This window comes from Rhipicephalus sanguineus, chromosome 9 (genome assembly GCF_013339695.2).
Source record: "Rhipicephalus sanguineus isolate Rsan-2018 chromosome 9, BIME_Rsan_1.4, whole genome shotgun sequence".
NCBI classification, from domain to species: Eukaryota; Metazoa; Arthropoda; class Arachnida; order Ixodida; family Ixodidae; genus Rhipicephalus; species Rhipicephalus sanguineus.
In genome coordinates this window covers 112,839,511-112,904,550 of record NC_051184.2, presented here as the reverse complement: position 1 = coordinate 112,904,550, position 65,040 = coordinate 112,839,511, and the positions used below count along the sequence as shown (strand labels likewise).

Sequence of the window (65,040 nt, the reverse complement as noted above, 5' to 3'; positions counted from 1 at the left end):
TCTTTATTCAATGATCTGCTTCTGCACAATGGAACATCGATATGGCTTACTTCGGATTGGTTCCTCCACATGCTAGCTCGATGTCGTGCTTAATAACCGTCGTTTTTCCGGGACGGCTGGAAACACGTCTTTAACTCAGAAACAACCCTCTCAAGTCCTCCTTCTGGACTTGACTTAACCTTGGCTCCAGGTTCAACTGTTCCAACATCACCTCTGAACCCCTTTCGCTTACATCGCTAGAAGTCAGAATTTCTGCTCCTTCCTCCTCTGAAGCATTCAAAGCAGATTTACGACCGCCTGACGTTCACGTACGGTTTCATCAAGTTGCTGTGATAAATTTTGTTAGACCGCTTTCCTAATTCACTTCGTAGTTGGTATCGGAAAGCTTCGATATTACTTTAGCGGGCCCTTCCCAATGAACCTCCAGCTTGTTCTTCTTGGAAGGCCGCAGCAACATTACCTTACTTCCCTCTTCAAAGTACGTTCTTTTGCTGATTTGTCGTACTATTTCTTTCGACAATACTGCGCTGCCTTCATGTGGCTCTCCACAAGATCTTTTGTTTTTCCGAGCCTCTGAAGGAGTCGAGAACATAAGCAACTACATTCGGGTCTTCATCATATCCCTCCCAGGATTCGCGTAGCATTCGCAAAGGTGTTCTTAAGCTCCGGCCATACAAGCTCTGCGGGGCTAAGCCAGTGCTCTCATGAGGAGCAGACCTCAAAGCAAACATAGCGGGAAGAATACATGCTTCCCAGTCGCATTTGTGCTCATAGCAAAGAGCTCTCAGTATATGTTTCAGAACTGAATGCATACGCTCTACCGGATTAGACTGTGGGTGATGGACCGAACTGTGCACCACCTTGATTCCACATTTATCCAAAGGGCAGAGGTAAGGCAACTGGTGAAGACGCTGCCATTGTCGCATTGAATTTCAGAAGGAAATCCCACACGTGCGAATATCGAGAGCAGAGCATCCACTACGTGAGGAGTATTGAGCTCCCTAAGAGGTACCGCTTCTGGAAATTTCGTTGCCACACAGAAGTCAGTCAGGAAGTATCGACAACCTTGCCTTGACTCCGGCAATGGCCCTACAATGTCGATAACTAGGCGCCGAAAAGGTTCTGTTATAACTGGCACAAGCTTCATGGGCGCCTTCCACTTGTCCGTGGATTTCCCCCCCTCTGACAAGTGTCGCAAGAGCACACAAGTCTTCGGCATCTTTCCAGCATTTCGGCCAGTAAAACTCAAGGGAAATGCTAGCCTTGGTCTTTTTCATGCCGAGATGCCCTGCCCACGCGTTTTTCTTGCGCAAGTTCCAACAGCTGGCGACGATACTTTTGCGGTATCAAGAGTTGCTCATACCTGCGACCTTGTACATCTGTGTAGCTACGATACAATAGCCGAGATTTCTCATAAAAAGAACATTCTTTTTCTTTACTCCCATTTTAACGCTTTCCATTAGCGCTTTTATCGAGATGTCTTCACGCTGCTCTCAAATGAGCGTCGCTCGATCAACTCTCGACAGCTCACACCAACTTCAGCTACAGGCTTGAGCGTATTGCCGCCTCGTCCAGCGGCGCCACTTCGGTTTCTCCGCCGACGGAGACGGCGCTACCCGCTTCAGCTGCAGGCGGCTCGAGTAACCCACCCCGAGAGTTTTCTGTCCGAGGCTCGCTCGACTCGCTGCCAAGGTCACGCAGCTCGGCCGCTTTTGCCAGTGGTGGTGTACCGGGTGTACTATTGGAACGAGATCAAGTTCCTGTGAGCTTCCGCGCTTGCGATCGCGTGAGGGCTATGTACGCAACGCTGGAAGAACGATTTACCCTGCTCTTTGAGAAGCTGCTCCGAGTTGTTCGAAAAAATAAGGAAAACAATCTGGGAGAGCAGCAGACACAGCCGCTTCGGTGTGAGTTTACTGAAAGAGCCTTCAATGATCACCGTAGCTATCGGTAAGCAAGTGCTCTGCTGCTCGGCGACTTGCCTGATCCATGCGCATTCTCCTATCAATCGTTCGGAGACACTAATGCAGGATCGACAAACGTCCATAGTTGCCGCTGAGTCTCGAAGTGCTCGACACGTTCTCCATTGACACTAATCTCCTGAATATACGGTTCTAACAACCGCGTGTTTTTTTCTGATTCACAGATCGTTGCGAAAGCACCTTTTCTTTACAATTTACCGCGATGTGCCCTTCTTTTTTTGCAATTGTAACAGATTAGCGGCTTCCGTGACTCAAGCGACCGTGTAGTATCAGTGCGCTGTTTGGGAAGCTCACTCGACTTCTGCGCTTCCGTCTGCCCTTCCCTCACAGTCTACTTCGTAAAAAACGGGTCTTTTCTGAAATTACGGTGCGGAACAGGTTTCCGGTCAACAGGTTTTTTTTTAAAAGCCCTCTTTTCTCTCAGCTTTTCAACACGCACGGCCCTACTGTGCAAGTTTCTACGAGTGTAGTACTATTCAGCTAACTCTGCTGCCTTGTTTAGCTGTACTTCTCCAATCTTATCCTGCAGCCAAAGCTTGACATCATCTTCGATACAGCGTAGAATTGCTCCAATGCTAGGCACTCTACAACTTTATCGCGGTCGTCATAGACATTTTCGCCCTGAGCCATTCAATTAAATCGGCTTTAAGACGAAACGCGAAGTCAACGTTTGACTCAATGTCCCTTTTTGCATACCGAACCTTTGCCGAAAGCCTCGGGTGACAATTTATCTTCTCAACAGAGCCTCCTTAACCTCGTCATAGCTCTCAAACGCCTCCCTCGACAAGCATGTTATCACGTCGGATACTTCCCCGGGGAGCAGAGCTAACAGGTTCTGTGCCCAAAGAGAGACCGCTCGATGCTATTTCTATCGCAGACGTGTTCGAACTTTACTAGATACTTCGCCATGTCCTCGCCCACTACGAACGGTGGCAGTTGGTCCCGAATTCTATGTCCACTAGCCTGAACCGTCGCGGAAGCTACGCTAGGCGCTTGCGAACACTGACGGAGTGCCAGTTCTATTCTTTTCATCTCGAGGCGCTCTTGTCTTTCGGCCTGCTCGCGCTCGCGGCGTTCTTGCCTTTCCGCCTCTTCACGCTCACGGAGTTCTCGTCTTTCGGCCTCCTCGCGCTCACGGAGTTCTCGTCTTTCGGCCTCCTCGCACTCGCGGCGTTCTTTGATATCCGCCCAGGCCTCATCGACTTCCTCAGCCGTTACTCCCCCTTCTGCATGATCTCAAGGATCGCTTGCTTTCGCTTCGCACGGCCCAGAGTAAGGCCGAGTTCTTCACAAATTTCGATGAGTTCCTTCACTTTAAGGTTCTCCATCGTTCACACTAGCCTCTTGCTATTTGCCCTTGTTAGAATCTACTTGCCGTACCCCCTATAAGTCTATTAGAAAGACACGCAAGCAATTCTCAACCTGCCGTGTTCACACCCTCCGCATTAACTTTGGTTTCAAAGCGCTCCGACTTGGCTCGAAACATCAAAGCTCACTCCAATGCTTCACACAACCTTCTCTAAACTACGATAGCCTGTGCTAGAGAAGTCTGGTGAACTGAAGGGAAAACATCAGGCACTCACCGCATCGAGGTAGCTGACGGCGGCCGATCCCGCAGCTGCCATCCACTGTTGGGTAACAGGTGTCTCAGCTTGTGACTGCTTCTGCGCAGAGCTGATAGACGGAGCGATCAAGGCGACGGTGAGTTAAGGCAAATTTATATACATATGTACAGAGGCGTTACATATTCGGCGCTTAGGCCGACAGCTTATGGGGCTCGCACAGCGGTGCGACGACGACCGGGATTTCTTCATTCGCTGTCTCGCTCCGCGCAGCTTGGTTCTTTTATAGCCCTGGCCGACCCCTTGCATCAGCCAGTAGTGCGAAGCCTCCAATCAGGAACCGCCGTTGGTGGCTGTCTCGAACCGGATTCGCGGGGAGGAGGGCTTGCCGCACGTTGCGGGAGAAATCTCTGTTGGTTGCGTCAGGCTCAGCGCCGGAGTTGCCGGGGATTGCGTAAGACTCCCGCTTCGTTGCATCAGCGGTGTTGACGCTGGTTGCGTCAGACGTTTTACCAGCTTGAATTTCTTGTCGAAGCAAGGAAGTTTGGGTTGGGAGCCCTGGCATAACACTTCGCAGTTGCCTCGCCACGGTGGTCGAGTGCTTACGGCGCTCGATTGCTGACCCGAAGGTCGCGCCATTGAATCCCGGCCGCGGCGGCTGCATTTTCTATGGAGGCGAAAATGTTTGAGGCCCGTGTACATCGATTTACGTGCACGTTAGAGAACCCCAGGTGGTCGAAATTTCCAACGCCCTCCACTACGGCGTCCCTCATAAACATATCGACGTTTTGGGGCGTTAAACGCCAGATAATATTATATTTCGCTTCGCGGGTTACACTCGTGTCCTCATATCATATCGCTCCCTCACTAGGCGCCTCTTTCCCCCTGGTCTCGTGATCGTCGGTAGAACTCATTCATACGCTTCCCGTAAATTCCTGTTGTGCAATCATGTGTGTACAGCGTAGTGGTTCTGGCATTTGTCTTCTTTTTCTCGAAACCTGGGCACAGGGTATGCAAAAGCATCTTCGCAGTAAAAGATCGTTCTTGATCACTGCAGATATGGAGCACGTTTCTGTAGCTTGCAATTCCAATGGTGAGACGCGCCCTGCTGACCGGCTGCCGCCAAGGAACGACAATAGCGACCCTTTATTCAACGAAGTTAGCAAGTGGCTTGTGACCTTTGCGTAGGTTTTGCAGTTGAACGATCTCTGATTTGTCGTCAATTTATTAGCGGAGCTGTGGAAGGGCTAGGTCTGACGACGCATGAGTACCCGCGCCGCATGTCACGTTGCAGTTCTCAGACCCATCCATAGATGGCGCAACTGTCCATGTTGTGGGCGAAGTTGTGGCCACGTAGTTGTGACCGCAAAAAATATATATATAAAGGAAGAAGCGAACGTGGCGCCTGTAGATGTAGATCAATCCTGGTGCGCAAAAATGAGTTCCTCGATTGTCGGTCGGTCACTTGCGTATTCGTATGGTGGTATGGCAATAACTGGTGGTCCCGCGGTCGAGGGAGTTTGACCTTTTACAGAGGTCCCTTGTGATTAAACGTTGCCCCATTTCAATTATGCCTGCATTTGAACGCATGACCTTCGTTGCCTGTAGCAACTGAAACGTTGCACCGCTAAATACGAGGATAGCGGTCCCATTTCCGGCATGGAGGAAGGAAACAGAAGATAGCATCTCGAAATGCGATAGAAAGAAAGAAAGAAAGGCAAACATAAAGGAAGAAATAGGAAAGAAAGAAAGAAAAGAGAGAAAGTAAGAAAGGAAGATATTAGGGTAAGGCGGTGCAAATTGAGACGCGGGGCAAAACGCGACGTTTTGACTTTGCCGCCCTCTACAGCTAATACAAAAAGTACATTTTCTTGTTGCTCTACTTCAGCGATATTCAGCTCTATTTCACCGATTCTCTACTGCGCGCGCCCCGCCGGGGCCAAGGTTAAGGCCGGAAGTTTACTGTTATTTTGCGTTACCGTTGAAGTTTGTTTTAACTAATAAATGTTTTCCTAGTTCTCCAGCCGTCTCTGACGGCATTCCTTGGGGCGGATGGCCACGAACCCCACTATGGCGCCAAACGTGGGGCTTGTCGCGCCTACTGAGCGTCATAAAGACTGGGATCTGAAACTGGCAGAAAAGCGTTCGCAACTAGAACGACAGTTAATCGCTCAATAGGTTTGACTCCTGCGCAACTTATCCTGGGCAAAGAATTGAGCTTTCCGCAGGGCAGTGCTTTGACGTGTACAGCCGCTTCTTCAAGGCCTTATTCAAAGTTTGCAGGGGACCGGGGAAAGAGGCTGACCGACGCGGTACAACAAGCCAGACAGCACGTCGACGTGGGCCGAATGGAACAGGCAGGACGGTATGACAAGCGTCGACAAAACGTTAGCTTTGAGGTTGGGGACTTGGTGTGGAAGCGGACACACCCGCTCAGCGACGCCTCGAAAGGTTTTGCCTCTTCCTTAGCTAACAGGTGGGACGGACCGTATAGAATCACCCAGAAATCCAGGCTCTCGTACATGCTGAAAGATTGCTTAACTAATCAAGCGTGTGGCCCTATTCATGTCTCAGATCCGAAACGATTTTATGCGCGGCAAGCCGCAGCAGCTGATGATCCAGATATGCCTCACCAGGGCTCGGCCACCCAGTCACCCACACCACCAAGCAAGTGGTACAACCTGCGTCCCCGGTGATAGACAAGAGGGGTTTGCGAAAATGACTCAATCCCTGTACTTGTATTTTTTCCAGTTCCGTTTTCCTTAGAATTTTGGAGGGAGGAGGAATCATTCGTAGGCCTTCCCAAAGTACTCTAATGTCCCGTTCGCATTGTTATGCGTTGAATGCACAAAATTTTGTTGGTGGCGAGAAGAAAATATTTACTGGTTTTCATTGCCCTCGCTATGCTTTAGGGTCCCTGCAGCCGGACCTTCCGGACCATCCTCCGGTCCCCACCACGTCATTTTGAGGGGGGGGGGACGTGTGGGAACCACGCCCACCAGCTATCGCGCGATAGCGCCACGTGCTGAGCAGAGGCGGTGCGCGTGGCCCAGCTGCGCGGCTTAAAAGGGGCAGCCTGCGCACTGCCCAAGGGAGACGTGCCTCGGCTGCCCGGAAGGACGCGCTGGCCGATTGCTGCTGCCGCCGATCATGGTCGCCGCCTCGTCGTCTCGTGTCCCTGGACCGACCCCGGCGTATGCAGCGTAGAGTTGAATAAATTATTGTTGTTTCTTGTGAGTTGAAGCCTCCGTCGTCCTTGCTCGAACCAGGGATGGGCAAGACACTTTGAAATTGTATCGCGATACGATACAAGATACTCAGGCAAGAAGTATTGGAGATACAGATACAAGATACTACCGCAATAATTGTATCAGATACGATACATACCAATTGTATCTTAAGATACTTCGATACATTCGCAAATTTGCTATTATAGACCCCCATAATGCAGTAGCAAACGCCTATGCACGAAAAGGTTTGCTTGGAATTTTCTTTAATCAGACAATTTTGTTTCACTTTAATGAAGTATCTCTTAGTATCGCAAAAGTTTTGTCCTTCTTGCTCAAAGTGCATTAGTTTACTTCTGACAGAACTTATTGGGCTTTGTTTTGGCTGCTCAAGAGGACAGCTCTTCACTGACAGCGGCTCTTGCCTGACATTTTTGTAATTGATGGGAACCGCTGCTCAGCTTGCCGACCACCTTGCGGGTCGACATCTAATCACAAGAACTTCAATAAGAAGCCGCCGCACTATGGCGCAAATACCGGTCTAGAGTTTTACCTTGTCTTTAAAAGACCGTTAGACAATACCGAATCACCGGTGTACAGCAGCAACAACGTTGCTAGCGAAATTTTTAGTGACGCATCGTGTGTACTTAGAGCTCATAAAACTGCAATGACTTTTCATGTTCTACTTATCTGCTGGCGTAAAGAGTTTGTTATCAATATATTCACTACCGTGCAATGTTTTAACAATTTTTCTTCAACGAGAGAACATGTGAACCCCTGAAATGCCTCATATATATTGTATTGTCTCGTGGTGGTGACAATGAAGAAAGCGGCAGTCACTCTGGTAGAGACGAAACTGCTCATTGCGCAAGCTTGTGCCCAGAAAACTAACTGATATATAGTACAAGCAAAGCACGCTGTACAGTGATAGCGCTGTCAAGACGTTTATTAGCGGGCACTCGGCGACGGCGACAGTCAAAAGCAGGGCCGACTCTCTGCACGAGGAGCGTGCTCTCAGAGAAAAGGCGACCCACTAGAAAGCGCTCGAGAGGACGACCCATTACCGACTACGAACGCTTCGCTACAATTGCCCCGGGTACGAAAAGGGAGCCGCCTGGCGACCTAGCAGCTTGTCACTATGAGTGGGTCATGGTAGGGCTTCAGGCGCTCCACGTTGACAATGTCGCGCCCTCGACGGCGCATGTCCGAAGATGGTTCGATGGGTTCGATCAGGTAGTTGACCGGGGATGTGCGTTCCACGACACGGTAGGGGCCTTCGTATTTGGGCAGTAGTTTGGAAGAGAGGCCAGTTGCAGTGGTCGGGACCGAGAGCCACACGAGCGCTCCAGGGAGGAACGTGGACTCAGAAGTGGTGGTGTCACCGCGCAGGCTCTTCTGCCGCTCTTGTTCGTGCGTTGTAAAGGTCTTCGCAAGCTCGCGACATTCTTCAGCAAGCCTGGCTGTGTCCGAAATAGGCGCACATTCAGATTGATCTGGCTTGTAGGGAAGGATGGTGTCGATTGTGTGCGACGGGTGCCTGCCGTACAATAAGAAAAATTGTGAGAAACCAGTAGTGCTCTGAGAGGCGGTATTGTAGGCGTACGTGACGAAGGGCAGAATGGCATCCCAATTTGTATGGTCGGCGGCGACGTACATCGAGAGCATGTCGCCGAGCGTGCGGTTAAAGCGTTCGGTGAGGACATTCGTCTGCGGGTGGTAAGCAGTAGTTTTGCGGTTAACAACGTTGCACTCTTTCAGAATGGCTTCCACTACTTCCGACAAGAAGACACGGCCTCGATCACTGAGCAGCTCCTGGGGCGGACCATGACGCAGCATGAATCGGTGGAGCAGAAGAGAGGCCACATCGCGCGCTGTAGCCACAGGGAGGGCGGCAGTTTCAGCGTATCGCGTGAGGTGGTCTACAGCGACGATGACCCAGCGGTTACCAGCGGATGTCAGAGGAAGTGGCCCATACAGATCGATGCCAACGCGCCCAAACGGTCGGTCAGGGCAAGGTAGAGGGTGCAGACCTGCCGGCGACAGGTGCGTTGATGTTTTGCGGCGCTGACAGTCGATGCAGGAGCGAACGAACTTCTGCACGTAGCGGTATATCCCTCGCCAAAAGTACCGTTGGCGAATGCGGTGGTAGGTTTTCGATACGCCAGAGTGTGCACACTGCGGATCAGAGTGGAACGACTCGCATATGTCAGAACGCAGCCTTCGGGGTATTACTAGTAGCCACCGGCGGCCGTCGCCGTTGTAATTGCGTCGATGGAGCAGGTCGTCGCGAACGGCGAAATGGTGGGCTTGACGAAGCAACGCGCGAGTAGATGGTGTGGCCGACGGATCAGTCAGTAAGTCTATCAGTGAGGCAATCCATTGGCCCTTGCGCTGTTCGGTAGCAATGGTGTGAATGTCGATGGAAGAAACGGCAAAGTGAGACACTGAGCTGTGGACATTTTCGTCAGGCAAGGGAGAGCGCGACAGGGCGTCGGTGTCAGCATGCTGGCGTCCGTTGCGGTACAGCACGCGGATGTCGTAGTCTTGCAGGCGAAGTGCCCAACAGGCGAGACGGCCTGAGGGATCCTTCAACGACGACAACCAGCACAGTGCATGATGGTCGGTGACAACATCAAATGGGCGACCATACAAATAAGGCCGAAACTTCGCAAGGGCCCAGATGATTGCCAGGTATTCTTTCTCCGTGACGGTGTAGTTGGTCTCGGCTTTAGTAAGCGTACGGCTTGCATATGCCGCGACATATTCTGGGAACCCAGGTTTGCGCTGCGCAAGGACAGCGCCGAGGCCAACACCGCTGGCGTCCGTGTGTGCCTCTGTAGGGGCCGTAGTGACGTAGTATTGGAGGAGACGTCAACAAACGACGGAGCTTTGCGAAAGCGTCGTCGCACTGTGACGACCACGAATTGAGGGGCCAGTTGCTGCCAAGGAGCTTCGTCAGCGGCGATATGATAGTCGCGAAGTTTCGGATAAAGCGCCGAAAGTAGGAGCATAATCCTACGAATTTGCGCAGTTCCTTGACAGACGTAGGCTTGGGGAACTCTGTCACGGCCCGAAGCTTGGCTGGACCAGGGAGAATTCCGTCCTTGGACACGACGTATCCTAGTATCGTCATGCTAGTATCATGCGCTCAAAGGTCGCGGGTGCATTACACAGCCCAAACGGCATGACGTTAAACTCGTACAAGCCTTCGGGTGTGACAAACGCTGTCTTCGGTTGAGCGTCATCAGCCATGGGGACTTGCCAGTACCCTGAGCACAAATAGAGCGATGAAAAAAATTCTGCTCCTTGCAGGCTGTCAATGGCGTCGTCTATTCGAGGTAGGGGATAAACGTCCTTACGGGTAATCGTATTAAGTCGTCGGTAGTCTACACAGAACCGCACAGGGCCGTCCTTCTTCGCAACGAGAACGACAGGAGAAGCCCACGGGCTGTTAGAGGGTCGAATAACATCGCGGCGAAGCATGTCTTCGCCTTGCTCGTTAATTACACGACGCTCTGCTGGCGATACGCGATATGGACGTTGCCGCAGTGGTGGTTGGGTGCCAGTGTCGATGTCATGCGTGACAGCAGACGTGCGGCCGAGAGAAGTTTGCGCGACATCGAACGAAGAACGAAATTCTTCCAACAGGCATAGAAGCTGGGAACGCTCGACCGATGTAAGGTTGTCAGCAATCGAGGAACCAAATACATCAGAGGGTGACGAATCAGATGTGGAAACAGCACTGAGCGAACGGGAGCTGGCGCAGTGCGTGTCACCCGGTGCGTCCATAACTTGTGCGTCTTCGAGGGCTCCGCTCTGCCGAGACATTCCCCTCGCACCAATGTAACAATGTACGGGGATGGGTTCGTAACGAAAATATCGGTGTCGCCCTGAGTGACATGCACGTTCGTAAATGGCACCAGCAAGCCTTTCCTGTTGAAAACGCGGTCAGATGGAGAAAGGAGTGCAACGGTGTCAGCGAGACCGGTGCAATAGACTGACACAGCCGTTGACGAGTTTGCAGAAAGTGTGGTGTCGTCTTTGACGAGTACCTTGAGATATGCTTTTCCTTCTTGTTCGTTTTCTCCTTGATGTTGATTGAAGTCCCGCCAAGGAGATGATCGACGTCGATGAAGCAGGAGGCAGGTTGGAGGTAATAAAAACTTGAAGCTATATTGTAGCGAAATATTTACAGTCATATGTACATCTTGCCAAAGCACACTGATGATAACATAGACATCAACAGCATCTTACTCTTCTACTTAACTTTTCTTAAGTTAGAGCCTAGAACACTGTTACTGCATACGAAGAACCGTGTCTCACTGTTCGACCACCAAGTGGTTACGGCCCAGACAGAAGTTACATCGTATGGAGTCTTACTGATCGATCAGTTAAGTGATTACAGCCTAGAATGAAGGGAAACGAATTCCGTCCAGTCTTAAGTACCTTGCGGTAACAAGAAAAGGGGAGGTGGCCACTGCTGGTCCGCCTCAACCTTCTGTTATCCAATCTGTTTATCCTGAGATTAAGCAACTTCCTACTGGGCTGTCCTTAATCTCGACAGCAGTGTCTTTACAGCGCAGACAGGCGTTTTGGCACTCTTTCCCATCATGGCTCTCTCTCTCCTTCCCACGCTCTCAGGGATTCTCACGGTCGAAAAACATCGGTATCTTAGGCCAGGTGCATTCACGCCATTTTCCCGTACTCATCGAGTTGAACCCGCGGTGCCAGTCGTTAAATGGTTCCGGGAAAGAAAAGGCGTTTGCGTGACCCTGCCTCCCACGCATTCGACCTCGCATTGTTGCGAAAGCACATGTCGGTCGTTGTTGGGGTCACGCATACTGTCGCCTCGAGCGACGGCATAGAGCCGGGGATGTCCTCCTCATTTTCCCACACATTCGGGCCGCCGACCTCTGAGAACGGTCGCTTGACCGCAACCCATGCCGGCCATCGGGGTAGACAAGCTTGCTCAAAGGAAGCCGTTTGTTTTCTCTTGATAATTACACAGCGAAAGAACAGGCAGGGGGAGAGCCGAGAAAGAAGCTTTGTACGACGTACCGTGCCGCGCCGTCCCGTCCCGTCTGCACAATCGACTTATGAGCGGCCAAAACTTAACACATCCCCCTAAAGAGTACGCTGGGCTGTTCTACGCTCAATGATACGATAAAGCACTGCCGCGATTAGGTCGCTGGACTTTCTAACCATACAACAGTCTACACAAACATTCAACACAATTGTAAGACACCAAGATAGGAGAATACAAGAAATGTAAACAAGTACATGCTAAACAATCAAGCACACCATTGCTGCTTCAAGCAGTATGATCACTAATGTCTGTTTCTTGAATTGACAATCACACAGTCCACAATATACAGCAGCAAGTGGGCAGGAACATTCACGTCCCCCCCAGTTGGCATGGCACTGTTATTCTGATGGCTTCCATAGACTACTCTGGAGCCTTGATAATGCATCCGCATTACCATACATACGCCCTTCCGATGTTGTACTGACACATGATATCGCTGTAACGCCAGCGCCCATCTTGTCAATTTCGCCCCGTGCGGAGTCGAAGTTGTAAGGTACGACAGCGGATTGTGGTCGGAAACGACGTTTACTATGGCACCGAAAAGCCAGTAGTCAAACTTCTTTAAGGCCCATATTATTGCGAACGCTTCCCTCTCAATAGTCGACCAGCGCATCTGGGTCGGTGAGAAGCGGTGGCTTGCAAAGGCGATAGGCTTCTCTTGCCCCTCGGCTGACATTTGCGCCAAACATGCTCCCGCCGCCGTAGCTGATGCGTCTGTGAAAAGCCAGTAGGGCTGAGATGGCTCTGGAGTGTTAAGCGCCACGGCCTCGCACAAAGATCGTTTGAGAATCTCAAATGCCGCCTGGGCTTCCTCCGGCCAGGGTATCTTATTAGGTACCGCTTTCTTTGTTAACAGCGTGAGCGGGCTCGTCACCTCTGCGTATCCTCGGACGTATTCGCGATAGTAGCCGCAAAATCCTAACAGGCTGCGTAGTTCCTTTTTGGTGCGCGGTGGTACCAGGTTCTTAATCGCTGCTATTTTTTCAGGGTCTGGTGCATGTGTCCCTGAACCGACAATGTGCCCCAGGTAATGTTGTGGGATTGCGCAACCTGACACTTCTCCGTACTGGCGTTCAGTCCCGCCTTATCTAAGACCTTAAGAATAATGTTGAGATGCTTTAAGTGCTCCTCCCAAGTGCTAGAAAAATAGCAATATCATCAAGGTATGGCGTGGCATACATTTGATGTTGCGACAAGAGCTTATTCACCATTCTTTGAAAGGTTAACGCGGAATTTTTTAGCCCGAAAGGCATCACTTTCCATGCGTACTGACCCTCATGCGTTACAAACGCGGTGAATTGCTGACTCTTCTCTTCCATCGGTACCTGCCAGTACCCGCGCCTAAGGTCCACTACCGTAATGAACTGCGCTCTACCTACTCGGAAAATCAATTCCTGAGGATTCATCATAGGGAACGCATCCACTTTGGTGACAGCATATAACGCCCTATAGTCCACACACATGCGGATAGTCCCATCTTTCTTTCCGACGCATACTACCGGGTGTGCGAACTCACTCTCCGTGGGGTAGATCAACTTCGAAGTCAAAAGCTCGTCACTTGCCGGCTGACTTCCTTCTTTTATAGTTCCGGCACCCGATAAGTAAACACCTTTTTTTGGCTGGTGGCCCGGTTCTATTTCTATCTTATGTTCGTCTACCTTCGCTATACCCGGGGTGCCGTCAAAGAGTGTGCAATATCTCTGGAATACCGCCTGTATTTCCGCCTGTGCGTCAGCATCAAGGTGAGCAACCTTCTCGCTCGTTAGCACTAGCTCTTCCCGCTTTATAGTGGTTGGTTGTGGAGCATATTCCACCTCCCCAAAAGCATGGTCCTCAGCGAAGACGACCACAATATGACTGACCCTTGCACAGTAAGATCGAATGTTGTTGGCGTGGACACTTTTCACCTTTCCCTCAGATGCTTCAACACGGTGTAGAGAAGCCTTGGGACATGGTAATGGGTTACCTTCTCCAGCGCCTGCTAGTGGGTCGTCCTCTTTGGTTGCTTGAAAAAAAACGCCGCTCGCGCAGGGAGTTCGTGCCTTGCCGTGACTGTCGTCATTACTCACTGTCGTTGAGTGTTGTATATTAAACACCTTAACAATTTGGTGGAGAGTGCTCTGCTCCCATTCAATGCCCCTGGAGCTGCGATGCCGTACCCTGCCATCTACCATGCCTCAAGACGCCGCCCAGCAAACGCCTCCTCTCGCAACGAGCACATGTCCCGGTGTCCCCCGTATACGCGATCCACCTATCTTCACTGGCGCCGATAGCACCGACGTGGAGGACTGGCTCGCAATTTACGAGCGCGTCAGCATCCCCAACAAATGGGACGAAGAAGGCAAGTTAAGCAACTTGGTATTCTACCTCGCGGGCGTAGCAAGCTTGTGGTACAACAACCACGCGTCCGATTTTGCGTCTTGGTCCGATTTCAAGACCGCCGTCATCAGCGTTTTTGGCCGCCCAGCAGTTCGTAAGCTGCAAGCCGAACAGCGCTTACGTGAACGATCTCAGCAGGCTGGTGAATCTGTGGCGATGGGCGACCTCACAGACCGGCGAAGTCTCGGTCTTGCCAGAGAGAGAGAGCGAGCCCGACACGACCGCCTTGGCCAGAAGTATTTTAATCTCTTTCTTTCGAACGCAAGCGCGCGCAGGCCCGTGGCAGCGGCACCTGCCTCGTGCAAGAGCGATCGTCTCCGTCCTCTTCTTTGCGACGCCGATGCTGCTGCCGCTACAGAGGGCTCCCCCCCTAGAGAGTAGGAAAGTCCGACGAACGATCATAACTCCAGGTGACACGGTATGTCTTGGGTGTCGCATGAGAAGGCAGCGATCCGGGACGCAGTAGCGCTGCGTCGCACGATGGTGGGGCCGATGGCAACGTTGCTTCGAAATAGGCAGGCTTGATACGTTCGAGAGCGATTGTGTCGGGCCGGCCGTTGACGTTGACGACGAATGTCGACGGACGACGCTCCAGAACTCGATACGGCCCGGAGTAGTGCGGCTGCAAAGGCTTCCGCACAGCACAGTTGCGCACGAAAACGTGTGTAGCAGAGGTGAGCTGCGGAGACACGTAAGGAGCTCTCGGTTCGTGCGGGCGTGTAGGCACGGGGCGTAGTTGCTGGAAGATGTTTTGCAGGTCGGAAACGTAGTCTCCGGCTAATGGCACAGGTGTTTTGGCGGGGGCTTCGAAGAAGTCGCATGGTAGGCGTAGCGAACTGCCGTAGACCAACTCGGCGCATGAACAGCCCAGATCGCTTTTGATGGCAGTTCTAATGCCAAGCAAAACGAGTGGCAGTTGAACGACCCACTTCTCTGGTGATCCTTGTGCCATGAGGGAGGACTTTAGATGCCTGTGGAAACGTTCGACCAGCCCATTGGTTTGTGGGTGGTAAGAGGTCGTGCGGAGGCGTGTCGTTCCGAGAAGCTTGAGGAGTTCTTTGAAGAGCGCCGAATCAAACTGCCGACCGCGATCGGTGACTATGGTAGATGGGCAGCCGAACCTCGCAATCCATGTCGACACGAAGGCTGCTGCAACTGTGGGCGCTGATATGTCGGCGATGGGTGTAGCTTCTGGCCATCGTGTGTAGCGGTCGATACATGTCAGTATGTAACTGTAGCCCTTGGAAGGTGGGAGAGGGCCGACCAGGTCCAAGTGTACGGTGTCGAAACGCGCGTCCGGTGGAAGGAAAAACTTCGCAGGCGGAATGGGATGGCGCTGGATCTTGGAGCGTTGACACGGCAAACAACAGCGCATCCAGTGGCGAACTTGGGCGTTTAGCTGAGGCCAAACGTAGCGACTGGAAATGAGCTTCTGTGTAGCGCGAATTCCGGGATGCGACAGACTGTGTACAGCATCGAACAGGCGTCTGCGAAGCGGTTCCGGAATGAAAGGTCGGGGTGTGCCGGTAGAAGTATCACACACTACCGATGTACCATCTGAAGTCAAAACGACGTCCTCCAGCTTCAGGGACGTTGACGAATTTCGGAGGGTACGTAGCTCGGTGTCGTCACGCTGGTGAGTAGCGAGTAGGCCGACGTCGATAATGGAAGGCTCTGCAGTTGCCGTGGAGACTGCATCGACGCGGCTCAGAACATCGGCAGGAATGTTGTCGGTGCCTTTGACAGGACGGAACGTTGTGGTAAACTCCGAGATGTAGGAGAGGTGTCGACTCTCGCGAGGCGAGTAGTAGGACGCAGATCGGTTCATCGCGTGCACAAGGGGCTTATGGTCGGTCAGGACGCTAAACTGACGACCTTCTAGGAAGTGCCGGAAGTGTCGAACAGCCAAGTACACGGCGAGTAGCTCGCGGCCGAAAACGCTGTAACGGCTCTGTGCAGGCTTCAGCTTCTTTGAAAAGAAAGCGAGTGGATGCCATGCACCATTGATGAATTGTTGCAAAACGGCGCCGACAGCGTTGTTCGAGGCGTCTGTCATGATAGCAGTCGGTGCATCTGGTTTCGGATGTTTCAGGAGTGTTGCACTGGCGAGGGCACTCTTGACTCTTGTGAACGCGTGGGCGGCTTCTTCAGTCCACTGAAGCGCTTGGTTCCTTTTGGAGTGGAGAAGACCGTCTAGAGGGGCGACCAGTCGTGCACAATCGGGTATAAACCGTCGATAGAAATTGACGAACCCGAGAAATTGTCGAAGTTTGGTCATCGTTGTCGGTTGTGGGAAAATCTTCGACGACGCGAATCTTGGATGACAGTGGTCGAATGCCGTTCGCGTCGACTACGTGTCCAAGGAACTCGAGTTCCTGTCGACCAAGTTCACTTTTGGCGGCGTTGATGACGATTCCGCGGCTGGCGAGGGGGGAGAATAACAACCGCAGGTGTTGAACATGTTCTTCAGCGGAAGGACTTGCGACAAGGAGATCGTCGATATAGGCAAAGACGAATGGCAAGCCTCGGGTGACGGAGTCTATGAAACGCTGGAACGCTTGACCAGCGTTTCGTAGGCCGAAGGGCATGCGGAGGAATTCAAAAAGACCAAAAGGTGTGGTGATGGCGGTCTTCGGGATGTCTTCTTCGGCGACTGGCAGTTGATGATAGGCGCGAACAAGATCGATCTTAGAAAAGATCGTCGCACCGTGCAGTGCTACCGTGAAGTCCTGGATATTCGGAAGTGGGTAGCGATCAGGAACCGTGATGTTGTTGAGCGCCCGGTAATCGCCACATGGACGCCAATCCCCAGACTTCTTCGGCACCATATGAAGCGGAGACGCCCAGTTGCTAGAAGAAGGTCGGATGATCCCGAGTGCGAGCATGTGCTCGAACTCCGCGCGGGCAACCTTGAGTTGCCCGCGCGGAGTTCGGAGGCGTGTCGTTCCGGAGGGCCGGAGGTGACGATGTGATGACAAACGTCGTGTTGGACCGGTTGCGTCCAGTCCGGCTGGCGCGTCAAAGTGGAAAACTCACGAAGGAGCTCGGCGAAAGGTTCTTCTAGCATAGAAGATATGGGCGCGATCGGCGATGTGGTTGTTGCAAGGGCGCCGGTAACGGTCAGCTGGGTAAGAGAGTCGACAAGACGACGGTGTTTCACGTCGACAAGGAGTCCATAGTGGTGCAGGAAATCAGCTCCGATGAGGGCGCGTCGGACATCTGCAACCAGGAAAATCCAGCGAAACGCTCGTCGGAGGCCAAGATTGAGCATGACGGAGCGTGATGCGTAGACTGGAATCCTGGTACCGTTGACAGCTTGCAAAAACGACACAGGTGTCGTTTTTCGGTCGGAGCGTTGAGCAGGAATAATGCTTACGTCTGCACCAGTGTCGACAAGGAAACGTTGTCCTGTGGCTCTGTCCGTGAGGTAGAAGAGGCGACTTGTGTGCTGGGCCGGACCGCTGGTCGCCGTCAGAGGTCGGCCGGCCTGTTTCCCTGCCACGCACAAGGACGGCGGCAGTGTCGAGAGTCGTTTCCAAAACGGCGATGGTAGTAGCAGATGCCAGGCGTTGGTGACGCGTCACGGCTAGTGGGTGTGCGTCTCGGCTTGCTGGAACTTCGGTGGCGTGAACGGTGAGGTGACGCGCGGCGTTGTTCTGCTGCAGAGACGATGCGTTCGAGACGCTCGCACAGGGCGTCGAGCGGCGACTGGGCTGTCGAAAAAGACGGCAGAGTTCGCAGCGTGGTGGTACCCTCACCAGTCGACGGTGTCGTGGCTGCGATGGCTGGCGTGGCTACTTCCATCACCTTGTCAGCCAACGCGGCAAGTCCGGTGAGGTCCATGGTAGAAGCTGTTGCCAGAACCATCTGCACGTTAGCCGGCAGTCGTTGTAAAAACAGCTCGCATAACAGCGCGTCGTCGACGGATCTCGCGTTGTCTCCGAGCAGCTGCTTCATTCGGCGAAGAAGTTGGCTGGGGCGTCGGTCGCCGAGTTCTTCAGTGGACAGAAGCTGCTGTATGCGAGCACGCTGTGAAACTGCCGTGCGCTGTAGCAGGGTCGTCTTGAGATCGTCGTAGGCGTTCGCAGACAGCGGGTTGCTCAACAGATCCGCTACTTCGTCAATGGCGGTGGGCGAGAGTGCCGCAACAGCATAGTGGAACTTCGTAGCTTGGGAGCGGATACCAGCAACTTCAAATTGTGATTCCGCCTGAAGAAACCACGCCGAAGGATGCTGGTCCCAGTACTGAGGAAGGCGGACAGCGATGGCTGAACAGGAAGGCTCACCGCGTTGCTCGGGAAGGTTCTGGTCTCGAGAACTTGTACCGTCAGTCTGTTCCATGGTCGCTTCTGCCACGGAAACGTATGGCCACAATCACGTCCGGGTCACCAAACTGTGGCGATGGGCGACCTCACAGACCGGCGAAGTCTCGGTCTTGCCAGAGAGAGAGAGCGAGCCCGACACGACCGCCTTGGCCAGAAGTATTTTAATCTCTTTCTTTCGAACGCAAGCGCGCGCAGGCCCGTGGCAGCGGCACCTGCCTCGTGCAAGAGCGATCGTCTTCGTCCTCTTCTTTGCGACGCCGATGCTGCTGCCGCTACAAATCTTTCACAAGTTATATCGAAGACGTCCTCGACTTGTGCAAGAAGGCCAACGGAACCATGTCTGAGTCTGACAAGATCCGGAACGTAATGAAAGGCATTGACGACGATGCCTTCACCATGCTGCTCGCCAAAAACCCTGGCACAGTGGCCGAGGTCATAACGCTGTGCCAGAGCTACGAGGAGCTCCGCCGGCAGCCTTCGATGACCCGTCGCTCCCCATCACGCGACGCAGAGCTTGCTGGCTTGGCGGCAATATCTGACCAGGCCGCGTCGCTGGCAGAAGTCAAGTCATTCGTGCGCGAGGAAATTGCACGCCAGGTCTCCCTCCTCGCCTTTGCCCACCCGCCGCAAGTTCAACAGTCGTCGACCACCCTTCTTCCTCCTCTCCGCCGAGCGATTGAGCAGGAAATTGTGGAGGTCATGCCTGAGTACCACCCGCAACCTCCGGCTCCTGCGCCCCAGAGTTACGCTCAAGTTGTCGCCAGGACGCCCCAAGTAATTCCTGCGGCTGCCCCAATGAGTTATGCCGAAGCCGCCGCTAGACCTCCGTTTTTTGAGGCGGGTGTGCCGGCTACATATACTGACGCCATCCCTCGGCCCCGACTGCAGCCCACCATGCAGTCATTTCAGCAGCCGACCCGTCAATCGCGTCCTGCGACATGGGCGGGACCTACTCCGGCGAACCGATGGCGCACCTCTGACAACCGGCCCATCTGCTTTGCTTGCGGTTACGCCGGTCACGTGGCACGTTATTGTCAACGCGTGCAACCACCTCCAGTCGCGTCACCTGTCACCGGCCAGTCAAGCCGTGCATTCTACGACCCACCTCCACCTATGTCGCCGACGTCACGCCCACCTCCAGCTACTCGCCGCTCTCCGTCTCCACGACGTCGATCACTGTCACCCATGCGGCCACGTTCGGTCGCACGAGAGCAGGAAAACTAGTCGTCGCAGTCCAGGAGGCAAGGGCTGCGACGCTATCGAACTGTGAAAGCCCTCAGCGAAGTCCATCGAATGTAATCGACGTGCTCGTGGACGGTGTTCGCCCATCGGCCCTTATCGATACTGGAGCCGCTGTATCCGTTATGGACGCGAAACTTTGCCGCTTACTTCGAAAAGTGATGACGCCACTTTCTGGGATGTCCCTCCGTACCGCGAGCTCCCAGAGTATTCATCCCACAGCAGTATGCACTGCTCGCGTCGTCATTCAGGACGTCCTGTTCGACGTCCAGTTCATCATAATTGCGGCATGCTCTCACGACGTCATCCTGGGATGGGATTTCCTCTCCCGCCACGACGCCGTAATTCGTTGCGCGCCAGCCGAAATCGAAATCTCACCGTTCTCACATTTGACGCCGACAGACAGTCCATCGGCAGTGAGCAAGATTCTCGTCACAGACGATACGAAAGTGCCTCCAAACTCGTCAACGGCTGTGTCCGTCTACTGCGCCGGTCTCTCCGACACCATTGCACTCCTTTCGCCATCTGCCCGCGTCTGCACTAGGAAAGGGTTGCTGGTACCTTTCGCGACCGTGCGAGTCACTCAGGGCAGCACCGCTATTTTTGTTACCAACCCATCCCCGTGCATTGTTACGTTGGTTCGAGGGGAATGTCTCGGCAAAGTGGAATCCGTTGAAGACGCACAAGTTCTGGACGCACCCGATGACTCGCACTGTACCAGTTCCCGCACCATCAGTGCTATTTCCACGTCTGATTCGTCACCTACTGATGTATTTGGTCCCTCCATTGCTGACAACCTTACGTCGGTCCAGCGTTCGCAGCTTCTGTGCTTGTTGGATGAATTTCGTCATTCTTTCGATGTCGGGCAAACATCCCTCGGCCGCACATCCGCTGTCACGCATCGCATCGACACTGGCGCCCAACCACCACTGCGGCAACGTCCATATCGCGTCTCCCACAGAACGCCGGGTAATTAACGAGCAAGTGGACGATATGCTTCGACGCGATGTAATTCGGCCCTCCGACAGCGCATGGGCGTCTCCTGTTGTTCTCGTTGCGAAGAAGGACGGTTCTGTGCGGTTCTGTGTGGACTACCGACGGCTCAACAAGGTCACTCGTAAGGACGTGTATCCACTGCCGCGAATCGACGACGCCATTGACAGCCTCCAAGGAGCCGAATTCTTTTCATCTCTCGATTTGCGCTCGGGGTACTGGCAAGTACCCATGGCTGATGACGCTCGACCAAAGACAGCCTTTGTCACGCCCGACGGCTTGTACGAGTTCAACGTCATGCCGTTCGGTCTGTGTAATGCGCCCGCGACCTTCGAACGCATGATAGACACCGTTCTGCGTAACTTGTAATGGCACACGTGCCTGTGTTACCTGGACGACGTCGTCGTCTTTGCTCCGGACTTCTCCACGCATCTCCAACGTCTGCGGCATGTTTTGACACGTTTGAGCAACGCCGGCCTCCAACTGAATCTGAAGAAGTGCCGATTTGCGGCACGGCAGCTGACAATCCTCGGCTACGTCGTGTCCAAAGACGGAATCCTTCCCGATCCGGCCAAGCTTCGGGCCGTGGCCGAATTTCCCAAACCTACGTCCGTCAAAGAACTGCGCAGTTTCGTCGGACTGTGTTCATACTTTCGGCGCTTCATACGAAACTTTGCCACCATCATATCGCCGCTGACGAAGCTCCTTGGAAGTAACGGACCCCTAAACTCGTGGTCGTCCGAGTGTGACGACGCGTTCGCAAAGCTCCGTCGTTTGTTGACGTCTCCTCCCATACTACGCCACTACGACCCTACGGCCCCAACGGAGGTACACACGGACGCCAGCGGTGTAGGCCTCGGCGCTGTCCTTGCGCAACGCAAATCAGGGTTCCCCGAATATGTCGTGGCATACGCAAGCCGTACGCTTACCAGAGCCGAGACCAATTACTCAGTCACGGAAAAAGAGTGCCTGGCGATCATATGGGCCCTTACAAAATCCCGACCTTGTTTGTATGGTCGCCCATTTGATGTCGTCACCGACCATCATGCACTATGCTGGCTGTCGTCACTGAAGGATCCCTCAGGCCGTCTCGCCCGCTGGGCACTTCGCCTGCAGGACTACGGCATCCGCGTGCTGTACCGCAACGGACGCCAGCATGCTGACGCCGACGCCCTCTCGCTCTCTCCATTGGCTGACGACAATGCCCCCTGCTCAGTATCTCACATAGCTGTTGCTTCAATCGGCGTTCACACCATCGCTACCGAACAGCGCAAGGATAAATGGATCACCTCGCTGATCGACTTGCTCACTGATCCGACGGCAACACCATCTACTCGCGTGTTGCGTCGTCAAGCCCACCATTTCGCCGTTCGTGACGACCTCCTGCACCGACGCAATTACAACACCGACGGCCGCCAGTGGCTACTAGTGATACACCGCAGTCTGCGTTCTGAAATATGCGAGGCCTTCCACTCCGACCCGCAATGCGCGCACTCTGGGGTATCCAAAATTTACCACCGCATTCGACAACGATACTTCTGGCGTGGGATGTACCGCTACGTGCAGAAGTTCGTTCGCTCCTGCCTCGATTGCCAACGCCGAAAGCCTGCAACGCACGTGTCGCCAGCAGGTCTACAACCATTACCTTGCCCTAACCGTCCGTTCGGGCGCGTGGGCATCGATTTGTATGGACCACTTCCTCTGACTTCGGCTGGTAACCGCTGGGCCATCGTCGCTGTTGACCATCTAAAGCGATACGCCGAAACCGCCGCCCTCCCAGCGGCTACAGCGCGCGATGTTGCCTCCTTCCTACTACGCCGATTCATACTGCGTCACGGTCCACCCCAAGAGCTTCTCAGCGATCGAGGCCGTGTCTTCTTATCGGAAGTCGTGGAAGCCATTCTGAAAGAGTGCCATGCTGTTCACCGCAAAACTACTGCTTACCACCCGCAGACGAATGGCCTAACCGAACGCTTTAACCGCACGCTCGGCGACATGCTGTCAATGAACGTCGCCGCTGATCACACCAATTGGGATGCCATTCTGCCCTTCGTCACCTACGCCTATAACACCGCCCCTCAGAGCACTACTGGTTTTTCACCGTTCTTCTTACTGTACGGAAGGCACCCGTCGCACACCATCGACACGATACTTCCATACAAGCCGGATCCATCTGAGTGTGCGCCTATTTCTGACACAGCCAGGCTCGCTGAAGAGTGTCGCGAGCTTGCCAAGACGCAGGAACAAGAGCTGCAGAAGAGCATTCGCGATGGCACCACCACTTCTGAACCCACGTTCCTCCCTGGAGCGCTCGTCTGGCTCTCGGTCCCTACCACTGCAAGTGGTCTTTCTTCAAAACTGCTGCCGAAATACAAAGGCCCATACCGGGTCGTCGAGCGCACATCCCCGGTCAACTACTTGATCGAACCCATCGAACCAGCTTCGGACATGCACCGCCGAGGGCGCGACATTGTCAACATGGAGCGCCTCAATGCCTACTATGACCCACTCATAGTGACGAGCTGTTACGTCGCCGGACGGCTCCCTTTTCGTACCCGGGGTAATTGTAGAGAAGCCTTGGGACATGGTAATGGGTTACCTTCTCCAGCGCCTTCTAGTGGGTCGTCCTCTTTGGTTGCTTGAAAAAGAACGCCGCTCGCGCAGGGAGTTCGTGCCTTGCCGTGACTGTCGCCATTACTCATTGTCGTTGACTGCTGTCTATTCAACACCTTAACAACGGTAAGAATGTTCGCGCTCACGTCCAACCACTGTGAATGGGCCTAGCCATTTAGGTGACATCTTACAATTCCGATCATTGTCGAAAACTACCACTTGGTCGCCAACGTTAAAAGCTTTGAGCCTGGTGCTGCGATTATACGCACTGGCGTAACTCTCCTGATGAGTTGCACTCATTAGCTCAGCAATATTAGCGGCAGTCTCGAGCTGCTCCTTAAGTTGCTGTAAATACTTGGCGGGGCTTTCTCTCAATATCGCCGGCACCGGCATTTCACCAGTCCACGTCCTCTGCAGTATTAGAAGCGGTCCCGTGGGATTCCTTCCATACAATAGACGAAACGGAGCTACTCCGGTTACCTCACGGGGAACTTCCCGATAAGCCCATAAAACCATTGGGATCAATTTGTCCCAATTCTTGGAGTCTCTCTGAATGACATGATACAAAATGTTTTTCAGTACTCCATTCCACCTCTCTACAACTCCATTACTCTCTGGGTGTTCTGGGGTTGAGAATCTTGGTGTGCAGCCTAATTTGTCCAGCATCGTTTGCGTGAGCTCAGATTTAAAATTAGTGCCTTGATCGGAGCAGATCATCTGCGGAACGCCTGTGCGACTGAAGATCTCAATCAGTGCATCACAAGTCGCCTTAGCTGTCAAAAAGCGTAGTGGGACCACCTCTGGCCACCTCGTGCAAAGGTCCACTAAGTACAGCGCGTACTTATGCCCTCTCGCTGACGGTGTGTACAGGGGCCCGATTACATCTACATTGACAACTTGGAAAGGGTGTTCTGATCTAGTGAGCGGAGTTATAGGCACCCTATCCGTGCGACGCCTGTCTGAACGAATTTCACATTCATGGCACGAACGACAATGCTCATATATCTCCTTCGCCGGACCCGGCCAAAAGAAGTTATACTTATAGCGAGCTTTTGTTTTCTTTGGCCCTAGATGCCCCCCACATAGTGACTCATAGGCTAAGTGCATTACCTCAGTGCGCTTATCTTTGGGGACAACCAGCTGACTCACTCGGGTGCCTGCTATTGAGTCGCAGTGGTATAACAGTCCGTCTGAAATGAACATGCCGGATTTCCCACTACGAGCATCATCCCAACATTTTTTTAGCGTAGTGTCACCAAACTGTACTTTGCGGGGCTCTTCTCTTTGGCCTAACGACGCCTCCCTTTCTTCGTCAATTTGCGCATCTTCCCCGGAAACCTCATTCTCCTCCAAGGTAAGATTGTAGGCCACTACTTTTGGTTTCTCTACTGCTTGTTCTGCCTCATGAGCAGGCTCGGCCAGTGCTCGACAGGGTGCCAGAGGGCTGCTGGCCTTCAACAAAAGTGTCCAATCTTCCTCGGTCAACAAACAATCTGTGACCTCGACGAGCTCATCAGGTAACGCGCAGAGTAGGTCGACGCTCTGAGGCTGCGTCACCACTCGCGGGCTATTTAATTTTACCGGCAACGTAGCTAGCCTTGCCTCGATCGTTTTACAAAAGCAGACACCAATCTTACCGTGCCAGACGGCTCTACTACACTTCGCGGAAGTAGACTCTCCCGAATGACAGTTATCTCACTCCCTGTATCCAAAATCGCATCTGCGGATACGTCTGCACATGATACAGGAATTAACTGCAGTGTATTTGTGCCTTCAACCTCGTATTTCAGAGACTTCACCTTTGCGCTAAGGACTCCATTGGGTATTTCAATTTCCGAATCGTCGGCTAAGAGAACCTTTCGTACCTTCCGCTTTGGCTCGGTAGCCTTCTTGGGGTTGCTCTCCTTATCACTAGGCTTCGGGCACTCTTTAGCGAAATGGCCTGAGCCGTGACATAGGTGGCATTTCAGAGCCCCTTTCTCTACTCGTGTCGCCGGCTTCTGTCCCATTTCTACAGTTGGTTGCTTTGAAGCACGCCTTTTCTCTTTCGCTTGTTCGAAAGTTTGGAGCACATTAGCGATGTCAGTTGGCCTAAGCCATCCCTCGCCTTCCCTTAATCTCATATACTGCAGACCCTCCGCACTTAGTCCCGATTTTATACGGTCAGCAACCATGAGTTCGGCCATCACTTCTACCGTGCCGGCCTCTCTCACTTGGTGGTAGTAGGAGAAACAACTTTTCACCCGTGACGCGAACTGCGCCCACGTCTCTTCCTTTCGCTTTACTGCATGTTCAAACCTCTGCAGATACTCTGCCGGAGAAAGCTTCAGTTCCGTCAGTACTACTGCTTTAACTGCCTCGTAATCTGCACTCTCTTCAGGGTTGAGGTTACGCAGTAGGTAACGAACTCGTTCGGTTAGTGCTGGTATAACCAAATGCACGCGACTCTCATACGGTACTTGGTAAGTAGCCAACAGTTTTTCCACTTCCTCAAACCATAATGGCACATCCGCGTCACTCGGCAGGCGGAACCCTTTCAGCACTTTTGCACATTGCTGGACAGAATCGAAACACCATCGCCTCTGATCACCCGTCTCCGACCCAGGTTGGACAACGTGCCATTGAGACGTTCCGCGTTCATTCTAGTTTGCAATAGCTTTTCGTACTCAATCTGGAGATTGAGCCTTTGGATTTCAAGTTCGAGCGTTCTCGTTTCACTTGAATTCGGCAAAACCTGAGATGCCTGCTGCATCGATTCTCGCCTCTGCGTAGGCACTCTCGCCTCAGCTGATTTATCAGAATTTAGACTACCATCATTTGATGGCTCTCGATTCCGACCCACTTCCGCCACACTCGCACCTTCATCTCCATTAGACTCCATTGTTTCAGCACCCCCGCGTGTTCTCACCATGTGCTCTACACATAAACTGCCATGCCAATCTGAGAAAGACGTAAGAAATCCTGCTCACCCTTTGCTGAATGCTCTGTCGTTCCTGGATCTCCTCCATGGCGCCGGAGTTGACTGCTATGGGATCGTCTCGACGTTGCCGCTGGTGGCTGTTGGATGCCTTGAACCTCGGGTCTTCTCAGCGCTGGTCCAGTGTATGGTCCTGTAGAGCTCGCCGATATCCTGTCGACTGCGCCAGTTATGTTTTTTCTTCCTCTTCGTTTTCTCCTTGATGTGGATTGAAGTCCCGCCAAGGAGATGATCGACGTCGATGAAGCAGGAGGCAGGTTGGTGGTAATAAAAACATGAAGGTATATTGTAGCGAAATATTTACAGTCCTATGTACATCTTGCCAAAGCACACTGATGATAACATAGACATCAACAGCATCTTACTCTTCTACTTAACTTTTCTTAAGTTAGAGCCTAGAACACTGTTACTGCATACGAAGAACCGTGTCTCACTGTTCGACCACCAAGTGGTTACGGCCCAGACAGAAGTTACATCGTATGGAGTCTTACTGATCGATCAGTTAAGTGATTACAGCCTAGAGTGAAGGGAAACGAATTCCGTCCTGTCTTAAGTACCTTGCGGTAACAAAGAAAAGGGGAGGTGGCCACTGGTGGCCGCCTCAACCTTCTGTTATCCAATCTGTTTATCCTGAGATTAAGCCACTCCCTTCTGGGCTGTCCTTAATCTCGACAGCAGTGTCTTTACAGCGCAGACAGGCGTTTTGGCACTCTTTCCCATCATGGCTCTCTCTCTCCTTCCCACGCTCTCAGGGATTCTCACGGTCGAAAAACATCGGTATCTTAGCCCAGGTGCATTCACGCCATTTTCCCGTACTCATCGAGTTGAACCCGCGGTGCCAGTCGTTAAATGGTTCCGGGAAAGAAAAGGCGTTTGCGTGACCCTGCCTCCCACACATTCGACCTTGCATTGTTGCGAAAGCACATGTCGGTCGTTGTTGGGGTCACGCATACTGTTGCCTCGAGCGACGGCATGGAGCCGGGGATGTCCTCCTCATTTTCCCACACATTCGGACCGCCGACCTCTGAAAACGGTCGCTTGACCGCAACCCATGCCGGCCATCGGGGTAGACAAGCTTGCTCAAAGGAAGCCGTTTGCTTTCTCTTGATAATTACGCAGCGAAAGACCACGCAGGGGGAGAGCCGAGAAAGAAGCTTTGTACGACGTACCGTGCCGCGCCGTCCCGTCCCGTCTGCACGATCGACTTATGAGCGGCCAAAACCTAACACCTTGGTCGCAGCCGGTAGACTGTCCGCCGGCGTCAAATCTGGGAATGGTGAGAGCTCTATTTCGGCTGGTGCGCACCGAATTACTGCGTCGTGACGTGCGAGAAAATCCCATCCCAGGATGACGTCCTGGGAGCATGAACAATTTATGATGAATTCGACGGCGTACAGAGCGTCCTGAATCATGACACGGGCGGTGCACACCGCAGTCGGGTGAATACTGTGAGCGCTGGCTGTACGGAGGGAGAGCCCGGAAAGTGGCGTCGTCACTTTTCGTAGTAGTCGGCTAAATTTTGCGTCCATAACGGATACAGCAGCTCCAGTGTCTACAAGGGCCGATGTGCGCACACCATCTACAAACACGTCTACTACGTTTGATGGGTTTTGCTGAGGGCTTTGGCAGTTCGATAGCGTCGCAGCCCTTGCCTCTTGGACTGCGACGACTAATTTTCCTGTTCTCGTGCGACCGGACGAGGCCGCATCGGCGACAGTGATCGGCGTCGTGGGGACGGTGAACGGCGGGTAGATGAAGCTGGGCGTGACGTCGGCGACATAGGCGGCGCGGGTCGTAATACGGGCGGCTGGACTGGTTGGTGACGGTTGATCCGACTCGAGGCGGCTGCACGCGGTTGCAATAGCGGGCGACGTGACCGGCCCAACCGCACGCAAAGCAGATGGGGCGGTTGTCGGCAGTGCGCCATCGGCTGGCCGGGCTAGGTCCCATCCATGTCGCAGGACGCGAGGAACGGGGCGGCGGCTGATATGACTGCATGGTGGTCTGCAGTCGAGGCGTATGAATGATGTCGGCCTACGCAGCCGGCACACTCGCTTCGAAGGCCTGGGGCCTCGCGACGGCTCCGGCGTAAGTTAGCGGGGGCACCACAGGGAGCGCTGGGGCGGCCTGGCTACAACTTGCGCGTAACTTCGAGGCGCAGGCGCTGGAGGGGGCAGGTGGTATTCCGGCATGACCTCCGCGATTTCCTGCTCGATTGCCCGGCGTAGGGGAGGCAGCAGTGTGGTCGACGGCTGTTCAACATGCTGCGGTGGTGAGCGAAGGCCAGTAGAGAAAACTGGCGAGCAATTTCCTCGCGCACGAAAGACTTGATCTCGGCGAGTAAGAGGGAGTGGTCTGACGTGGCCGACAAGCCAGCGAGATCGGCGTCGCGTGATGGAGGTCGACGCGTCATCAGCCGCTGCCGGCGCAGCTCCTCGTAGCTTTGGCACAGTGTGATGACCTCTGCCACAGTGCGAGGGCTTTTCGCGAGCAGCATGGTGAGGCATCGTCGTCGATGCCTTTCATAACGTTCCGGATCTGTTCGGACTCAGGCATTGTCGCATTGGCTTTCTTGCACAGGTCGAGCAGGTCTTCAATGTAGCTTGTGAAAGACTCGCCGCCATGCTGGGCTCGTTCACGTAAACGCTGTTCGGCTTGCAGCTTGCGACGGCAGGGCCGGCCAACACGTCCATGATGGCGGTCTTGAAAGCCGACCACGTAGCGAAATCGGATGCGTGGTTGTTGTAACCTAGGCCGGCAACACGCGCGAGGTTGAAAACGAGGTTGCTCAGTTTGCCTGCCTCGTCTCGTTTATTGGGGACGCTCACCACGCTCGTAGATCGCGAGCCTGTCCTCGACGTCGGTGCCATCCGCGCGGTGAAGACAGGAGGGTCGCGGATGCGGGGGGACACCTGGACATGGCGTCGGTGCAAGAGGAGGCGTTTGCTGGGCGCGTCTTGAGTCATGGTAGCAGGCACGGTACGGGATCGAAGCTCCAAGGGCATCGAATGCGGACCGTAGTTGTTGAAAGAGCACAGCACTCTCCACCAAATTGTCAAGACGTTTATTAGCGGACACTCGGCGACGGCGACCGTCAAAAGCGGGGCCGACTCTCTGCACGAGGAGCGTGCTCTCAGAGAAGAGGCGACCCACTAGAAGGCGCTCCAGAGGACTACCCATTACCGACTACGAACGCTTCGCTACAGCGCCAATAAATGTCGTTGGCCTTCGGTATTTTGATCACCGGCGGACGGTGTGGTCACATCACCGATCGAAGTTCCAGCGTTACCGATGATGCTCGCGTAAGCTCCCGAATGAACTGCAGTGTTCGCATCCTGCGCATAATTTTAATAATAATTGTTGCAGTTTTGCATCCCAAAACCACGATATGATTATGATGGACGCCGTAGTGGAGGCCTCCGGAACTTTCGACCACCTGGGGTTTTTTAACGTGCACCTATATCTAAGTACACGGGTCTCGAACATTTTCGCCTCCATCGAAATCTGGCCGCCGTGGCTGGATTCGCGCGTAATCTTAACAGGGCAATCTGAAACAACTGCGAAGCTTCGGAAACATCGCTTCGCGGCTTGAGCCGAGCGCTGCTAATTATTTTTTTGCGCTTTAACCCGATCAAACCAAAATAAAGAAATAAGAGCGCGTGGCAGTATTGTTGCACAAATCATCGCAGCACACTGCTGCTATTCACGCTATTTCCACCTATAGCTCCGATTACTTGGTGATTGGTAATACAAAAAATAGGGAGGCCTAAAAAAGGAAGACAAATATATGTAAATCAAATAGAAGAGCCGTTATTTATAAAACATTTATAGTGAATAAGTATTGAAGTACGATACAGGCGGCACCCCTCATAGCTATGCCAATTAAGCATGAAGTATCGTGAACTTACCTGTTAATGTAAGACAATCAAAATATTTAGTGCCTATGAACAATTGACTGAAACGGCTCGTTGGGACGCTTGTGAGATAAACGGATCATTCGGTATAGCAACGTTTCTCGAACCCCCTTCCTAACAAATTTAGGATGGCTCCTAATTATTTTCATAATTATGATTCAAGCTAAAATTCGCTGTTGTAATAAGCAGTAAGCAGGATGTTTGGTATTGTATACTCAGTGCACGCCCACATAATTACTTGTTTTGAAAATCGCCGTCGCAAAGCAGTAAGTTCAAGTGAAGCAGAAATATAGTAGACCGTTCAAAGTAAGAATAAAGCAGAGAGCTCATTTTGGCAGCACGTTACAACAGACATATTGCTGTTACCAGACCGGAAAAAGAAGTGTTCAGAACCCTAGGTAATGTATGGGATGCAAAAGAAGGACGACTAAGAAAGCACTTATGTTAGCAATCAAATTATGATTTCAAAAAACTATTTCAATCAACATATCAGGAAGCAGGCCCGTAGCCAGGAATTTTTTTCGGAGTCGGGGGCCACTTGCTGAAAGCCTTGACCATTTGAGAAAAACGCCTATTTTCATTATTTTCGATAAAACACGATGTGTCATCTAAACCTCAAGGGGAGGGTGAGCTGCCCCCCTTTCCTGGCTACGGGCCTGTCAGGAAGATAATAATAATAATTGTTAGGGTTTAACGTCCCGAAACAACGACACGATTATGATGAAAGCCGCAGTGGAGGACTCCGGAAATTTCGACCACCTGGGTTTCTTTAACGTACACCTAAATCTAAGCACACAGGCCTCAAGTATTTTCGCCTCCATCAAAAATGCGACCGCCGCGGCCGGGATTCAAACGACCGCAGGAAGAAGAAGATATGGTACACGAACGTATCTTCTGTTAGACAAGCGCTTCATCTATTACATTTAGCATCGGTACTCGTGGTGCTATAGTTAGGATCTTATTTGCACTTACATCTTGATTTGAAGGATCTTGTCGAACTTACATCGACAATATCCTTCAGATCGCTGATGTGTGAAAGCCACGAGACGCAAAGCAACCCTATAGGCTCCGTGCAGACGTAAATCCGCTGCCCGAGCGAAGCCGCCCCTAGCGGCAAGAAGCGCAGATTTGGTGGGATGCACTGACGCGCACGCATTGGGGTGAAATTGAGGAACTATGCATTTTACAATGACTATACTTTTCGGGCTTTTCGCGCTTGGCCAGTGACCAGAGCGACGGTCCGTCCGCGTTATCAACGTGATCAGTCAGCCGCAGGTGGTGGCGATAAGAATAATATAGCATAAAACATCGCTCCGCGATTGCACCCCCTGCTCGCTCCACGCTCCCGCTGTGACGGCACGTGGTATTTGCGCGGGCAGTTCGTTTTGTGTCGGTTGCGCTGTTCGTAGGAATGCCGAACTCCAGGAATAATTGCGGCGCTGTTTGGTGCTATTATACCTACAGGAATTATCCGGGCACGTGTTTTTACCGGTTTCTATTTAGAGAATATGAACGGAATCGACGTGTACGGTGGATCGCACTCGTTCGACGACAAAAGTGAGACGACAAAAGTATGGTCGCTGTGACTGTGCTGCGATTTCAGCGCAGGCCTGGCGTTTTTTTCACTGACTTTAGCAACCTGATGGCATTTTTATGATGGGGGTTATATGTGACAGACGCACACTCCAATATTGGGCCTATAGGGTTGTATAAGTTACAAGTTTTTTTGCGTTTCGCGCTCGAGTTGAACCAAGACTCCCTAAGATCAAAGGGTCTCCTATGCATTCGCCTAAAAGGACTTGAAGGCGCAAGCTGTCGTCATCTAAGTCGATGTACTTGAGGCACCCAAGATTGATTAACCCCGCTCTCCTCCGAAAGATTGCTGCACCTAACGTGGTTTTGTACTGCCTCCAGGATCGAAGGCATCACAAGCTTTCTGCACCCCAGCTGGATTCCCACTGCCTCTGTGATCGGCCTACCTTTGGCCAAGCGACGGTGCCACGTGATGACGTCATCAAGTGACGATTCCTTTTGCATCACTCTTGTTGATGCCAACGCCGCAGGACAACTGTCCACGCCGCCGGTGTAGTTTCGCGTTTGATCGGGCATATAATGCTTTGGTCCTAAAATTCAAAGATAGCGTGGGTCCCCAAAGCTTCTTTCATAATAAATATAATAATAATTTCGGGTTTAACGTCCCAAAGCCATGATACCATTATGAGGGACCTCGTAGTGGAGGGCTCCGGGAATTTCAACCACCGGTGGTTCTGTAATGTGCACCTAAATTATGTACACGGGTGTGAAGCATTTTCGCCTACATCGAAAATGTGCCCACCATGGCACGCGTCTTGCGCGGCCAGCATGGTGACATAGACGACGCAGCGCGGGCCACGATGCAGTCTGGATCCCGTATTGAATCATTTTAATTTTCCCATGTGTGGAGTCCCGAGCGCTTGATCAACGCCGCCTGCGTTTGATCCAAATCTCAAGCTCTGCTGCGCCTCCGAAGTCAGGAGCATCCTGCCCAACGCAGCTTCAGTCCTAGAACGCTTATTAGATGCGAAGTATCTTAAGGCCGAGCTCAATCCGGTGGTGTGCGGCGTGACCACCCTTTACTGCGCATGCGCATACTCTCTCCACACACCTCCTCTCCACTCACCCTCTCCACTTCCCCTCTCCCCGTCCCCCCTCCATTTGCCTCTCCCCTACCCCTCTCCACTTTTTCTCTCCCCCGCCCCCTCCCCGTACCCCTCTCCCCTCCCCCCTTTCCACTCTTCCTCTGAAACGCGGGCTAGACATGGCGAAATTCTCTCCTGCGCAACGCCGCGATGAGCTCGAGCGCATGCGCGTCCCCTCCCCTTCTCTCTCCTCTCCTACGCTGCCCCCCTCTCGCCCGCCTGTCAACCACGTTCCCCGCTCGCCCTGTGAGAATTAACGGCCAGGCTAGATGGAAGATACGACGCGCGTAGCGTCCCTCTTCGCGTTCCACGACGCGAGGTCGGTAGCATGCCCAAAGAACGCCAACGGAACGCGATCGTGCAAGTGCTCCGGCTTCGCAGCGCGTCATGGTCCCCTTTAACGGGAGATGGTGTAATTTTTTGTTAATGCATTTGTACAGGTCGCAACAAAAAATTGGCCGCGTATCTGCATGCTTCGCTGCAAATGTCGTCTAAAGACGATAGAAGAGGCGCTGCATGCGATATGGACGCCATCTGGCAATACTTCGGGAAACATTGGTGCTGTGTTGCGGGCTGGTAGTCCCGGCGCAGCGCCAGGCGAAGACCGGCGGTGACCAACGCGACCGGTGGGGAGGCGGGCCAGCCTGAACACGCTGTTTGGCGCGATGCGCCGAAGGAGAAGAAGCTTCCGCACTCAACGAGTACTCTCCACAAACTCTCTTATTTACACGTCGCCTGGGTAAAACAGGAATGCCAGAGCGGCGCCCCCTGTCATTCGTACAATGCAATACTGAACATAAACCGAAACACAACATGAGCTTGTCCAGAGGGCACGGAGGAAGACAAGTTTCAGCGTATTAGCATTTTCAGCGCAGCTTAAGAAACTAGGATCTTTAAAATTGCGTATCTATGTATTTTCTATTAAAGGAACACACCACCTAATACTTACCTAATGATGTTGCGCCTCAAATATGCGTAATATTTACTTTCTGATCGACAATGTTCACAATATGAACAGCCGTACCAGTTCAAGATGGGTGGGCAGTAAGCAAGTGGTTCAACTTTGGCCGGGTGGCTGAATCAGGTGACGTGCCGACAAACAGAGAGACAGACCAAAATTTGTGCGTTTAAGTTCCCCAATAAAGACTATCGTCTTTAAAAAGCTGCCTTGTAGACAACGGAAACGCGAGCGTCCGCTGCAAGAGCACACGTGTACGCCGAGAGGGGCAGAAGGACTCGAGCAGAAAACAATCGCTCCTAGGGCTATGCGTGCGATTTCTTTTGCAGCGGTAATGAAGTTGCACAACGTTCCGCACATATTCACTTCGCATACGGAAACTGCAGCTAAAGGATGTGAAGACCGAATAAACAAGTGTAACTACGGTAATTTAAGCAGGTATTGCCCTTGAGCTTGAAGAAATACGAAGACATGTCTTGTAGTGAGACATGAGCAGTGACGGAGGCTTTTGAGGACAAGCTTTGTTAGCAGTGCCAACGTAGATTTGGCTCCAATGACAGTTCCTGATTCGCGGTCTGCGCCCTAAGTCGTTCAGTTCTAAATTAATTTACTCTACGTGGAGAGCTTAAAGGGGTACTGACACAAAATTTCGCGGCCGAGATAGCCTGCTGGATCGATTTCCGTGTACGTGCGTGTACCATCTGCGAAATATCGACAGCGAATAAAGCTTAGAAGGTATTTTATATGAATATTGAAGTTCGCGTGCGCGATCCAGCATTATAGGGCGCACCTATTGCATTGACACCCCTTGGAGGTGACCCGAGGTGACCCCCCTACTTCCCCTACGTAACCGTTGTAGCCGGTACAACAAGTTGTGATGACGTCGTAGCCGCCATTTTTGTTTTGACGCGCTCGCCGCTGCGCTGTTGGTGTCTCAAGGAAATCGTCGCCAACAGACGACGACAACGAGGACGATGATGGCGACGACATCGCGCAGCACGTGCGGCAAGCGTGCGAAGGCGAGGAGACGACGCGAACAGCGCGGAAGTGCGTCACACTTCCGTGTGCTGACGTGATCGAGCGCTGCAGCCGCTAGGTGGTGATAGTTGCACCCGGAGGCTTGTCGTTTTTGAAACCGAAACTTACACTGGTCGGTAATGAGGAGCCTGTAATTAATTATCTGTCGCGCGCTGCAGCAAACGATGTGCCGTGTTACGACTAACAGGCCCCCAGCAACACATTGCAGCAAAAAAACGCGAGGCCAACATTTTTGTGTCAGTACCCCTTTAAGGAGTATATCACTTTGGTTACTCAATTACTCTGCATTCTGCAGCAGGAAAGACAAAATATGTGGTTAAGCAAAAAAAAAAAGTCACAATTTCACCGCAAGGGCGAAGCAATTAACGCGATAGCAACAAATTGTAGTGTTATACGAAGTGAGGCTGGTAGCTAACTCTTTTGTATCCGATCTCGCGTAACTACAAAACGCTGGTGTAAGAGAATACGGCGGCAAATGAGAGAGATGCTGTTGCCGCATAGTCGCTTCACGCTGAGAGCGCAGCACGTAGAAGGGGTATACGAGCCGCCAACTGATTGTTCCTAAGATAGCGCGATTTTGCTTCTCGAGCACCCCCCCCCCCCCTTCGCGTCTGCGCATGCTCGGTCAAGACGGGCGGGGCGTTTCCTGTCTGCTTCGACGGCAGGCCTCCCGAGCAGGGTAATGTTAGCGCATGCGCCCTCCGAGCGACGGAAATGGGCCGGCTCGTTTGATCTCTCCTTCGGCCGCGTTCGACGCCCCCGCTCGCGCGCTTTTACCTGCGGTAGAACATACGATGCGCGGGGGGATCGTATCAATTTGGAATTTATACGGGACATAACAGCGACGGCAAACACCCGTCGAGACTATCCATATAACTGCTATTGCAATGAAAATGAACAAGAAAATTTAGGAGCCCTATTCCTTTCGGGGAAATGGGGGCAAGCGGAGGTTGGTTTGGGCATGCCTGACGTAACACATTACTTATGCATTTCAATCGCATCGCAACAAGCTCCCTCCTAACTATTACCTTCCGTTATGCCGGCAATTGGACCTTCATCCACGTGCTTAGCAGCGCAACACATAACTAGCTACAAGCATCGACGACGCTTATCGCTCACATCCAAAAAACAATGAAATCTGGCAACGCGAAATGGCAAGTCCGATTGATTAAAGGTAATATTTCCATTCAGAAACGGCTGGTCACCGACAAGCCCACGAGCGAGACAGTATAAACTATCGGGAGGGCACATACAAATGAGCGTGTGACCGGCGCGCTTTAGAGGGCCACATTTGTGTACCCCGCCGGTGCCGGGTTTCTCGCGTACAATGGCGCAAATGAAATTTATCAGTTATAACAAGCTTTTCTTGAAAAGTAAGCTCCCAAGCACGCAGTACAGATGATTAACCAGGGAATCTGATACGCGTGGCTCCGGCGTCAACCTATTTCTTTCTTTTCGATGTCAGCGCCGCTGATGAGTCTACCATTGAGAGAGTTTCGACATGTGGTAAATGTGTTGCTGCCAGGACTGGGCAAAGGTACTTTGAAATTGTATCGCCATACGATACAAGGTACTCAGGCTAGAAGTATTGGAGACACAGATACGAGATACTGCCGCAATAATTGTATCCGTTACGATACTTGGCAATTGTATCTTAACATACTTCGATACATTATCAAGTTTGTTATTATAGACCTATATAATGTAGCAGCAAACGCCAATGCACTAAAATGTCTGGTTGAAAATTTCTTAACTGTGACCTATTTTGTTTCACTTAAATGAAATGTCTCTTAGTATCTCGAAAGCATTGCTCTTCTTGCTCAAAGTACATTAGTTTCCTTCCAAAACAACTTATTAGGGTTAGTTTTAGCTTCTTCACAGGACAACTTTTTATACACTTCGCTGACAGCGGTTCTTGCTTGTTATTTTTGCAATTGATGGGATTCGCTGCTCAGCTTGCCGACCAGCTAGCGGGTTGCCGTATAATCACAATAACTTCAATAAGAAGCCTTCCCACGACGAAGCAAATACCGGTGTGGACTTTTACCTTGTCCGTGTTTCTTTTGTTTTTTTTGGGGGGGGGGGGGGCGGGAACGCATTGTGTATACTAGGGATTTGAGACCTTTCGCAAGCGGCCCGGCCCACACACATGACCGTGTTCATCCCATTTATTTTATTTTCTAAATAAGTATGTTCGTGAGCTGCACAGACATGACTGGTCTCAAGCATTCCTTTCGTGAGGAACATGTGGTCACCATGTGCTGAAACATAACCGTGGAACAAAAACGCTATATTTCAGAATCTGCGTCCAGATTTCACTCACTCTGTACATCAGTATCGATGTTTCTCGAATCCTGACTCCAAATCCCCTTCAGAAATGACCTATATATGACATATGGGAAAGGCTTCCTTTCAAACGTCATTTTGTTCAAACTCTCTGCCACCATCTTCACTGTCCCGGCCCTTGCAACTAAATTTCGCGACTGCGGCCCGCTGACTATAAGCTGAGTTTGAGACCCCTGGTGTATACGCAGATGACGTAAAACTGCAATGAATTTTCATATTCTACTTACCTGGTGGCGTAAAGGATTGTTTGTTGAGAGACTGACTAATGTGCAATCTTTTAGCAATTTTTCTTCAGCGAGAGAACATGTGCAACACAGAAACATCTCAGACGTATTGTATAGTTGCACAGAGCGTCGCAGGACACCGCCGCTATTGGCGCTATTGCCGCTTTTAGCTCACATTACGTAGCGATTAGTAATACGAAAAATATTTAAGAAGGCCTAAAATAGGAAAACAAATATAAGCAAAATAGAGAGGCGGTTGTGTGTCAAACATTCACATTGAATCAGTACAGAAACACAACACAGAGGGCGCCCTTAACAGCTATGAGCATGAACCATCGTCAACTTAGCTGTTGAGACAATAGAAAATTCTGTGCCTATGGAAAATTGCCTGAAACGGCTCGTTGGGCCGCTCATGAGTAAAAGGGAGCATTCAGTAAAACACAATACTCGAATTTCCTTCCTAACATCTTTAAGATGGCTCGTAATGATTTCCAGTATTATAATGCAAACTCAATTTCGCTATTTTCCTAAGCGGTAAGCAGAATGTTTTGTACTGTATACTCAATCACGCCCACATAATTATATATTTGTTTTCAAAATCGCCTTGGCAACGTGTAAATGCGTTAACAGTAGTAGAAATAAAGCAGAAAGAAGAACAAAGCAGAAATCTTATTATGGGAGCGCGTTACAAAAGACCAACTGCAGTGACCAGGCCGGGCAAACAGTGAAGAGATCTAGATAATGTATGGGATGCAAAATGACATCTAAGAAAGCACTTGTGCTAATAATCAAATTATGATTTCATAAATTCTTTGAATAAATGTAGCAGGAAGTGAAAAATACAGTACACCAAGATATTTTCTCTTAGGTAAACGCTTGCTCTTTTAGATCTAGCTTCACTACCAGTGGTGCTATAGTTGTTTGCATATCTTATTGGCATATAACTTAATTCATTGCATGCAAGTCAAACTTACATCCACGAGATCCTTCCAATCGCTGATATGTAAAATGCACGCGACACAAATCAACCTAATTCTTGCACGCATGACATTTCGTTACGGAGCAAGACGCAAGAGAATCTTCAATAACGACACTGTAGCAACATCGCAATTTGCGCGATAGACGCCGCACGCAGTGGAGTACGTGGCGCAGGACAGTTGCTAAGAGCAAGTGTCGCGGCACTGGCGCAACTAAAAAGAAAAAGAGATCGAGAAAACAAAGGGTACGTGGGCTGGGCGTAAACGTCGGCGCGCTTGTCGTCCTTATCTTCTGCCCTCATTGGAGGACTCTGGCGGAAAAATAAAATTGCGTCACTGCCCTAAGACTTATTCAGATGGCTTAGTGGTAGGGGCGTAGCCAGAAATTTTTTTCGGGGTGTGGGGGGGGGGGGGTTCAACCATACTTTATGTAGGTTCGTGCGTGTGTTTGTATGTGTGCGTGTATATATACGCAAGCAAAACTGAAAAATTTCGGGGGGGGGCGGTTTCAACCCCCCCCAACCCCCCCCCCCCTTGGCTACGCCCCTGTTTAGTGGCACCAGTGCCAGCTTGAGAAGCGGAGATTGGCCAGCGATTATTGTTTCGCACGGTTGTGTTGCGATAGAAGTATCTTGTATCTTAAGATACACGATACATTATCGAATGTATAGGAAATACAGATACAGATACTCGTCTTTCGAGACGTATCGCGATACAGATACAAGATACCCACAGGGTATCTAAGATAGTATCTAAGATACATGTATCTTCGATACTGCCCAGCACTGGTTGCTGCTTTGCAACAACAAACTGACAGCGTTAAACCACGATGTATTGCAACAAACTTTGACTTCTCCTACCTTTATGTGAACCATTACCTCTTTATTTAGGCTTTTTTTTTCGAAAATAAAAGTTATTACTTTAGTCAAGAGCCCTGCGTATTACTTTCTTATTTCTCAGCGTGAAAAATTACCCAGGCGGTATCATTTCTGCAAGCTTCGTAAACTAGCGACAAACTAGTAGCCCACGTAAACTGTCGACGAGCTCTCCGTACAGAATTATCTTGCACGTGTTTTGAAAGTCATACCGACATCCAATACGAAGCCATCTATGTTGAAGTAAACATTACACACTACAAATGCAGAAACGACAACGCGGGTTCTGTAATCGGATGCGCAGACGTTCGCCTGCTCCAAGCGTAATCCTTGGGTTCGAAAGATAAATCAGTAAAGATGGCTGAAAATAATATTACAGTACACCGAAAGTAGCTGTGACAGGTGCATGGCTCGTTAAGCAGCGAGCAGGAGCGTGAAGCTCGTACTTCGCGCCGCTGTCAGCCGTAATTGATTTCGCATCTCAACATGCGCACCCTCACAGGGGAACGTAGCGCATGAGCGCCATTCCTGCAAGCCATCGGTGCAATTTCTTACTCCTGACAAATAAAAAAATTCTTGAAGCAGTCAAAGATAACGCAAGTATGCTGTCTTGGATTGTGCGAGTGGCCAGGAGAAATGCCGAATGCCACACGACGTACGATGTCATTTTTTTTCCAGAACGTCTCGGGGAACGCGAACGCTATGCTAAGCGAATGAATTAAATCCCCGTTGAAGAGTAATAAATGATTAGGCATAAAAAATGTGACTGCTTTCACCGACTACCGATTTTGTCCCGACTGCATACAGAAAAGAAATCTAGTGATGCGTGAAGACAATCTCACGCAAAGTGAGAGCTGACGCGATAGGTCCTTCATCGCTGTCTTCAGTTCATTTTTGTAAAGTTTGAGCAAGGAACTTTGATCATGACGCGAAAGCCCAAACCAGAGGTGGTAGGCGTGGCAATGGGCCTGAAAAAAAATGAATTGCCTAAAACACGGGGTTGATGTATACACTTGAAAGCAACCGCAGCACTTGCAAAAAAAAACATAAAGAAAAGAGGCTACTGCCCACAAGTTATGAACATGTGACTTGAAGGATACCGTTCCAATGAGCGAAGGATTGTGCAATACGGCCGCACTCCAGACATAAGTATAAGCAAACATCCTGCAACATAATAAATTATATGCGGTGAAAACACCGCAAGTGTGGGTTGAGAGGAAGGTGTGAGCACTCCGCTTCTGCGGCTGATAAATGAAGACATCTCACGGTTACCATTTCTTTTGTAGTTGGCGGCTTCACTTGAATAGCACAAAAGTTCCGGCACTTTTAGGGGCGAAGCTCCTTAAGGCGGCACCCGTTCGTCCCTCGTAGTCGTAGTCGTAGTCCGTAACCAGTCTTACGCTTTGACCACCAAGGTGGTGCCGGTGGGAGATTTTTCCTGTGCGTTGTTGAACAATAAAAAATTCGCAGTGGTAGCTAAAAGCCGACTTCTTCTGTCTCTCATTCCCACTAGCAGCCATTCTTTACCTCCAAGGTAGTGCCTGGTGAGATTTCTCCTGTGCGTGATTAATCAATAACAATTTTGTTCAAAACGCTGTTGATTGATGAAATAAACCAACGAAAGACGCCAGATGTTTTGTAAAAGCAAAACGGAAGAACGCCAGATGTTTCTAAAGCAAGAGGAAAAGACGCCAGCTGCTTAACGAAAGACGCCAGATGTTTTCTAAAGCAATGGTTTTCTAAACAATGAAAATTCACAGCGTACATGTAAAATTAAAGTGAGCTGCAAGTCGTCATAACTCATCGAACCTTTAGTATAAACGCGCCCTATCTCACGTCGGTGATGATGTACTGGGCAGAATTCACGGAAGATTCACGGTTTACCGATGAACCTCCGCAGCTTCGCCCACTCATCATCATTCACTCCGTTGAAATGCTGCGATTTTTTCACACCATGAGCGCTTTGTGGAAACGCGGCTGCACCTCACATCACTGAAGTAGTTTCGCGCTAAAGATAATCCTCGCGCCCCTTCCCGCGCATATGTGAACGGGTAGCGAAGCTTCCTGAGAAGATCACACGTCTAGAAAAATGCAGCGCGATGCATCCGTCGCCATCTACGCATCGTGGGGACGACACTTGGCTTGAGAAGCAAAGAAACTTAAACAAAAAATTTAAAATGTCACCGCAATGAAAGCGGTAACGACGTGGCGCTTTTTCGCGACGTGGCCCGAATTTACTATATTTTTTTCTAGGTGCTGCTCGCTGGCATGCTTTTGATAGCTACGCGATATTTTTCGCGTCTTTACGCCTCGCTGATAGCCGTATACTCGAAGAGACCTACTCGAACGAATGCTGACGTCCCCCTCGGAATATTTTCTGTTGAGAGAGCAGCAATAACAGCGCAACAACAACGCAACAGCGCACATTCACAACACGGTTTTATGGGAACCTGTCGTCATCCACCTGAAGAACCCTCTCCTCGGCACACCTCACTTATTGCGCGGCACATATTTGTGGTCCCTATGAGTTAAGGAACTCACGGGGAGAATTACATTTAAGTGCTCAAGATAACAAACTGTGCAGTACAATCGAGATTGCGCTGCGACACGCTTCTGTGTTATTCGATGGACTGCCATGCAAACGCTGATTGATATTAAATGCCGCTCCAACCATTTCATTCAATATTGCGAAAATGCCGTCACTGACACCAAGAAGACGCTGTTAGACGCGTAATATCATCCTCTCTAGTTTCACGCACGTAGAAGCGTCATGTACACCCAATGGCATAAGTTCACGCGACGTTGGCTCAAGAAAAAGTGCGAAATTCTAATCTATTATTGCCTAATGCGTTTAACCGAGCTGGTCACTGCACAGGTTACAATACCACTATAGGTTAGAACACGTTTGTGTGTACGCCCCCATAGTTTTTCACTTCGGCTTCACTTCTGCGGGAGGGGGGGGGGGTAATTTGTGGAGTCATTATCATCGCCCTTTATCATCATCAGTCCCCCCACCACGCCACTCGCGCAGCTTATGCCTAGAGCTCGAGGCGCGAGCCAGAGTAGAACGCGCTCACGATACTCGCGGTCTGGACGCCTGCAGCCGCAGTCGCCGCCGCTCCGCTTAGCCTTGTAATAAAGTGGCGAGACAACTGCGCGGCCACGACGGCCGCTTTCACGTCGTATAACGTCTCTCGCTACAACATCGTCATGACGTCATTGTCACTGTTCCCGTTAATCGGGTTTGGCAATCGCAGGGCGAATTCCAAGGGCTGGCGTCTCGGCCCTCCGAAAACGCACCACGAAAGCGCGGACAATTTAGAGTTGGTCCTTTGGTGCGCCAGCGAACGCCGGTTGTGGTCCAAAGACCGAGTCAGAGCCGAGAGTCGATAACAAAAACGAAAACGAAATATATTCTCGGTTAAGGCAATACAAATATCACAAACACATGTACACTCGGCTGGTACCAGTTACAACTTCACAATATAACTCAAATAGTGTTTACACAACGGGAGCTAAACAAACAGATCACACGCTACAAATGCAATCGCATGCATTACAACTATTCAATGACAGTTAAAGTCATATCCAATGACAGTTAGAAAACATCTGGCGTCTTTCGTTGGTTGATTTCATCAATCAACGGCGTTTTGAACAAAATTTTTATTGTTCATTCACGCACAGGAGAAATCTCACCAGGCACTACGTTGGAGGTAAACAATGGCTGCTAATGGAAATGAGAGACAGAAGTCGGCTTTTAGCTAACACTTACACTTCTACTTTACTAACGTTTCCTACTGGAACATGCCAATGGCTGCTAATGGGGAATGAGAGACAGAAGAATTCGGCTTTTAGTTAACGCACACGCTGCGAATTTTTTATTGTTCAACAACGCACAGGAGAAATCTCCCACCGGCACCACCTTGGAGGTCAAGATCTTGTACTAGCGTTAAGACTGGTTACGCACTACGACGGGGACGAACGGGTGCCGCTTTAAGGAGCTTCGCCCCTAAAATCGCGGCAGGGCTACCGGGGCGGCACGACGCGCTTTGCGTTTCTCTCCAGTACGGCCGTGGTGTTCAATCACATTTTAACATGCCGCGGGATGGCGACCAAGTTCTGCGTCCAATATGCGACGCTCTCCTGTCTATCACACCTCGTTCTCTGATTACGTTTTCACCGTTAACTACTACAGCTACCACAAGGGTTTGTTTAATCACTTAGCATGGACGTTAGTCGTCGGAATGGAGATGTACCACGAATCATCGAAGTGGATATATCCACGTTAAACGGTGCTATAGCTGCCAGACATGAATATACATTTTACAAGCTCCCCTTATATCAATGTACAGTAAACAATCAGTTACTTCTTTAAGGCCACGTTTCACTTTCGTGTTATACCGATTCCTATCACGGAGGGATCAACCATGTTTTTTTTTTTACAAACGCGCTATCGCCAACCTTTCGTCGGACTGCCCATATATTTTGTAAGCTCCCTCTCCGTGTTCATCATCAAAATCATTTTTCAATTTCGTTCGACGAGAGCACATAACAATTAATTACATGGACAAAGTATAGCATGAGGCTTCTCTCGGCTTCGAACTAGGCAGACAAAGTAGCAAGAGTTTGAAGGGACTCGAAGTCACAGTGTTTCAGTACACTGTGACGTGGTTGGGGAGCTTCAAAGAGGAACAAGAAGAAGGCGAAAGCCATCTTCTTCCTCTTTGTTTTTCTTATTCGATAATTTTATCCTCTCCTACCCCCCTCTGAAAGCTTTCTGCAACTAACGTGGTTTTGCACTGCCTCCGTGATCGGCCCAACGATGATCAAGTGACGATGTCATGTGACGACGCCATAGAGACATCATGTTAATTAATGATGACGTCACAAATTTTGGCATACATGACAGCAATGCGACGTCATATGATGACGTCATTGCGTGATGATGAGGACGATGATGATGCCGTCATCACGTGAAGATTTGCTGCGACATCACGCTGACGCCGCCGGACGCAGACGGTCAGTTTTTGCGTTTTGCATCGAAGCATTTTGCTTTATTAAAGCTGTCTGAAAATTACGGAATTGTGGGCTTCCACTGCAGGAATACAAATTTACGTCGGGAGCTGCAGAAGAACGTAAGCAGAAATGGATGTATGCTAAAAGTTTTCGTGCGGCTTATTTTGCAAAAGATGTACGAGTGGCACAGTTTTCAGCATATATTTACTTCGATCAAACATGTTTGACCACAGTGATTTATGTTCAGGTTACCCATACGCTTGAAATAATATGCAGACATGACCTGCAGCGTGACGTGAGCAATGACGGGGACTTTGTAGGATAAGTTTTTTTAGCAGTGCTAACGTACGTTTGGCTCCATTGGCAGTGCCCGTAGGGGTTCATTGATTGATATTAACCATCTGGGATAATAATTTTTTCTAGACACGACACATACAGGGACAGCTTACTGCTTTACGTACTGGTTGCTGCAGGGTGGTAGCTACGAGGTGTCGGCAAACCACAAGCTTGAGAAGCGAAAGATAATGCTGGTTGCAACTGCCTATTTAGGAATTGTATGAAAACTGCATTTGTTTGCATTAGCAACAACTTGTAGGTTTGGGCGAGTCGGTTCATGATGCGAAAACTAGAAGCAGCGCGAAAAAACGACGACAAAAATAGGAACACACACACATTGTGCGGCGTCACAGCAATACGGGATGCGCTAATCACGATTCGCATCTACGACATACGCGCTTAATTGTTGTAGCGGCAACTGCCGATAATTTTCATGGCGAACCAACATGGCAGCGCCCACGCAGACGCGATCTCCCACTTCGATCCGCACTCGCGCTTGTTACTTGCCCACTGTTCTGACAGCATAAACAAATGGTGGAATCGGCGATCGCTTTGTATTATCTCACGCTGAGGACAAAGTATATGGTACGTTTTGTCCTTATAATTGAGACGAACTGTTTGTTCAGCCACGCCTGCTAAGCCTTTTTCCTAAAAATTTGAAAATGAATCTTGGAAACAGTACAGCACTGACACGAATACATTGGTGTTGAGGCGTCAGGACCCAAAGATAAAGCAAGCGCAAGGGTCGCTTTAGAACTCGCGGGCCACGCAGCTCACGGTGGCGAATTCATAATTTCGATGCGCAAGGAGGCAGCTTGGATGGTTGACATGTTGCATTGCGATAGCACTTGTTTGAACATTATCGGTGGGTTTTCTGCCGTCGCCGTCATGTTCCGGATATGTATATATATATATATATATATATATGTGCCAGAAGAAAAAAGATCGATGTAGGCGACTGAGGATTCGATCCTGCTACCCCTCGATACGCAGCGTGCCGCGTTAGACAATTCTGCCGCGTGCCATACATCGTCCAGCATGCTAACGACGACCTATTCATATAAACCACTTAGCGCTGGCGGCTCGCAGAGCTCGGAGTTGCTTCGGCGTGTTCACTCACCCGCGAGATGGCGCGAACGGCGCACATTTGACACCGCGGTAGCTACTACACTAGATACATCGGGTGTTGTGGAAACGAGACGAGGTGGAAGGACACGAGATACACGCACTGTGCTAGAGTTATGTGCGCCCTGACTATGTGTATATTTATTATTTATTTTGATGAAGCTTCAACACCAATAGCGAGTCCACCCGGAACAGATGGTAACTGGCCACACATATTATCATCATCATCAAGTGTAGTCGCCCACTCGTGTTTCGTAGGAGTTGGGATGCGCAAGTCCAGAGTTTCTAGTAAAGTTTCGCGCGTCCGACCTTTGCGCTACAGGGCGTGGTTGCCGGCGCTAGCGCGCTTATCTCTTGAGAGGGCGGGAGGGGGTTTGTACATCGTTTGCTTTCACAAGATATAGGCCACTCGAAAGTCACTTCGCTCAATGCAGCGGCCGCGTTTGCGAAAGCAGTGAGCTGCTAGCTACAAGAGCGAAAACAGGGGCTAGATGGTTTTACTTAGTGAACACTTGCAGCACGCTGCTCCAACACAAAGAAGCAACAATTGGGACAGCTGTTAGTGCGCGCTCGTCCTGTGTGTAGCTCTGTGTTGTTTTTGAGCGTCCTCCTCTATGTTTCAGTAATGCAAGGGTCGAGCTGTGAGAGTTCTTTTTGCGCTTGTACTGTGTGTGTTCTTTGCGTGCGGCCATTCTGCTTAACCAGCGCGGTGCTTGGCGTTCTTCGAGTGACATTCCAATTTGTTGCTATGGCATCCACGGCTTCAGGATTGCGGCAAAAGAGTTACATTTTTTCAGGTGCTGCAGTTGCTGCCGGAGGATAAGAGCGTTAGTTGCTACTGTGGGCTCACTCTACTCGGTCAACACGTGCACGCAGACGCTGTGGGAATGGTGAGCAGGCGGCGCGGCGCGGATGAATACAACGTGAGTGGTGTTCGCTCTTGTTATTGGCTAAGGAGCCCCGTCGCTTCCGCAGCGCTGCAACGAACTTGCGGGATTACAGAATATGCCGTGCTTTAAGGTGGATGTGTTCGGACCTAACTTGTTAGATGCGAAGAGGTTGAGGGGTACGAGTCACCGGTTACTCCATTCCTCTGCATTCTGCAGCACTGGAAAAAAGGGTATCGTTAGCCAAGACAAAAACGAACAAGTAAAAAAAAATCACGAGCCTTTGCCCTGTCGGGACCAAAATGGAGTCAAATGAAGCCTGGCTTGTGCGTTCCTGACCTACAAACTTTCTTTCAAAGGCATTGTACAATCCTCCCTCCTAACAATTCCGTCCCTCCATGCCGGGAATCGGTACTTCCTCCATGTACTTAGGAGCGCGACACCTCAGTCACTACAGGCAACGATGACGGCCATGCGTTCATATCCAGGCGGCAATAAAAAATGGCAACCTGAGATGAAACATCACATCGACTAAAGGTCAGATTGCCTTATATATTAGAAGCGGCTGATTGCGGAGGCGCCCACGATCGACAGAGCAACAGTTGTTGGAAAACGGCGAACGCGAAAACGCATGTGGCCGGTGCACCTTGGGGAGCCACATTTCTGTACGCTCGCCGACGCCGGATTATTCGCGTGCGATGCCGCCACCTATCTCTTTGAGTTACAACAAGCCTCGCTTGAAAATTGCCGCCCGAGCACTGCGTACAGATGGTTATCCGGCGTAGCTGAAACCTGTGGTCCCGGTGTTTGTGCATCGGCTGCGAAATTTCTTCAACTCATTCGTTTTCCTCCTATGTCGGCACAGCTGATGAGTCAACAATTAAGACGGCTTTGTTTCCGAAAGCATGAAGGTAAAAGTGAAAGAGATGCTTCGACATATGGTGGAGGCGTTGATGTCTTACACCAACAAACTCACAACGCTGAACCGCAAAGCTTTACAACAAAGTATCAATACCATTGCCTTTATTTGAAACATGAATTTCTTAGTTACTCCATTTTCCCCGAAAACTGAAGTTATCACTCGTCATAAAGGTTTCTGTGTGACCCTAATAATGTATGGCGTGGCAAAAAAAACAAGGGATGCTGCACTTTGCAAGCTTTGTAAACTAGCGACAAACTAGTAGCCCATGTAAACTGGCGACAAGGATATCGTCATACTGGTAACTCGGGCGTGTGTTCCATATCATAACCATATTCCGCACGACGCAGACAATTTCAAAGTAAACCGAAATAACCAAAAATACAGGAAGGAAAATGCGTGTTCAGTAATAATATGCACAGTCGTTCGCCTGCTCGCAGAGCAAACTTTGGGTTCGCAAAAGAGATCGGTGAAGTCTGCAGAAAAGCAATATACTGAACACCGAAAGCAGCTGTGAAAGGTGCGCAGCCTTGGGCAAGAAGCGACAGGAGCGTGAAGCTCATACATCGCACCGCCATTCTTAGCACCCAGCAGCACTGGATATTGCAGATCGACATGCGTACCGTCATAAGGGAACGTAGTGCATGATCGCCCTTTCTGCAGGCCGTCGACACTGTTCTTTACTCCTGAAAAAAAAATAAAATGTGTTGAAGCAGTCAGCGATAACGAACATAAGCTGTCTTGCTATGTGCGAGTGTCAAGGAGGAAAGGCCGAATGCCAGAAGACGTGGAATGTGAAAAAAAAAATGCATTTGTATTGCATGGTTCAGCAGAAAAAAATATGTGTGGCTGTCTTCGCCGACTACCACAATGTGTCCCGACTTCGTACATAAAAGAAAACGTGTCACGCGTAAATTCAATCTCATGCAAAGTGAGAGCCGACGCGACGAAGCAAGCCAGACCAGGTATGCGTCACAGCGGGCCAAAGACAAAAAAAAAATTCAAACTATGCGAACCACAGCGTTGTTGAACATCTAAAGGCAACTGCGGCATGTCAAAGAAAGATGAGAGACGCCAGCATCAGGATTTATGAAATGCGTCACGAACGACGTTGTTGCAGTGAACGATGGACTGCGCAACACAGGCGCACTCTGGACATAAATGAGAGCAAACATCTTACAACAGAATAAAGTATACACGCTGAAAACACTGCACGTGTCGTCTGAGAAGAAAATGGCAGCGTTCTGCAAGTGCGTCTCGCGAACAAAGACGTATCGCGGTTGCCATTTGTCCTCCATTTGCCTGTTTCACTTTATTAACACGAACGTTTCGGCGCGTTTTACACCAGGTGTACTTTGTGAAAAGACGCATATAGCTCATATCACTCGAGCAGCTTCGCACTAAAGGTAATCTTCGCGCTGTCTCCGAGGTATATATAAACAGATAGGCAAGACAACAACTATATTTTGTCATGTAATCATGACTAAAACATTTTCGTCACGTTGCGCCAGAATGCACAGCTAAAGCAACAGTAATAGCCACCAGATGAATGTGCTCAGAATGCACACTGTATGTTGTATACAGAGACATAGGGTGCCTTAGAAATATTCCCCGACGTTTTGATATGTCGGCGTATATTTGCCACTTTTACTGCGATAGAAACTGCGTGAACACTCCAAGCGCATTATTGCCGTCACCGCTGGTCTCGCCGTCAGGTGCCGTATAAAGCCCAAGGCCAATAATACAGTGGCGCGCGTCCTGCGTTTTATGTGCAAGTGAATTCATGCGAGTGCAGAGGACGATCGCGGATGAAACGGAGAAGAAACGCCCTAGCCGAGTTTATTCTCTGCTTTGCAACACGGCTGCTTCTGCTTGCCTGTATTTTTGTCATTCCTTGGTCAAAAGAAAATAAAAAGCAATGTTAATAGAAAATCACGCAAACATCATTGAGTCTTCGGAATGACTGCGCAACTAAAAAAAAAGAAAGAAAAACACCCGGACAACAAAGCAGAAGCTTAAATGTATTGTGCCAAACTAAATTTATTCTGCCAATGCATTTGTTGATATATTTACGCCGAATTAAATACGCATATGTGTGTGCATGGTTAAATATTGATTCTCAGCGGCTGGTATTTGTCCCTTTGAGACAGTGACATTTTACTCCAAGAGCTAGGCCCTATGGTTTTCAAGACATTTACATACTTTGAAGTCTTCCTTATGTTCGTTGCCTGCCCTTCACAACACTTTGTTTTTGAAGGAACGAAAGCGTTAGACACGATTCATAAGTGCCTAGTTCTCCTTCAAGTTACACTTGAGTTGCCTGTTGAGGGTTCTACTCAATTCTCTGATGTTAGCCTAAGCTTTCACGTTAGCCATACGTTTTGGCTGTACGAGCCACGAGCCAACAAACCAATTTTGTCATGCATGTCCGCACATTCCAAGCTTGTTAAGTGGACCATTGTCAGTTTGTGCTTTAAGAATGCTCACATAAATTCTTGCTACCGCGTGGTGGGCGCAAGCTCTGCGGATTTGCCCTTGGTAGGGTATGCCAAACTAGTACTGGCGTCTGTTGCAGAACGAATTTTAGGAGGAGCGTGACGCTTCGCGCGAAAGCCGGTTGCTGATTTTGGTTCCAGCAAGAGTCCCAAAACCGGTGTTTTACCTTACACGCATGGGATATCCTATGACTCGAAGAAGATGGCTCAGAAGGTAAACGTAAAGGTCGTGTTTTCTGCTCCACACAAGTTCGGGAAGCTACGCAAGCTGACGGATCGAAATGCCGTCCCGCCGGAGAAGTGCACTAAGCGGCACCGAAAGACGTTCGTTGAGTGTGTTGACCGAGTCCTCTGCACCTTCCAGGTTTGTGTGGGAAGCAAAATATTGGGCAAACCGGATGGTGCCTCAATGACCGGCAACGTGAACAACACAATAACCTAAGAAATGACACCGCTCGTGTCTTGGCGATTCATTGTCGGGATTGTGGCTGCCAACCTTCATTGAATCTTTGCAGGGTTACATCCCGTGGCAGGACGCTGCTGATTCGCGAAGTCACGGAGGCCGAGGCGATGGCGAAATTGGGTTCTAAGGCCCTGAGCTCAACTTCACTGTCTCTCACCGACAAAGAATTAACCTTCTTGGTGGCGGCATCTCTCAACACCTAACTATTTAATTCAAGCTACACGCATGCGCAGTGTATATTGGATGGATATGTAACCATTTACACGACCACGTTGTTTATTCTTAGTATATAAAAAGATTCAGTGGCACAATGAATTTAGTTCAAAATTGTCTCCTCTTGTGTTGTAATCAAGTTGACAATCCATTACCGAAGTAATGAATTACCAACTTGCCCAAAATGTTGCTTTTATCCTTGCAACCCTGGATAACTTGTTTTCGCAGAATACTGTCTTTACATACGTTCTTTTGTTCATCCGCATGTTCTTCTTTTGCTACGTTTAAACATCTAAGCATATACAGTTTTGCATATTCGCGTTCGAATTACAAGATTACAACACCGTCACTCCCGACCCGTGGGTATTGTTTCGTGCTATACCCTAAATGGCTCACCACATGTTTCCTATTCTCATGAGCTTTATGTGAATGCGCCGTCTCCTTTAAGCATAGAAGAGAGTTTCATTCTGCAAGGCCGCGATGTATGGCAATTTTGTGACGTACACTTCCTTTTGTACACTTCCTTTAAATATCCTCGTTTCTAAGAAACGAGCGTTTTTCACGCTAATTCTTAATGTAGACATGCCCAGAAGTCTGCTTCGCCACTTCGCGAACAATTGGATGCCATGCACAGCTCGCATTCTTTTCGAGCCCGTTTTATTTGACGAGTCTCTTAGTGTTTAATGGAGCCCTTCTCAGACGCGTAGCTTGCTTTATTTTGGCAGAAGCAGGCCACTCGTTCCTCGCAATTTGCGACAACGACGATCACTCGTCTGTCGATTTGGAAATGGCCCCGTCGCCTACTTATACCATTTCTGTTGCATAGAGTTCACCATCGCAGAGAACTTCTTGGCAGTTGGCAAGAAGTTGGCTCTTTTCATGGTCTACGACCACTTTTGGCCCCGCGAGTATTCTTAAGCGCATATTTTATGTACTCAGCTTTGAACTCTATTCGAGCAGCAAACATAAAAGCGGAAGCCTTTTCACATGGCGCCAAACGTGAAGTTCTCTCACTTTAAAAGTATACAACGTGTGTGCAAGCATTTTAGCGTAGCGTAAATCTAGTGAGTACATAAGTTTGGCTAAGCCTTGCGTGGTAAATTCTGTTCTGCTCACTACATTTTCGCTTATTCTCTTTCGATGCGATTAGGGCAGCTCCCGATGCTGCATGCACTAGTGAATTGCACACGCGTAAGCATTTGTGAACTTGGTACTCCTACGACTTTGATTAAATATTATTGCTATATTACATAGGCCGCATTCAAAGCGTTATTTTCCGCATTGCGTGTTTATGTGCAGAGTACCATTCTGTGATGCTGCTCACTAACCCATCCCTTCCAACAAATGGAATATGAAATGATAGGAGTGACATTAAGAGATCTGAGGGCGGCAGAATGGGTCAAGGAACAAACAAGCGTTGCAGATATCATAGTTTTCATCAAGCGAAGGAAGTAGACCTAGGCTGGCCACATAATGCGTTGGACAGTCAGTGGTGGACATAACGAGTCACAGAACGACTTCTAAGGGATGGGAAACGCGGACGAGGAACGCAGAAGTTCGCAAGGATAAAATGCAATCAGCTCCCACAGAATAGGCTAAAGTGGAGATCATTGGGGGAGGCCTTCGTCCTACAGTCGACAAAAACAGGCTAAAGATAACGATAAGACGTGATAATATTATGGTGCTAAAAGTAAGTTTGTGGCATTGAAAATCTTGGGGACCACTTCTCGTCATAATCACAACATTTAAAACTTTGGTAACGTTGCCACTTCAAGGCGTTAAAACTCTATATGTAGAGTGACATCACAGCCCACGTGATGCAAGACGCCGTGGCATCACTTGGCAGCCTGTTTCTTCTGACCTGGGCGTATATTATCATCGTGGAAAAAATTCGTTCCTAGGCAGAATATTGTGGTATTTTAAGCAGCGATCTTACAGCGCAGTTGTACGTAAAACAACATCAAGAAATTGTACGTGTTTGTTCTTGACCATAATCTCAAGAACATATATTTCGTCTGCAATTACAAAAGGAACGCATGTGTACTGACACGAATGCATGGATGCGTTAAAACTAGCGCTCTATATACCTCATTTCTTTTTAGGAACGCTGCTTCGGTATAAACGACCTTGAAAAACTACAATAAGAAGCCCGAGCTGTCACAACGGTGCACCTAAATAGCAAAACGAAAAAACAAACACACGAAAAACATTTCTTTTCTGCGGGATATTGGGCAGACATCAATTCGGAGCTGGACATTTTGTACCATGCTGTACAGTTCACACACAAAAACGAAGCTGCCGCCATCCTTCAGTTCGTTGCGCCAACCAACTGCCGCCGAAAACTCGGTGACGTACAGGCCTGTCTCGCAAATCCATGTTTTGGCACTGAACTTGATCATCGCTCACGTACATCTCGCTTAAGCCTTTCCTACCGGAGCTTTCGTACACGTAGATCATCCTATCCGTTCATTCCACGGAGCGAGACAGAGGCGCTGCGGCGCTCTTCTTTTCGAATCGATCAGTTTAATTTAAAACATGCAGGGCTCTCTACCTGATCTACTACACTATCATGAAGCAAGACACTGTAGCTATTGCACTTACGATGCTCCTTCGTTTAACATGTGCGTTGTTTTCCCACAGGTAGGAGTGTGCACGCCTTAACCACCGAGCATTACTGGTTGCTGTAACATTTCGAGTGAAACTGTCTAGCTATCATTGGTTGTTCATTTTCTATGGGTGGTGTAGAAAAATGCGTGGAAGAATCTTCTCGCTGCGAAATGTCGCCACGATAACCACGTTCTTTATGTCGGATTTCCTATTACTTGCGAACGCGAACGGAGAAGTTAACGTTATTTATGATTTCGCTATTTTAAATCATGAGGCCGTGCTCAGATTCAAAAGTAATCTTGATATTTATCGCTGGAAAACTAACAGGTCTGCCGACTAACATGGACTGTAGCCTACTTCCACCTAAAAGAGCGATCGATATAGTGGTTATGAGTGTGATGAGGAGTTCCTTGCTGACTATGCGATCTCTTTACCAGCCTCACAAACAGCACTAGAGAACAGTCTCGGAGGGTTGATGCTAATTAATTTCTAATTAGCACTATTAGACGCCGATGGAGGAAAACACTCGAGTTATGACCTTCTCTTCCTATGTATTTGTTTAATTATTGCTGAAGCTCGTCAATGCCTCATGTCTGCGTTTTTGAACTGCCTCAGAAACGAGACCTCTAGCTGCGAGTCTCCGTAGCCTTAGTCCTCGGGCAATTATGGCTCATAGTACGTGTTTTCGTTAGTCTATATGTCAAGTGATAATAACTAATGACGAAGAAAGGCCCCGCTTATATAAAAATATGTTTCAAGATTGCATGGTTTTTAGTCAATGATCACCGTACTTTTTCATGTCTGCTAACATTTAAATATTGTGTGGAACACACGGGTCAAACATTGGAAGAGTAAGATAAGGTTAGATACAGATAAGTATAAAAAATTCGTCGAAAAAATATTACACGTTAAAACATTGCATTTCTGAGATATTGCAGATATCTTGTATTTTTACCTGCGTGTAGGTGAAGCCGGGCATTCTTATTTAAAATCACTCATGTGAGGCTACCACTCACAGTAAATTCATGAAGAAATTTGCGGTGTCATAAGTAAGCTTATGTTTGACAAAATGTAAGTTCATCTTGATGCATTCTTGACAAATGTATACATAGCAGCACTGCCCACTCAAGAGCATTCGATTCCCTGTGTTTTTTACCGTGCGTTACTTTTTTTCCTGTAAAGTGCAGCCTTTTATTGTTCTTGAGTTTTTTTACATTGCCTCTTATGTTTTCGCAAAGCGGAAAACGCTTTGCTAAAAGCTTTTTCTACTCTAGTGACAGGATTTTTGCACATATGTGTACTGTATCGCAAACATGCGTGTTGGCATGTACGGCGTTGACGAGTTACTTTACTTACTCTTGTCTCAAGCTTATTTCTTATAAACTAACTTCAAGACGATAGCCTATTGGTAGTATCACTGATAAAGTGGCGTTACTGCGCAGCAGGTTGTCTGTATTGTTTTTGCAACCTCCTAATCTGGAAGACTTCACCAATTGCAATATTCCTGGCTGTGGCATATTACAGCGCAAGCTGTTATGAGGTCATTTCACCGGCCGTTTTTTTGGCGCCGTAGTTGTCCGCCGCCGCCACGCCGCCGCCGGTGTCCGTAACCATTAATCGCTCGAAATAAGAAAAAAAACAACGCCAGGCCTGCGCTGAAACCGCAGCACAGTCACAGCGAAAGCTGGATAGAGCGGCGGTTCTTAGAGCCCGTTAAGCTCTCTTGGGGCTACATACAAGTACACTAGAAAGGTACCCACTACGCCATAAATCACAATTTTTGCGAAGTTGGGAAGCCCCTACTCAGCCTTATTTCGTCATTCGTGAAGAAGCGAGGCACCAGCTTACACGTCTGTAAGGCATTATGCGCACTTTGTTTGACGCGACGACTGATGACAATGAAAGAATTATGGCTCAGCCCTTTGTAATGGGTTGGAATCTTTAAACGGCCCCACAGTTATGTAATTTGCATTGGGTGACGCCCGGTCGCTATTTCCCTCTCCCGCCATGCTGTATAACATACGTTGACGTGGGAGAGAGACGGGGGTGGGGCGAAGAACTTTACTGAGACCCCGAGGAAATGGATCATGCGCTTATGGGCTTCCTTGGCAACCAATACAAGTGCATTTGCGAGGAACCCACTAAGCGATAAATCATTGTAATTTCTGAGAAGTAGGGCAGCAGGCACTGTGCCATTTTTCGTCATCTACGGAGAGCGTTGGTACCTGCTAAACGCATGTAAGGCATTATGCCCACTTGGTTGATGCTGTGCCTGATGACGATGAAGAATTATGGCAGAGCCCTTTGTAATGGGTTGGAAGCATTCAACAACCTACTCGTTGCGCAATTCGCATTGTATGACGCCTGGTTACAGAATTCGCGTTGTGCGACGCTTGGTGCTTATTTTACTCTTCTACCACGCTATATTGCATATGTTAATGTGGTTTCTTCCCGACATGAAGCCTGTATGGGACCTTTTTGCGAAGCAGTTTGAAGCACCGGCATGGCTCAGAGGTTGAATACTGGGCTCCCACGCAGAGGGCCCGGGTTCGAACCTCGTTCCATCCTGGAATTTTTTTCTTATTTCAAGCGATACTGGTTACGGACACCGGCGGCGGCGGCGGCGGCGGCGGACAACTACGGCGCCAAAAACGGCCGGTGAAATGATCTCATAACAGCTTTCGCTGTAAAAAACGAAATAAGAAAAAAATTCCAGGATGGAACGAGGTTCGAACCTGGGCCCTCTGCGTCTGAGCCCAGCATTCAACCTCTGAGCTATGCCGGTGCTTGAAACTGCTTTGCAAAAAGGTCCTATACAGGCTTCATGTCGGGAAGGAACCACATTAGCATATGCAATATAGCGTGGTAGAAGAGTAAAATAAGCACCAAGCGTCGCACAACGCGAATTCTGTAACCAGGCGTCACATAATGCGAATTGCGCAACGAGTAGGTTGTTGAATGCTTCCAACCCATTACAAAGGACTCTGCCAAATTCTTCATCGTCAGCAGGCACAGCATCAACAAAGTGCGCAAAATGCCTCACATGGGTTTAGCAGGTACCAACGCTCTCCGTAGAATGAAAAATGGCACAGTGCCTGCTGCCCTACTTCTCAAAAACTACAATGATTTATAGCGTAGTGGGTTCCTCGCAAGTGCACTTGTATTGGTTGCCAAGGAAGCCCATAAGCGCATGATCCACTTCCTCGGGGTCCCAGTAAAATTACAACAATTTATAGCGTAGTGGGTTCCTCGCAAGTGCACTTGTATTGGTTGCCAAGGAAGCCCATAAGCGCATGAATCATTTCCTCGGGGTCTCAGTAGAGTTCTTCGCCCCCCCCCCTCATCTCTCTCCCACGTCAACGTATGTAATACAGCATGACGGGAGAGGGAAATAGCGATCGGGCGTCACCCAATGCAAAAAACATAACTGGTGGGCCGTTTAAAGATTCCAACCCATTACAAAGTGCTGAGCCATAATTCTTTATCGTCATCAGTCGTCGCGTCAACAAAGTGCACATAATGCCTTACAGACTTGTAGTTGGTGCCTCGCTTCTGCGCAGAATGACGAATAATGGCTTAGTAGGTGCTTCCTAAATTCAGAAAAATTGTGATTTATGGCGTAGTGGGTACTTTTCTAGTGTATTTGTATTGTAGCCCCAAGAGAGCTTAACGGGCTCTAGAAACGCCGTTCTTCCAGCTTTCGCTGTGACTGTGCTGCGGTTTCAGCGCAGGCGTGGCGTTTTTTTTGTTAGATGTCGTGTTGCTAACTCGTCGCCCTTCATTTCCCTTCACATCTTTTGTATGATTAGGTAAATAAATAAATTTCTAAGCTCTATATTCAGAGCTCACATAGGTTCTAACAGAGATGTTAAATTTTCGTATATTCTCGCAAAAGAGTTTGCTCTGAGTAAGTAGACAAACTTATTAGGAACCATAAAGTGAAAAGTTTAATTGCTTGAGGCACTAACATGAACTCAAGCTGTATGGAAGCGTAGGCTGCTTTTACTTCATTTATTCCGACGTCGCGTTTTTGTACCAGTACACTAAGCTTCCTTTTTGAGCGCAGTCATTCAAATAATTAACCATACCGACTAAAAACATGTACGTGTTGCCCCATATGCGCAACAGTTTTGCTCCCGCACTGAGGGAGATTATGGTTGGAATGGAATGTGAGTTGTCGCGGACAGTAAACACGCTTCCCCTTGACGCGGTTTAGACTGCCTTCAAGTACTTGCCCCGTCTCGTCTGATTGAACTCTGGGTCGTTATGGCGCTTTCATCTCGGTGCATTGATTCATATTTATTGACGTGTGGTGCAGACGCGAGACGCTGCTCGTTGTTACTGGCTGCATTCATTGTCTGCGGGGTCGCATGGTACATGTACACACGGGTCCACTGTTAAAGGGAACATCGGAGCGTGTGGCGGCAGCTCGGCGCCACCGCCGGCTAGCGGCTACAACGAGATTTGCGCAGACGCAGTGACCACTGTGCCCGGTGCTCTTTGGTCGCGTCAATGCTTGGCCTCGCGACGATTCGCAGCGAGGAAGCAGGCGGCAGCAGACGACGAAAGAGCACGACTCACAGCGCGCATTGCGCCTGCGCGAAAACTCGTTGCAGCCGCTGGCCGGCGGTGGCGCCGAGCTGCCGCCACACGCTCCGATGTTCCCTTTAACAGTGGGACCCCTGTGTACAGCACATCCAGAGCCGTGAAATGAGCTGGCATGCCTTGCGCAGTCTCTCTGCTCAGTGACGTAAAGTGTAAGGACGTGCACACTTGTCTCCCAAGTGCACAAGCGCTCTACAACTGCGAAGACAACGCGTAAAAATGAGGTATTGGCATTTGCTGCAATATGCTGTCATGCATCCGCTTTGGCATGACTGAGTATAAAAACCGGAAAGTTGAGCTGGTTGGAACTTTGAATATCACGTTTTTCATCGCTATAAGAAAGAACGTCCGTTCTATTTTCCTTCTTGAAGCAGTCCATTTGCTGTGGGCGCTTCATTGCAACACCTCGTGTTGGAGGACTAAAAGTGATCTTCTGGGCATACGACTAAGGTCAATATCAGGAATTGCACATTTGAGGAAAATTCAGACTTCGGGAAAATTGAATTCCTAAAGCGCGTCTCCGTGATCGCGTGATGGTCCTCTCGTTGGGCCGTTCTACAGGATGACGGACTTTGAAAAAACATGGAAAGACGCCGCGCCGATTCCGCCCCGAAACAACGTTACGGAGACGGCGCCGCTGGCCTATAAAAAAGAAAGAAATAAATAAAGAAAGAAAGAGAGAAAGGAAGAAAGACAGAAAGCAGTAATACCCGTGTCACACGGGCGCGCAAAAAGTCTTTCACGTAGCGGTCTTTTTCTATGTTGAAAGACTTCTTATGAAGAGGCGTTTCCTCGCAGTCACATGGCACCGACGATCCCTTTTTGGAGCTTCCTTCCAAATGCACTACCGAAACAGTGGCGCTCGCTTTCAAAACATTACCATCAAAAAAAGAAAATTAGGTATCTCGATAGAAGATGTCCAAATCTATTGTATGGCATGCTTGTTGACATGAATTTAACAACTCTAGTTGAAAAAGAACGGTTAATGCAGTAGTATCTTAAGAAGCGTTTGCACAACTGGCGGCTTTTATATATTATTCTGGAAACAGTGGGCGTCTGTTTTCTTTGTTAGCGCTCTTGTGTGCCTCGCCATGGATGATCGTACGGAGGGAAAAGTGACAATTGCAAGCCTTATAGCCTACCATCTCTCTCTGGAAAACGACGCAGACGCGGCGAGACGCGTGCAGGTTATCCTCCCATAGCCTAAGTAATGTCCAGGTGTCCCTCTCAGACCACTGTACCCGGGGATTCTTTTTTTCTTGGGCTGATTGCACACCGGCGTTCGCCTTTCCGCGCTCACTGGCGTCCAGGCCCGCGTCTATGCGGGGGGCCATAACCCCAACCCGTTGGCCCTGTTTACGAGAGTACACAAAAAATAAAGCTTAAGTAGTTTTCTTAAGCTGCTTACGACAAATGAAATTGATTTTTATGGTGAGCCCAAGTGACACCGAAATAAAGAATTGCCGATTTTTTTTCACCACTTCATAATGCTGGCGCCCACTTGTTTCGAGGCTGCTTTTAGGGGCGAAGCTCCTTAAGGCGGCACCCGTTCGTCCCTCGCAGTAGTGCGTAACCAGTCGTAACGCTAGTACCAGATCTCGACCTCCAAGGTGGTGCCGGTGGCAGATTTTTCCTGTGCGTTGTTGAACAATAAAAAATTCGCAGCGTGCGCGTTAACTAAAAGCCGAATTCTTCTATCTCTCATTCCCCATTAGCAGCCATTGGCATGTTCCAGTAGGAAGCGTTAGTAGAAGTAGAAGTGTAAGTGTTAGCTAAAAGCCGACTTCTTCTGTCTCTCATTCCCATTAGCAGCCATTGTTTACCTCCAAGGTAGTGCCTGGTGAGATTTCTCCTGTGCGTGATTAAACAATAAAAATTTTGTTCAAAACGACATTGATTGATGAAATAAACCAACGAAAGACGTCAGATGTTTTCTAAAAGCAAAACGAAAGAACGTCAGATGTTTCTAAAGCAAAACGAAAAGACGCCAGCTGCTTAACGAAAGACGCCAGATGTTTTCTAAAGCAATGGTTTTCTAAACAATGAAAATTCACAGCGTACATGTAAAATTAAAGTGAGCTGCAAGTCGTCATAACTCATCGAACCTTTAGTATAAACGCGCCCGATCTCACGTCGGTGATGATGGACTGGGCAGAATTCACGGAAGATTCACGGTTTACCGATGAACCTCCGCAGCTTCGCCCACTCATCATTATTCACTCCGTGGATATGCTGTGATTTTTTTACTCCCGTGAAAGGGTTCCTCGAACGCTGTTTCCAGAAAAGACCTCTTCTGAAAAAGAGATCGCTTTCTGTCGTGTGACAGCGCGTGGAACTCTTTTTCAGGAAATTTATTCTTGCTTAAAAGACTTTTTAGTGTCCGTGTGACAAGATATAAGTCACGCTTAACCACGCTAAACATCGTTTGCCCCCCTTTTCCTTTTCCCTATTGAGAAATGACTCGTGAAATGTTCAATCTGTGCTGGCGAAACTGCACATACTTCTATGTGGGCTTCAATGTGTGATTAACAGCTGAATTATCAAAGTGATCGATCGCCCGGCTGTTATGTGGGTGGTTTCGTGATTTCCAATCCCCGAAAACATTTGTAATGGACACTTCCCACATGATCATCACATTGTGTGTTCCGTAAAATTGTTCCATTAATTGTATGCATCTACAGTCGACAAATAGGCCACCTAAAATTGCTTTTCTTTCGAAACTGGTAAAACGCGCTGGTCTGCTGCCGTATAAATAAAGAAGTGAAATTATTAACACTCTAAAAGAGATATCAGATAAAAAGTATAAAATGTAGATACCTTGGCTCAACGCTAGCTGGTCATCTTTCATGGTAGAGAAAGCATTCAATAATGTCTGCAGAACTTTGCATCTGGAAACCCGAACGACTATGGTGGCGTTGTATTATATGATGCACCCGCTGTTCATAATATTCTTTGGCTGCATTGGCACTGTGTGCCATATGTGTGCGCGATCAACACCGACAACTGTTTACGCTGACTATGCTGCTCTATGCTATCAGTGACGATAAAGGCCACATCAGAACTTAGCAGGGCTGGTTAGAATTGAAAGAGAACGATTCACAGTAGTAATACCCCGGTGACACTGGCAAGTTTAGTGTCATTTTGAGCGAGTGCACTTACGCCCCCAGAATGGCACTTTGGCAGCGTGCTGCTACACGAGAAAGAGAAGTGCACTTTGGAAATGGTTGTAATGGCGATGGGTACTTAAGAAGCAGAACAGGTATTTTTTATTTCAGGCAATGTTTCTTAAGTAATACTGTGTTACAGCTATAACCAGCCCTTCAAATAAGATTTATGTACAAACGCGGCGGCTGCAGCCAATGCACGGCGTGCGCTGGGCATGCCCCTGGCGGTCAGGGCTGTAAAATGCCCAAGAACGAGAATAGCAAAGTAGTTTTGTGTATTATAGTACGTTTTAATGCATAATAATATTCTTAATAAAGACAGCGATAGTTCAGAAATGCTATGAACTCGGCTTCAGATAATCTTATTTGTTTTCGAGCCACTGCTATCGAGGCTAGACACTTCGTCTCGGCGAAGTGAGTTTGGCGAACGCACTCGCCGGCAAGTGCGCTTTGCAGCGAGTGTCACTAAACGTTCCCCTGTGACAGCGTGCGAAAAGCACTAGCGGCGAAGTGCACACCCTCAAAGTGCCACTTAAGTTGCCCCGTGTGATAGGGGTATAACTTTCCCTACACTACACTTTACACGAAGTAGGCAGCTCTGTCATTACACTTATGGACCACGTTTAATCGACACTGCTGATGGAGCTGATTCAATATGAACAAGAACATACTGATCTTTCGCTCCAGCATCAACTGCGGCGCAAGCTTTGTGTTAGCGTTCTACTAAACATTGGCTTTTAGACTTCAAGTATTCTGACTAAAAAATGTACGAGTCTCTTATTTGCAAGAAACGCCAAGTTTCTTTAAAACTCGAGTATTGCGGGGATGTGCTGCTCTAGGGACGGCAGAATCAGTATAAACGCTATTCGCATGCACTCATGCGAATGGCCGCTGCTGGGTCGGAGGAGTCGTGTAAGAGAAACGGTAAATCTTGTCATGCAGTCTGCTCGCCCTGTGTGGTTTATGTGAGCCTGAATCGCTGACGGCCCCACACAGCTGATGGTCCCCAGAAATAGGTACAGAACGTTCGTTGTTTGCACTCATTTTACGAGTGCGTTACCATAGGACCTACGCTTTTGTTCAATTGTCTGTTGATGCTGTTGATGTAGCAACAGTGCCCTAAGCGGTGTTGGTTTCTAAATGTACTGAGAAGGCAAATGACCAGACCCCAGACATTGTTCTTCCCTGAGCGATGTTTAGTACACTTGACAACTGTAGTGCTTGAATGTGCCTCAAGGTTTCCTTCACGTGAGTGACGTAAACGATGCGACATTGAATAAGCGCAATCACAATGTATTATAATATGGCAATGCAATGCGTGCATGCAAGTTAGCATTAGGCGGTATGCACATACGAGGTCACCTCACGACCGCTGTGTGGTGACAACTGTACACCAATTTATCGTTAGCTGGGCTGCTTGGCATGAAGCTATCTCAGATATAAGCGCAAAGACGAGATGAGGCACACAAAATGAAGTGAGAAGGAAAAGCGCTGACGTTCAAGTAATCACATCTTCAAGCATATGTGTGGCAGGCGTCGGTGATTTGTGCGAGAAATATCTTTTGTTTCTTGGGATTACATGAAGTGTGTGTCGTGAGTGGGTTTTGAATTTCGCGTGAGCTAGGCTGCGCTCTATTTTTTCTGCACATGTGCATAGCTATGTGCTTTATGTATATATCTCTGTTATCTGTTTAAAACGTTTTGTTGAAAGTCAGCGCTCTCTTCTTGCTCTGCTTTCGGTATGCATCGTGTCGCTTTTTTCAGTGTTGTTTGCAATGGTATCGTTGTTTCTTTGCCTGGTCTTGATGTACTTCTTGCAGACAGTCAAAGGTGAGTGCGCGTGTAAGTAACAGCATGTTGGTATGCTGGTGTACTGCTGTTACATATGGAAACGGATTAATGTGGTGGTTTACATGTTTCAGCGGCATCCGTGTAGTTCCTTGTTGGACGCGTTCTTGCATTGTTACACTGGAAAAAGCCACAAAAAGTTGGGAATAGGCAAGAAAAGCTGCATCCAGCGCATGAGAGATAATACTGTTCATGATCCAAACAAGAGTGAAGTTCACGGGAAGAGGCAGGCTTGAAGTTATCGGTAATCGTTGAAAAGGTACAGTCGCTAGAGCCAGCGTATCGAAAATCACACAATTGTGGGAAGGCAGGCGGGACTAGACAAGTCCACCGGACGATCCACTGGCTCCAGCGACGTTCCCTGCATGAAAATTATTTTATCATACTGTGCATGAATGACATAATTCCGCAAATTCTAGGTAACGGGATATTGTTATTTGAAACGGGTGTGAAAACAATCTGCAGCATAAATGAGAAATTGCGCTTGTTTGTGCAGCAGCGTACGATTTCAGTACAGGTTACGGTAGCATTCCTATAATGCGCAATGAAGAAAATACGTTGTACTAGGGTTTGTGGTCTATTTACCGTATCTCCTTTCAACTTTGTATCCTACAGCTTTTTCACACTTACTAAAGCATATGGAACGTAGAATACCGTTTCTTGATAATGCTATCTTCTACAGATAGGCGTTGTCGGGGTTGTGCTAAACTGAAGAACGGTGTTTATGTTTATTTGGGCGCATTTCCCGCCAAGTAGAATTAAAACATTCATATTTCATATGCTCTTCCTCTCTAAATGGTGTAAAATAAAACGTAACTGGCTTCTTTTGTGGCAGGATCTTGGAGTTTTTCATGAAACAATTGCGGGTGAGACCGGAACTGCAGCTACCGGTTAAAAATCGCTACTTCCTCTGGAGCGATTTCTGCCCTAGCATTGCATACGTGAGAAAGAGGCGCGTGTAATATGTACTCGAGAGTGATTCAAGTTCTTGACAAATAAATGGTTTCGGACGGTGAAACCTTATGTGGTGGCTAATACTAATGTGTAATTTAGCAGCAAGATGGCAAGTTGGGCCTGTCTGCTTCTTCTAGTCTGTGTTTTACGGATGCACTTCACCCAATTTCGAACACACAATTTATTATGCGGTCTGTTCAAACCCGCAGGGATATGTGAACAGAAGTATCTGATATAGACAGAAGCTGCGAATTTTGTAGACTGCTTCGGGTAACCTTGGGGGAAAGATTCAATATTTGCCATGTCAGTGTGAGCAGTTTACGCTTCATGTTCATCGATAATTTAAATATATATAATTCGATTCTGTAGAACTTATATTCAGACAAATAAATTCAGATTGCTGGTTTTGTACATTAGCCGACAGGTCTGGCAAATGCGCAATGCGTGTTCATATTGTCACGCGGTCGTGACGTCGACGAAGACAAGTCAGCACGTCCGAGATGAAACTGTTTATTTGGCCGAACTTGTGGCCGAGAAACTGAGAACTAGAACTACAGCAATACACGCTGTACAATGATAGCGGCGAACAGGGCGTCGTCCGTCGATCAACTGACAAGTGGTCAAGCGCGTCGGCTTTTATACAGGCGCTATGGAACTTTCCAGCAATATCGCTGTGGCGGCGTTATCTGTCGACATAGCTGGAACATTCGCGTGCGGCGCGCAATCTTAACAAAACGATCTACTAAAATTGTGAAGCTTCTCGAACACTGCTTCGCGGCCAGCGTCGAGCGTTGATAACCGTCCTTGCTGGTCAAACTCGAACACATCAAAATAAAAGAAGAAGCGGGCGTGGCATTGCCCCCCTCTGAAAAAGCATCGTCCCGATGCTTGCAACAGAACATCGAAAGGGGAAAAAAAAACAAGTGCATACACAAATAAATTACAATAACAAAGGAAAAACAGGAGTCCCCAGGTTCGCTAACGCGCAAAAAACGGCTTAAGGCGCACGACATGG

General features: G+C 49.4%; 1 protein-coding gene across 1 annotated transcript; it reads right to left on the bottom strand.

Moving 5' to 3' along the window:
- Positions 1 to 17,707: 17,707 nt before the first annotated feature.
- LOC119405806 (uncharacterized) lies at positions 17,708 to 18,577 on the bottom strand. The gene has a single exon (XM_037672632.1). The coding sequence runs from the start codon at positions 18,575 to 18,577 to the stop codon at positions 17,708 to 17,710; it is 870 nt and encodes a 289-aa protein (XP_037528560.1).
- Between the last annotated feature and the right edge of the window lie 46,463 nt (positions 18,578 to 65,040).

Bases quoted from the DNA above. Each gene is read 5' to 3' on its own strand.
- LOC119405806 (XM_037672632.1), bottom strand. From the start codon at position 18,577: ATGGAACAGACTGACGGTACAAGTTCTCGAGACCAGAACCTTCCCGAG.